General features: G+C 32.8%; 1 protein-coding gene across 1 annotated transcript; it reads left to right on the forward strand.

The window, feature by feature from the left end:
- Nucleotides 1–21507: 21507 nt before the first annotated feature.
- On the forward strand, nt 21508–43306 carry LOC132750457 (uncharacterized). Its single transcript, XM_060740446.1, has 6 exons — nt 21508–21528; nt 26043–26149; nt 31024–31075; nt 36824–37253; nt 39830–40011; nt 40388–43306. The coding sequence occupies exons 1-6, from the start codon at nt 21508–21510 to the stop codon at nt 41744–41746; spliced, it is 2151 nt and encodes a 716-aa protein (XP_060596429.1). The 3' UTR covers nt 41747–43306.
- Nucleotides 43307–54684: the final 11378 nt, after the last annotated feature.

Genomic DNA, 54684 nt, shown 5'->3' on the forward strand with positions numbered 1-54684 from the left:
TGTCAACTGTCAAAAAACCAATGTTTACCAATAAGAAAACGCCCACGAGAAATCAATGACGTAGAACGCATAAATCAATGACGTAATAGACATAAACGTAACAGGTACACATAAATGTTGTAAACATGCCGGTAACTCACTATCAGCCAAATTATCCAATATCTTTAGAAATTGACGTTAACAGTAGATGACAATTATAAACAGACATACAAAAATGTGGATAAAGTTTACCGCTAGAAGGTAATTCAATCTTGAACTTTATATTGAACGGTAAAAGCTTTATCACTGAGATTAAAAATAATGTAAACAATACCCCACCCACTTTTAAAACCATTAAATTATACGGAGTTTGCACATAAAAATACTCAATTAAAGAATAAAGTAAGCAGGTGAATTATTAGATCACCTGATCCCTGCAATATGGTGTTTAAACAATTATCTATTTTCGCATTGAAATACCTAAAACATTAGACGGAATTTGTTTGACCAGTGTCAATCAGTAAGGCTTAGATCTAGATTCCATGTTAACGGTAAACAAAGAAAACGGCTAACAGTGTGACCAATAATTGCAAAGACATAGACGAAAAGGTAAAAAAGGTGAAGAAATGTAATCCTCTCCTACTGAAAGTAAATGATAAAACTCCTGCCTGAAAATGTAACAGTTCAAATGTTATTGGGCATTTAAGTAGATAATACATTAAACTGGCATTATCAAATAGACTCTGTTTGCAAAAAAACTAAATAAAAAATTGCCCTCTTCAAACATATAATTTTTTACCTTACTGACGAATTAAAAAAGATATATTGCAACGCGTACATCCTTCCTGTGCTTGATTATTGTTGGAAAGGACACACACTCATACATCAAAAAAGTTAACTCAATTAAAAAAGAGCTGCAAAATTATACTTAATAGACCGATATTTTTAATAAACTTAAATGGCTGAAATTCAATTTCAGAGTGGAATACCACACAGCAATTATGGAGTATAAATCTTTAAACAATCTGGCACCGTTAAATTTGAGTGAAATGTTTAGTTTCTTTCACAATGAATTACATAATTTACGCTCAATCGCTCATCAAGATCTTGTTCTGAAAAGTGTATCTCATAAAACTCATTTAAAGGATTCTTTTTTGTATTTCAATATGACGTTAGGAATAAATTAGCTATTAATATCAAACAATGTTCGACATTACAATCTGTAAAATGTATATTCTAAGTTTACAGTTAAATACATGATGAAAATTGACTACTTTATATTTTAATTGTTTCATCTTTTTTTCTTCCTTTTTTTAAAATCATTACGAGTTTATCTATAAGTACTATTATTAATATGAGTGTGAGTCGGATGAGTGAATAAAACTATCTAACCTTTACATTCAAGAATATATGTATATTTTTTAGCTCACCTGAGCTAGCTCAGGGTGAGCTTTTAGGATCGTTGAATGTCCGTCGTCCGTCCACACTTATTCGTTAACACTCTAGCGGTCACATTTTTGCTTTAATCATCATCAAACTTGGTCAGGATGCTTTTCTAGGTGATAGCTCGGATGAGTTCGAACATGGGTCATCTCGGATGAAAAACTAGGTCACCGAAGCTAAAAATAGAAAAACCTTGGTCACATTTTTGCCTCAATCATCATCCAACTTAATCAGGATGCTTATCTATTTGATAGCTCGTATGAGTTTGAACATGGGTCATCTCGGATGAAAAACTATGCCACCGGAGCTAAAAATAAAATATCTTGTTAACACTCTGGCGGTCACATTTTTGCCTCAATCACCATCAAACTTTGTCAAAATGCTTATCTAGTTGATAACTCGCATGAGTTCGAACATGGGTCATCTCGGATGAAAAACTAGGTCACCGGAGCTAAAAATAGAAAAACCTTGTTAACAATCTAGCGGTTACATATTTGCCTCAATCATTATCAAACTTGGTCAGGATGCTTATCTAAGTAATAGCTCGGATGAGTTTGAACATGGGTCATCTCGGATGAAAAACTAGGTTACCGGAGCTAAAAATAAAAAAAACCTTGTTAACACACTAGCGGTCACATTTTTGCCTCAATTGTCATCAAACTTGGTCAGGAAACCTGTCTTAGTAATTGCTCGGATAAATTCGAACATGGGTCATCTCGGATGAAAAACTAGGTCACCGGAGCTAAAAATAGATAAACATTGTTAAACTAGCGTGTTTGCCTCAATCATCATCAAACTTGGTCATGACGCTTGTCTAGGTGATAGCTCGCATGAGTTCGAACATGATTTATCTCGAATGAAAAACTAGGTCACAGGACTTAAAAACGGAAAAACCTTGTTTACAGTCTAGTGATCACATTTTTGACTCAATTGTAATCAAACTTGGTCAGGAAACCTGTCTTAGTAATTGCTTGGATTTCTTTGAACATGGGTCATCTCGGATGAAAAACTAGGTCACATGAGCTAAAAATGGAAAAATATTGTTTACACTCTAGTGGCTACTGTTTTGATCCAAATATCCTGTTAATTGGTCCGAAAGTTTGTTTTGATGTTTCCTAGGTCAAGTTCGAACATGGGTCATCTCGGATGAAAAACTAGGTCCACCGCCCAAATATGGAAAAACCTTGTTAACACACTAGTGGTCACAATTTTTGACTCAATTATCATCAAACTTGGTCAGGATGCTTGTATATGTAATTGCTCGGATGAGTTCGAACATGGGTCATCTCGAATGAAAAACTAGGTCACCGGAGCTAAAAATAGAAAAAAATCTTCTTAACATTCTAGTGGCTACTTTTTTATTCATGTATCCTGGAAATTGGTCTGAAAGTTTGTTTTGATGATTTCTAGGTCAAGTTCGGATATGGGTCACCTGGATAAAAAACTAGGTCACACTGCTCAAATATGGATAATCCTTGTTAACATTTTTGACTCACCTGCCATGAAATTTGGTCAGAATGCTTGTCTAGGTAATTGTTCGGATGAGTTCGATGGGTCAGTTGAGCGATCTAGGGCCATCAATGCCCTCTTGTTTTGTTTATACAAAAATATTTTAATTTTCTTATAGATCTACATTTTTTCTTTGTTATTGTTAAATCAGAAGGCCATACTGAAAATAAATACACTTCTAACTGTTGTAACTTTGTATGTTATCTTCTATAAATAAAGGTTTTATTATTATTATTTTTATTATTATTATAAATGTAATCACGCAGATAAGTTTACCAATTTGTTTCATACTCGATTCGGGCTTAAAAAAATAAAAAAGATTTAAGATTTACGTAATAATTTCTGTTATGTGCGATTTATGACTAAATTTGCAGTATTTATCACCATATTCCTACTGTGTTAGTAACGCATTAAGGGCTATATTTGCATATTTTGGCTTCTTTTCGTTAATTTATATGGGTTGTAAGTGCTGCAATGTGGAAATTATTAGAAATTATTATCTTATGTTCACTTCACAATATTCTTTTTTATGCATTTTATCAACTTTCATGAAAAAAAGCATGAATCTGTCTGGAGGTGTACTGCTTTAAGCCAGATAACATATGATACAAATTGAATAGTGCTCTAAACAAGAGAATTTTGGCCTGCTGCGAAGATTTTTATTCTTTTTCTCCAAAACATTTTTATGAATTTGATGGTGTTCTTGATAGATAAACAAATTTGGAATTTAGTTTTTTCACAATGTCTCTTAGCACAAAACACCCTGTGAATACTAAAGTCACATTTTTTAATTGAAGTGAAGTTTATGTTCAATATTTTTTCTCAGTCAGGAGAGTTTGAGTATACCAGCAGTACAATGCGATTAGCATTAACTGTAAAGAAAAATTCAAGGGCTTTTTTTCAACGGCCTGATAGTGATAAAAGTTATGTAGTGTATTCAGACAAATTCGTGTACAGTATGTTTCCCTGTGGCGCCGCATTTTGCAGGATTAGAGACAAAATCTTTCTCTTGCAGCTCAAAATTCCCTTTTTCTCCTACAATTGCAAGATTTATTCGTTAGACTGCTTATATACTATGTTGAGTATTGATCACATACATTTCTGGACAAATTTTCGTGAAATGGCTAATTCGTTTAAGCAATGAGTATATTTTCCACAATGTGTATTTCAAAAAGAAAAAAGTTGAGGAGATATGATGTTGTTAATTCACGGTTTTAGTACAGTTTTCAATTGATAATGAGATCAACATTCGGAGAGTTTTCATATTGAGACGACCAATGTTTGAAATCTCAATAAATGGCAAATTCTGTAGAAAGACAACGTTTTTAAATGACAAATTAAATATTGAAAAGAAACTTGTATTTGGGGTTTATTGAAATATTGTGCAGCAAGTCTAATAATGAAGCAAGTACAAGAAGCGTAGAAAGTCCAAGCAACGCAGCAAAGGTAAATGAGATGTTTTCCCCAGAGGCGGATGAGGGATGAAAATTTTAAGTAATTTTGGAATCCCACTAGGTTTATATGTAGAGCTGGTTTTCACGTGTATATGTAGATGTGCGAATCTTTAAAACGTTTGGGAATCCAGCTAAAATCGGTAAATTGGTTTAAACATACATGTATTTATTTAAGCTCGATTGCAAAATTGAAATTAATCATTTTCGAGACCGCTTCCTGGACATTTTGTGTGTGTGTTTGGGTTTGTTTACCCTCGCCACCGGAAAGAGACCATATGGGTGAGCATATACTTCATTTATAACCTAAATAAAAGGGATCTGATGTTTGTTTACTAATTGTGATATCGGTACATGTGTTATGTGCATACCATATCTCCATAAACAGGGTCGGCTCTATGTACAACCTCTGCCATGGAAGGAAGATGGGATAATCCCATTCTAAGTTTGAGGTTCTAAAATTCATTGTTAGAAGGTACTTAATTAAAATGGCCAATACGTTTATAGAAGGAATTGTCTTTAATAACATGCCACAAATTAAAGAAATAGTTTCAGTATTTACATATAAAAGTTACAGAATTCGCAAACTTACATGCAATATAAAGGCATGTCAGGAACATATCTTAATCAATTCAATGTGGGCTCTCTATATTTATTATTTTCGTCTATGTTATATGTTATATATAATTTACGCATACATTGAGTTGCATATGATCAATTTCAAGCTTGTAATTAGCCGAATTCGTTATGGTTTTTTTTACAATTTCTACCGAACACCCGCTTTAAAAGAATATGTAATATCTGAATACATAATAATTAATATCCGGTATACCATGATACAGTGAACAACAGATAAGGCCTTTTCCATCACGTTTTAACTATAAATAATCTTTTATCATCAAAAAATTTTCCATGAAAATGTTTATTTTTCAAGATCATTCGTGAAAATGACGACTTGATTAGCGTATTGATGGCAATTTTTAGTTTAGTTGATATCTTTAAATACAATCACATACGTATTACTTTATGATTTTTGTATTTTCGGATCGCTGATCAGGAACTACAATGCTGACATTCAATCTCTGGCACACAATTTTACATTCAATCTCTGGCACACAATTTCATGACAAACCTAATAACAAGTAGTTCTCAAAACAGCTAAGAACTGGCGATGTAAAAGAAAGAAATATTTTTATTTTGTTACAAGTATCCAACAAATTACAACGCATTCAAAGTTTAAAAGTAGCGTTGGCTTATAGAATTGTCAATAAATGCACAACGGATAAATATCATTTTAATCGATGAATATGTTTTTTTTAGCGATGTCGATTACCGAATATACACAAATAAATCTGACTGCCGAGTAGTGGCTTGTATATACAATCGTGGCTACTTCCATATTGCTATATTGTCTGCAGGCTATATTTTCTTTTGTAAAGTATAACACAATGACCATTCATTAACGGTGTATTCATAATCGATGTACATGTAATTTTATCACCTTTCTAGCGTTTGTGTTTGAGTTCAATTTTTGATACTATACAGTACACACGGGTAGAGATTTTGTGCTAATTTGTGTGCACATTATACATGTAATACACCCCTGATGAAGGCATAATACGCCGAAAGTACTTGGGTATTTATACTTTAGCACTGTTTGATCGTTTACTTTCTCCAAATTTATATATATATATATATATATATATATATATATATATATATATATATGTGTGTGTGTAGCGGAAACAAAAGAATGAAGCGATGCCTTTTCCAGTTTACATTGCAATTGTTTATTAACAAAACTGTAATAATAATTGAAGAGAAATAATAAATTGCCGTTTCTGGATGTTTGGTGACCAAATAGAAACAGATCTTTTATTCAACTCTTGTCATCCAAAACACACAAAACAAAACATCCCATTCTCACTAGCTAGACGACTTTGTACAATTATAACAAATAGAGACATATTGCATCTAAGATTGAATTAATTTAAACAAATTCCTGGCATCTTTAAAATATCATCAGAAACTTATAGAAACGGCATCCAGAGAGCTTTAGCAATAGAACAATCAGAACTACGGAAGACAAAACTAAAGAAGGACGAAAAAGTCATATCATACGTGTCAACACATAATCCAAGGAATACCGAATTTTTCGCAGTAATACAAGAAAATCTACCAATTTTACAAAATGATGAAATAATGAAAGGAATTATTGAAAGAAGCCACATAATTAAAAGTAAAAGACAACCGGCTAATCTGAAAAAACTTTTGACCAGGGCACGGTTTTCTTCAACACTGAGAAAGAATAAAATAATAAGATGCAGCAGTTTAAAATGCGGCCTGCGCAAACACTTGATAGAAGGAAATACATGCCATTTCAAGAATTGCCGCGAATTTAAAGTAAAATGCTCAGGATCATGCGACATAAAATAATGTAATTTATGCATTGATATGTAATGGTTGTTCCAAAGATTATATTGGAGAAACTTCAAATTTAAGAAATCGAGTAACATTACACAGCCAACATATACGAAATCCAGACAATGCATTATTACCAGTCAGTCGACACATTGCCATTTGCGCAAGAGACATCACTCCAAAGTTTAATATAAAGCCAATCTGTAAAATGCGAGAAGCAGACACATTCAAAAGAAGAATGAAAGAAACTGTAATAATTAACGTTTTTAAACCAGAATTGAATTCAAAATAACTTTGATTGGCGACGCCGGTGAGCGGCGTCGTCTCTTATGGAATGCTTTTTATTTTGGCCTATGGAAGGAACTGTTATTATTAGCAGTTAATGTCATGTTGTGTTAATCAGTTTTATTTTGATTCGTAAACGTCAAGTAAACAAATATGTTGTTATATTTGTATTTAATAACTTTTTGTAAAAAACATATGCATTGAGATATTATTTTCACGAAATTGCAGGCTCAGTTTAACAGCTTGTCCCTTAGCTTTATTGGCAATACTAAAACCCGGATTTCGAATATCGTTGTGGTCTACATCGATGCCGTATTCATATTCATTCATTTATATATTTTCAAAACTTTCCTACAAGAAGAACGTTCACCTGCAAATGAGTATAAAGATTGGTAATGGAACTGTTGTAAACGAGTATCCTATTGATTTTATCCATATTACGTTTATCTATTGCACAGAATGATTGTTTTTACAAAGTGTACAAGTATCCGGATGTTGAAAGCTATCCGATTTTTTTTTGCAATTACTGCTGTCACATGGTCATTTAACTTTTTATGAATACTTTACCATTTCTTTGCATGGCTTTATAAAACTGAGCCTGCAACATTACATAATTTTGCTGTTTAGGGTATTCTTTTGGGTTTTAGGTTTTCTCTATTTTAAGGCGAAGTAACTCATGTTTACTAAATTATTTGTTCTTTTCTGTCTATCTTAGGTATTACTTACTATTTTTCTTGTATACAATTTATTAGTTGTAAGGTCATCAAAGGCATAAAAGGTCCTGAGGAGTGAAATATTGATTATTATTTGTTTGGGTTGGTTGACCAAACAAATAATGGTAGCGAAATTTCAGACACTAATTAATGCTGTTAATTGCAAAAGCCGAAAGTAGTCCGCTTTTTTGAAACGGTTACTTCCCTTTATATGTACACTAACGCCGAAAAATTCAGGGGAGATCACTGCGTAAAGATGATCAAATGACAGGCGCATTAATTTTCAAGCAAAATAGTTCCCGAATGGTCAAAGATCTCTAATATTGTTCCATTCTTTATAGATATAAATGCTTATAGTAAGCTCCATGATTATTTACATCTGTGTTCATCGAAATAATAAGGGTTGCAAACCCTAATTTAGAATAATATGGTTTTCTTTATGCCGTTAACATACAATTTCACCGTGGCCTAATGGATAGCGCGCTCGCTTAGGAAGCGAGAGGTCTGGAGTTCAAATCCCAGTTTAGGCAACTCATTTTCAGTCAAATAAACATTGAATTAAATATCAGTGTTGCAATAGTCTTATAGCCAATTTACTACAATTAAAACGCTGGAAAACATTGGTGGCACTATACAAAAACAAATTGGTTTATAATCTCACAACCTCCACCTTTCTGATATTCTGAGACCCAAACAAATTCAGCGCCTTCTGTGCTTTGATTTTTACTGGCTTTATATACCTTAGACTGAATTTTTCTAGTTTGTTCAGTTAGTACATACTTACATGTATTCTGCTAAAGGAAACTTCTAATCACTATAAAACTTATTATTTTTTCTATGTGTTTGTATATAAATTGTTAATAAGATAACCTTTGATAAAAATGAAAGTTAGAAAATTAAGGCTTTGCATTTAGGTGCTCATGTCAATATATTGAAACAGAGAAAGGATAACATCCTGATGTTATCAATTTTAAACACTTGATATACAATGTATATGCAGTTAGTTTTATAGTAAAGTCTAATGGAACAGTATTTGTTACTGTAAGAGATATGCATTTAATGTTTAGACACTCACACACAACTCAATCTTTATTATATGGTATAGACTATTTTGAGATTTTTTTTACTTTTATACTATACACTAAAGTTTTCTTTCTACTTTCTACAAGATTATGAATTCCATCCAAGTACCAATGCTTATAGGATGTTATATTTATTTTTAATGGAAACTGGGAATTATTTATGTTCTGTGCATATATGTATATCTCAGTATATGGATATAATGTGACTTTAAATATTTCTGTATTTAAAGACTAACAGTTATGATTGACGAGACTTGCATTTAAATTTATATAAAATGATAATACAGGTATTGATTGGTCTACAGGTACCCAGTGTTAGCTGGCTAATAGTATCTATAATAGAGTTTATACATTATAGTTACTTGATTAAAAGTTACTAAATCTTATTTTACCTGTTAGACGACACTTGTAGTTTGACAAATGTCTCAGTTATACAGACAATGAAAAAAAATGTTTTATGGGGCCTGTAAAAGGTTTTTTTTTCAATCATTCCTCCCGTTTACAGATAAGTGGACAATACGATTAAAACCTGTTTAAATATCAAAATTATGTCCTCACAAATATTTCTTAAATGAGTAACATATCATGCATAAAATCACATCATTGCATGTAAATGCATTAAGATAACGGTGCCGGGTTTAATCCACGCTTTATTTCCTGAATGGCATGTCTATTTACCTCTGGAAAATGGGCTCTTAACGAATATATACTGATATAACAACATTGCATAATTATAATACATGTAGATTTAACATTATGCACGAGGACTTCTTCTTTTCTAACAAAATAATGGGTATTTTCGGTACCCCATCTCAGGCCCCATAAATAAAAGGTATTCTATTTCGAGTTTCGTGACTCGTATGACGAGTCGAATATTAATTGGTGCGTGGCTGTTTTAACAAATACGTTATATACGTTATTCCATTTTGTAAATTTGTTTTTAAAGAAATACAATTGGAAATAAACTGCCGACGTGAATATATCAATATGGGGAATGCACATTCTTCATTTTCCTTTTTAAATGGAAATAATGAAATGAAGGTAAGAGCTATAATAAACGTACATATACCACATATATGGTGTTTAAATATTTATAGTGTTACTTCATATATACATATATCTATTTTCGCATTGAAATCACTTATTATCTACTTAAAACATTAGACGAAATTTGTTTTAACTGACTTAGATGCCTCGTTCAATGTAAACAAAGAAAACGGCTAATAGTCGCGGATTTATAACGTGATATACATTGCAAATGCTCCTTAAGACAAAATATTATCACAAAGATGAGTTTACCAATTTGTTTCATACTCGATTCGGGCTTAAGTCAGATAAAATATGATACAAATTGATCAGTGCTCTAAACGAAAGATTTTTTTTCTGCTGCGAAGTTTTTTTCCCTCTAAAATATTTTAATGAGTTTGATGGCGCTCATGATAGATAAACAAACAAAAATGCTTGTTTGGCATTTACTTTTTTCACAATGTCTTTTAGCGCAAAACAGGCTGTGGATATTTAAGTCACATTTGTCAATTGAAAAAAAAATCTCAAATGAAGTTTATGTTCAAAATCTTTTCTCAGTCAGGAGAGTTTGAGTACGATAGCAGCACAATGCGATTAGCAAAAACTGTAAAGAAGAATTAAGGGTTTCTTTTGAGTTTTTTTTATCGCTATCAACGGGCTGATTGTAATAAAAGTTATGTATTGTAATCAGACAAATTCGTGTACAGTATGTTTCACTGCGACGCCGCATTTTGCAGGATTAGAGATAAAATATTTCTCTTGCAGCTCAAATTCCCCTTTCCCCTACAATTGCAAGATTTATTCGTTAGACTGCTTATATACTATGTTGAGTATTGTTCACAGACATTTCAGAACAAATTGTCATGAAATGGCTTTTTCGTTTAAGAAATGAGTATATTTTCTACAATGAGTATTTAAAAATTAATTCAAGGTTTTTAGTACAGTTTTCAATTAATATTCGAAGAGTTTACATATTGAAACGACCAATGTCCAAAATGTCATTCTCGAAATCTCAATATATGGCGATGAGAAGCAAATTCTGTAGAGAGTCAACGTTGTTCAATTTAAAAAAAACATATGAAATATTGAAAAAGAAACTTGTATATGGGGTTTATTGATATATTGTGCAGCAAGTCTAATACTGAAGCAAGTACAAGAAGCGTAGAATGTCGAAACAGCAAAGGTAAATGAGATGTTTTCCTCAGAGGCGGATATGAGGGATGCGGTCAATTTTAAGAAATTTTGGAATTCCACTAGGTTTTATATTTAGAGCTGGTTTTCACGTTCTATATGTAGATGTGCGAATCTTTAAAACGTTTGGGAATCCAGCTAAAATCGGTTAATTGGTTTAAACATATTTATTTAAAGATCCTGTATGTTGTTATTGAGGTTGCATACCTTACTCAAGTGAAATTATATATATATGTAAATAATTATGCTTATATATATGTATATAATTATGCTTATAAAACACTTTTCAAACATAGAAGAATATGTAAAATATGAACTGCAAATATTTGTACATATTATAATTATGTAATCATTAAAACATATGCAATTCATTTTATAGAAAATATTTTTTTATTACCTCCATTTATTTACATGAAATGTCAAATTCGGTAATATCTTTATAAATGATGATTTTTGGAACTTAAAAAAATTGATAAATCTTAATTTGAGCATCATATTTATGATATAAAACCATAAAAAATGTGGCACGGGATCTTTAAACTCATTTGCAAAAGAAGTTCTTGCAACTTTAATTAATCAATTTTGAGTCCCCTTCCTGGACATTAAAGTAAATTAAATAAAAGTAAATTAAAGATACATTTCATTTAAAATGAGATTTCCTTTTAAGTAGATACAATGGTGCATATAGTGTATGTATCCAATCATACATCACAGTTTTCTACAACTTTGAACATGTTTCACTGCTAATTTTTACATTAATCGCTACCCTTTATAAGTACTAGCAAGCAGACGAGTGGAGTGTTGAATCAAGTTGAAAATTTTTTTGATTTATTATTAAACCGCCGACTTTAACGCTCCATTTATCACAAGTTGGTTAACGTTAAGGTTTTTTACAAAATAATACCTTGCTGATTTAATGCTATGTAAAGTAACAATTTAAATGTTTTAGAATCCGTGCATGATAAACAGAACATTCGATAGTTTTATAAAATACAAGGACAGCCCATTAAAATGTTAACAGAAGTAAACATAGGTAAACTGCAAGTGATACCATGAAACTTATACGAGTATATTTTATGACATATTATCTTCGCCAGCTTATCAAAACCTGATGGAAACTGTTTCTTTGTTTACTCAAGATTTTTTTATAAAACGAAACTACCTGACATCAAAAATATGTTCAGCAATGTTGTAATTTTGTCACTCTAAAAAATTGTTAAAAATATTCATACATTTATGAAAAGAAATAAATATACAAGAGCTGTCACGTCAAAGTAACTTATGCCCCCGAAAAGGGTTCGTAAGTATTGCAGAAAGTTTATGAAAAGAATAAAGAATTATGGTGGCTGATTTGTGTCATTCGTGTTTTCGCCCCGCGACCCCGGCAAGCGAAAAATCGAAAATGAACAAGTAAATATGGCGAGAATAAAAAGTAACTAATTGCTTAATACTGATCTTGTGAAATGGAGTGATATTCATAGCAAACTAACCACCTTGACCATAGAGGTAGGGATATGAGTTTTGGACGCGACACATCGTCTTCATGTGGGAGACATTAAGTAATTCTAAAGTCCTCTTGTAAGACACTATAAGTGACCTGGAACTCGGAGGTAGGGACAAGGGTCTTGGACGCGACACGTCGTCTTTATGTGGACGTTGTATATGCTATGTTATTTCAAAATCATTCCATACATACAGCGTTACTGTACGGACACGATTGTGTGGACCTTTAAACACTTATTGTGAGAAGATGAACCTTAGAAATGTAAGTGCGATATTGACCTTTGAGTAAGTGATGTGTCTTTGACGCTACCGTCACCATGATGTGCCAAATCATTTTAAAATCAATGCTTGACAAGGTACAGCCCGGACACGAATGACAGTGGATACGCAAAGACCGACAGAGGGATGTTGCGATTTTAATATGCAGCACTTCCGGAAAGTGCATGAAATCAAAGACAATGGCATAAATGAGATAAAGAAACTTCGGTTTAACAGTAAAATATATATAAAAAAATCAAATAGAGAACGCATTTTAAATATGTAATTGTTGTAGTCTGTTAGCTTTGTGCCATGAAGTGCGATCCTTCTGAGGTAATAACTTAACCGATTGAGTATTGCGACATTTATTTTAGCTCACCTGTCACAAAGTGATATGGTGAGCTTTTTTGATCGCTTTTCGTCTGGCGTCCGTCGTCCGTCCGTCCGTCGTCCGTCCGTAAACTTTTACTTTAAACGGCATCTCCTCATAAACTGCTTAGCCAATTTCATCCAAACTTCACTGGAATGTACCTTTAGTAGTCACCTTTAAGAATTGTTCAAAGAATTGAATTCCATGCAGAACTCTGCTTGCCATGGCAACTGAAAGAAAAACTTAAAATATCTTCTTTAAAAAAAAATCAAAAGAACTAGAGCTTAAATATTTAGCAAAAAAACATCATCTAGTCAATGTCTACAAAGTTTGTTCAAACAAAATCGCTGGGGTCAAAATTGGCACCGCCCCGGGGGTCATTGATATTTCTTATATGTATATAGTAAAAACAAAACAAAAATATCTTTAAAAACCCAAAGAGCTAGAGCTTAGATATTAAGCATGAAATGTGTCCACCAATTTTGTTCAAATAAAAGCTCTGGGGTTAAAATTGGCCCCGCGCCAGGGGGTCATTGATTTTCCTTATATGTATATAGTAAAAACAAAACAAAAATATCTTTAAAAACCCAAAGAGCTAGAGCTTAGATATTTATTATGAAACATGTTCTTGTGAGTGTCTTCCAAGTATGTTCCAATAAAAGCCCTTTGGTCAAAATTGGCCCCGCCCCTGGGTGTCATTAATTTTCATTATATGTATATAGTAAAATAAAAAAAATCATCCTAAAAAAACTTCAAAGAGCTAGAGCTTAGATATTTAGCATGAACCACGTTCTTGTAAGTCCCTACCAAGTTTATTCAAGTAAAAGCCCTAGGATAAAAATTGGCCCCGCCCCCGGGGGTCATTTTCCTTACATTTACACATCTTTTGGAACTTTGGTTTTCCCATAGCAATAGCAACCAGTAAGTTTTTACACATGCACTTCTTCAGATACAAATATGAACTATGTGATATCAGTTTAAGATTTGGATTTTATATCTGCTTTTGTTTATAGCTTACAATATTACTTGTTCCTTGTCATGGAGAGCTTTTATATACTGGTGAGTGATTTCAGGGCCAAGGCCATCATGGCCCTCTTGTCCATTTTATAATTATCAGTCAAACGTACAATCAATCTGGAATTTTAATTTATCTATATAGCTTTAAATGGACTGTTCTATACTATAATTTAATATGAAGAAAATTATGTTAATCAAAACTCAATTATATATCAATGTATTCTTCAGTTGCAGTGCTTATTTATGCAATCTTTAAACCATTTATAAAATCTCTATAGTCTACTTATATACGAATTGTAAACGTTATTAGGTTTCAGTTAAGCAATAGAACAATGTGACACGTGACCAAAAGTTATAACCCGAAATTTTAATTGCTTTATAACTCTATATCCCTACTCTGACCTTTTATTTATATAACAGAAAATTTAAGCACACACATTGACATGTGCTCTGTTATTTATAAATATACATCTATATATGTTGTGGCGACATTCTCATAAGCTTATGTATTCAAGGTTAAGTTTATTTATTTTACAAGGAAAAAAATGTTCGCAAATTATTCACATTCTTTGAACATTAAAATTCAATTTTCATAAATTTTAAATATAACGTATGGAACATTTAAAAAAGAAATAATCATACTTTTTAAATGAACAGAAAACAGATTGTTGAAATTTTGTCTTTTGTCCTAGTAAAAAAACGTACATATATCATTTTAATTATGAAAGAACAGTGACAGGGCTGAATTCTTTCCCCCAGTTTGACTCTTTACCTCATATAGACGTGTTTTGACGGCTTTTCAATTCCCTCTTTTGATGCCTCAAACAGTGAAAAAATACCCTATTAAGGCCCCAAACACTGTTTTTCGTTTGAGAAATGTTGTTCAAAAAGTGATCACTTTTTCGGCGCCGCCCCATATCAAAAAGGTACATTAGGGGGTTGTCAGAAGGGAAATGTGCCCGGCAGTATTAACAAATACAGTGGACTTTCCATGCGCAATCATTAACTGAGTCATAAATAGCAACACATATTGGATTTTCCAAGTTAAATATAGCAACACATATTGGATTTTCAAACAAATACTGGATTTTCCAAGTTAAATATAACAACAAATATTGGATTTCCAAGTTAAATATAACAGATATTGGAGTTTCAAACAAATATTGGATTTTCCAAGTTAAATATACCAACAAAATTGGATTTCCAAGTTAAATATAGCAACAAATATTTGATTTTCCAACTTAAATATAGCAACAAAATTGGATTTCCAATTAAATATAATAACAAATATTAGGTTTTCCAATTTCAGATCTATACATAACTATACATTAACGCATACAGACGTTTTAATGAATTAGCGATTCGTCCAGTTTTATATAGGAGAACGGTAAAGTTTACAAATTTATTTCGATTTAATGATCCTACATTTAGACTATTTAATAACACCAGTGAGCCATTTTCTCACAAAGATTTTATATTATCGCTACTACAACACTGTAATAGCACGCTATATGAATGAAATTCAAGTATACGATGTTTAAACCTTTTATAAAGCAACTACACTTCAAGCATGCAGTTATTATACACTATTTAATATACCTCATCTTTTTAAAACAAGACCATTTTTTTCAGTAAAATCAAGTACACTACAAAGAGTTAATTTAGCAAGCGCTTTCAAACTTCAATACCATTATCATTTCAGTGTCTCACAAACCGTAACATTATAAAGGTAATGACCAGAAAATTTATTCATGCATATGATACTTAAGAAGTATCTTTATTTAGTGTAATCTGTCAGTATTTTTTTCACTGAAGTATTGTTGTTACTTTCAAAAGAGTCAGTGAACTGTATTATACGGAAGCGTATCAGGGCCTACAGTTGGTGAGATGTTTTGCGCTAAGTCGACTTATTTTTATTCGCATTGATAAGATGTTTTTGCATTTCTCAATAAAATTTACTGACAAAGATGAGAAGCTTTTAGGCATTGCAACTGAATTTTTCTCGATATTCTTGAAGCTTTTGTCTCCTAGACAAAAATCCTGTCGAAACTTCTTGATTTCACGACTTTGCTGAAATATTTAGTAAGACGCAAAGACGTTACTCGCATTAACAAATAGCTCATGTAATTCAACAAAGTTTTTTTGCGATGATTAAAACTTCTACATATTACGTTTTAATCATAATGTTTTAATGGAATGTTTTATGTTTTACGTATTAATCATAACGTCGTCATGGAATGTTTTTGGTCAAAACGAGATGAGACAAGTTGACATGACGTGAAACGTTTAGATAAGTGGAGGCCCTGATAAGCTTCCGTAGTATTAAACATTTCAGAATATAAGATAAGATATAAGATATTTTTAAAAGACAGCGAAATATCCATATCAAATATGCTTATGACACGCTTCGAAAAAATGAAAGGTATGAAATGGTTGTAGAATTTGTTAAATATGACCAAAAAATGACCCAATTTACCCGTCTTTCGTTCATTCACTTTTGGCATGACTAATATGTCGCAAATAGAACAACAAATCGCTGGGGCAATTCAAGACCTACACAACGCTTTTCAAAATTTTGAAAGGGATGGGAGTGGATGGACAATTGATAGTATAATAAAACTCGAACTAAGCAATGCTGAGTACGTACCATTACAAGGGAGTAGTTACATTCCTTTACCAAAGAAAATACAAGACAAAATAGTGGTACTCAATATAAAAAATGATTTAAAAAAATGTTTTACATGGTCAATTCTGGCAGCGTTACACCCAGTCACAAACGCAGAAAGCCACAATCCAGACCGCGTTAGCCACTATAAGCAGTTTGAACATGACCTAATTGTAGACGGCATCGACTTTCCTGTACCCATTTCAAAGTTTGAAAAACAAAATAATATTTCCATCAATGTGTTTTGTTTAGCACATACTGAAATATCCCCCTTCAAATAACGGATCAAAGAAACATGTCCCATCACGTAAATCTCCTACTCTTATTTGCAGGGGATATTAAACATTTTTGTTATGCCCCCACTTCGAAGAAGAGGGGGTATATTGCTTTTCATTTGTCTGTCTGTCGGTCCGTCGTTCCGTAGACCAAATGGTTTCCAAGTGATAATTAAAGAACCCTTAGGCCTAGGAGCTTCAAACTTGGTATTGTGATTGGTCATGACCAGTAGATGACCCCTATTGATTTTGGGGTCAAAGGTCAAGGTCACATCGACCTTGTAGGTAAAAAGGGTTTCCGATCAATTACTAAAGAACCCTTAGGCCTTGGAACTTCAAACTTGGTATGGTGATTGGTCATGACCAGTAGATGACCCCTATTGATTTTGTGGGTCAAGGGGTCAAAGGTCAATGTCACATTGACCTTGTAGGTAAAAAAGGTTTCCGATCAATCACTAAAGAACGACGCTTAGGCCTAGGAAATTCAAACTTGGTTCCGTGATTGGTCATGACCAGCAGATGACCCATATTGATTCTAAGGTGGAGGGGTCAAAGGTCAAGGTCACATTGACCTTGTAGATAAAAAAAATTTCCGATCAATAACTAAAGAACGTTTAGGCCTAGGAACTTCAAACTTTGTATGGTTATTGGTCATGACCACTAGATGACCCCTATTGATTCTGGGTCAAAGGTCAAGGTCACATTGACCGTGTAGGTAAAAACGGTTTCTGATCAATAACTAAAGAAAGCTTAGGCCTAGGAACTTCAAACTTAGTATGGTGATTGGTCATGATCAGTAGATGACCCCTATTGATTCTAAGGTCAAGGGGTCAAAGCTCCAGGTCACATTGACCTTGTAGGTAAAAACGGTTTCCGATCAATAACTAACGAACGTTTAGGCCTAGGAACTTCAAACTTTGTATGGTGATTGGTCATGACCAGTAGATGATCCATATTGATTTTGGGCTCAAGGGGTCAAAGGTCAAGGTCACATTTACTTGAAGTTGAAAATGGTTTCCACTCTATACATAAAGGACGCTTAGACCTAGGAACTTCAAACTTGGTATGATGATTTGTCATGACCAGTAGATGACCCCTATTGATTTTGGGGTCAAAGGTCAAGGTCACATTGACCTTGTAAGTAAAAACGGTTTCCGTTCAATAACTAAAGAACGCTTAGGTCTAGGAACTTCAAAATTTATATGATAATTGGTCATGACCATTAGATGACCCCGATTGATTTTAGAGTCAAAGGTCAAGGTCACATTCCGATCAATAACTAAAGAACACTTAGGCTTAGGAACTTTAAACTTTATATGATGATTCGTCATGACCAGTAGATGACCCCTATTGATTTTGGGGTCAAGGGGTCAGTGTCAAATTGACCTTGTACTTTAAGATGGTTTCTGACCAATAACTCAACAAGTCAAGTTGTCATGGTTGATATTTTCATATTAAACTAATAATGCTTATGGTATACACATTGGAAGATCTTATGTAACATCTTGGCTGTCATAAATGTGGCCTCCATGATTCATAAAATTTATGCATATTTTATTTGGTAAGATTTGTAATAACTTAGATTGCTGCACACAACCTATGAACATTTAGAAACGTGGTTAGATCCTAACTAGTTCAGTACGTCTCCTTAAGCGACTGCTGTTTCAAAACAATTTGATGCAACTCAAAAAGACACGCATTCATGTTTTCTACATTTTATTTACATTTTGTTTTTATACACAATATACACATATATCTGCGTCAAATGAGCACACTGTCACTGATTAAAATTGTCAACAATTAACATCTTTTGAAATAGCGCTATATTAGTTTATTTCATCATCAGTGTCCATGTCACTCATTTCCCCGTCACTGTTGTCATCATCATCGTCATCATCACTATTGTCGTCTTCAACACCCACAGAGTAAGGCTCCTCTAGGAATTTTTCGAAGTAACTTTTGTATTTTCGTACTGCCAGACGAATGGCTGGCACGTTCTAGTTCAACATTTTGTAAATATTTCTCGACAGACTTCATTATTTTGGTATACAGAGGTCCTCCACACAATTTCAGTATATAAGACAAGAGAGTAGTATATTTCTTCATGAAAATTTTAATGTCTTCTTCGCGCAGTTTTTGATTTTCTTTTTCCTCTACCTCATCTTCTGAATATCCTTGCTATTCATATTTCTGTACTTTATCTTGCCATTCTTTAATGCTTGTTTTCCTGGCTAACTCTGCAAGTTCAATATAAACTTCATTTACTTCATCCAAGACACTGCTTTCTCCATCATCGACGTATTTTGCCTTTTTGCTGGAACGACATCTTCGTCTTAAAGTTCACGCTTCAGTGATTATTGCACAGGACACCAACGTTTTACATAATTTTGAAGATCGTGTACGTTTTCAAACATAACACCGCAGTCAACAAAAGCCGGTATTATTTCGTTGATTGAATGAGCCTGATTTGGTTCTGTAGGAAAGGTCTGATTTTCTTCTGAACTTTTTTCTCTGATGTGCTCCGGAAAATACGTCCGCACAGTTTGAATGTCTCCTTTTGAATGATGGTTTTGATCCGTTGAACCTTCTTTTATACAAAATATATTAGTGCGCATACGCATTGCTTCCGGTGTAGTTGGTTTAAAGTCTAGAAGTAAATATCCGTAAGGCTGACTTACAGCGCTGTCAAAATATCTTATCACTTCTTTAAAATTAGAGGGGTGCATCTGTCTAGCCAGGGTTGCAATAGGCAGTCTATCTACCGGGTTATTGAATATTACCAAATAATGACAATTTCTGCGTTGTGTTGGTTCCTTGTTGAAATACAAGTTTTGGTTCAGAGCGATCACTGATAGATTCCTATGATGACTGCCTTCTGTAAAGAGATCTGTAACAAGTTGATCTTTCGCAGCTTCCGATGCCATATCGTCCAAGATAATAAGGTTTCTGATACTTGTGTCAAAGTCTTCCTTTTCCAAATGTAAAGGTACACCTTGGACGCACTCTACTTTTGGAATTACGGTTTTCTTGATCACATCGTAGAGTGGTTGCCACCTTTTATACAACCAAATGATTCTTTGCGGTGTCGGCTGTATTTTATTTGAGGCTCGCTGTAGCAATTGGACTACGAAGTAGGTTTTCCCTAGGAATGAAAAAAAAAAAGATAAATCCATTATTTCAGATGAGTCATTATATGAGTATAATAAATTCTGCACATAAAAAACGAATAACAAAATAAATAGGTATACATACTACTAGACGTGGGTCCAAATATTATACATGTTAAAGGATGTTGAAACTTGAACTCCTGCTGCTGCTGCTGCTACTGCTGCTACTGCTGCTGTAGGGTATCTCTCAAATAATTCTGCTGCGGAAGACTTTCGTTGTTATTTTGCTGCTTCTGCTGCTGCTGCTGCTGCTGCTGTTGCTGCTGCTGCTGCTGTTGTATGGTATATCTCATATAATGCTGATGCGGAAGACTTTCGTTGTTAGATTACTGCTGCTGCTTCTGCTGCTGCTTGAACATATACTTTTTCTTTGGATGTTTAGTTTTGAAATGTCTTTTCAAGTCCTGTTCCCAGATGTAGTTTTTATGGCATAGATAATACTGGTTAGTCATTTTGACGATATTGACAGGTCCACAGCTCAAAGTGAAATGAATAAGATGACAATGCACCTCTATTATATGTAGTTGTTTCAGATATCTGGTAGGTTACTTTCTTTGATACACTGGTTAAACTTCTTGAGATGTTCCAACCATTTCACAAACAGCTCAGTAACTCTAGTTATCCTCCGGCGTTTCAACACTCTTTTAACCTTGAAAAGATCATTGCGACTCTTCTGCACCTTTTGTTATTCACTGGAATAGAAGGTCCCCTCCACAGAATCCCCTTCATAATGCACTACTTTGTATACGGCTATACCTTGACGTAGATATCTCCTTCTTATAATGAAGATTTCTTCAGTCCACTTTTGCTCGTAATCTCGCTGAAATGTGCGTCTGTTACTAGAAATTCTGACAAAGTCACCGACTTTGAATTTGAATGACTTAGATTGCTGATGTTTCCTTTTGATACTCTGCAGTTTCAAAGAATCCACATAAAGCATCTTCCATATGTTTACTTCATTCTTTGCAGAAATTCCATTGGGAGATTTCCCGTCCAAAGAAGAATGCGATCTTGAATTGTAATTCTTTACTTTGTTCGGTCAAGATAATGATAAGTACGTTTATGAGTGAAATATCTATACATCAACACCTTTAAAGTGCGTATCATTCTTTCGGCATAATTAGCGTGATTTATATTCTGAGTCACGTAGTGATGGATTTCTTGTTTATCGAGGTATGCTTTCACCCATTTGTTTTTCCATTCACTTCCTGGGTCCGTTCTCACTTCTTTTGGTTTACGTCCTGACTTCAGTACTTCTCTAAAGCCGTCTATTATAGAACCGTGTTGTTTATTCTTTAACGACACAGCCTATAAATAGCGAGAGAATACGTCTATGGCGACAAACAGGTATTTGGTTTGGTCATTTTCTTTTGACAGACTAGAAGCATCTGCCTAGTCAATGTCCCAGAGAAAATCTATGCCTTGAGATATTACTTTTCTAGTCTTAAATTTATAATGCAGTGGTCTCTGTAAGCATCCACATTCTGTAAATACTATCGAATAGCGTGAATACCGACTTTGTATTTAGCCTCCTTCTTCAAAAATTTGTAGATTTTTTCAGATCTTATTAGACTATGCAAGTCAAAGTAAATATTTTGCAAGTGATCTTTCCAACTCATTTTCATAAAATACACGCTGTTTTGTATAAATCAGATAGTGAAATGTTTATTTTAACACCTTTCTCATAGTGACTGCGGGTGCCGCTTCACGCTAAATTAAACATCAGCTATTTTATATCCCTTGTCGTCTTCTATAATATTAACCTATTGAACCTTTAAGGTAGATACGTTCAAACTTGTTGGTCTCAAAATATAGTGGTGCTGCATAACTTATAGGACTATGCAAGTCAAAGTCAATATTTTGCAAGTGATCTTTCCAACTCATTTTCATAAAATGACAGATAAAAAAGATACACGCTGTTTTATATAAATCAGGTAGAAAAATATTTATTTTAATAGCTTTATCATGGTGACGGCGTGTGCAGCTTCACGCTAAATTAAACATAAGCTATTTTGTATCTCTTTATCGTCCCTGTTGACTTTTTAAGCGAAGACATGTTCAAACTTGTTAGACAAAAAATAACATTATGCAGGTAAAAAAACCGTCCGAATATAGCAATACGTGGAATTCCACTTTTCTAAAAATAGTTTATCCCTTATCCCTGGGACAGAACTGTCATTTTCCTATCATCAACCGTGAACAAAATATCTCGATATTAATAAGGGTTACAAACCTAATTTAGAATAATATGGTTTTTCTTTTTTCTTATAAAATCACCTTGGTCGAGGGGTAACGCGCTCGTTTAGAAAGCGAGAGGTCTGGAGTTCAAATCCCAGGTATCTCATGTTTCTCCCCGGTCCCGTAGTCTGGAAGTCCTTGATTTTTATATGTGACAATTTTTTGCTTGCCATTTGTTTACCTTAACTCAGCAGGGTAGATACATATTTTATTTTCCTTGTCACAAGAGCATGGCACATTTAAGGAGCTTCATCATGTTTCCACTGTCTATGGAAATACCAGCCTGAAGTAGCTGGTGATACGAATCAGAAAGAAAATTATTTCTTGATAGGAATTATCAACTAACAAATTTCATCTTCAATTACCATTCATTTTTCTTTGGAAAGATATAAAGCTAAGCTATAACATAAATCAACGTTTCTACTATTTAGTTCAACTGCATTGTTGTGAGTTTTCACTTGAACGTCACGTATCAATCCTCCTCGAAAGATCATCACATCATTTTTTAGCAGATTACTAATTTCAACATTTTAAAAGCTGCCGTTGAGTTGATTTCCCTATGCTATTTAAAACACCGTTTTAATATTCTCAGAAATGCCTTCACTTTCTAGAATTACTCTTAATCAATTTTAAAGCCACTAAGATGGTAAAATGATAAAAAATGAAATAAAATTTCAGGTAAATTGTAATTACTGATCTAGTCAGGTTTATTGTATAAATCCATCATTAATGACACCTTAACTTAAGAAAGAATGTTGACAAAAACGTTAATATATCGGATTTTCTTTTCCATTATCTACTACGTTACTAACGCGGTAGCCAATATAAATAGAAGATAATTTTTTAACGCGGTCACGTGTCACAACAGTGATCCGTAAAAATCCCGGTTTCCGGTATGCCCGGGATCGTTTATCAATTTTCGTAAGTAAGAAGGCCCCTATCTCATTTCAAGCTTAAGGTTAAATCGGCTAATTGGTCATCCTATATATGAAATAATTAATCAATTATAATTTTTAGTGCCATGAATTACTACAAAAATAAAAACAAAAGCAGTTATTCGTATCCCTATATGTTTGACAAAATCCCGGATTCCGTGCGTTCCGGAGCACAGGTCGCGATATTGTCCTGTACGATCACGTGATACTAGAAAAAAACCCGGATGAAAGAATTCCGTAGAATAATAAAAGGAAGTATTTCCCGTTGGTGGAAAAGCGAACTGTTTTTTTTAAAGCAATTATGTTAAAATATGAACATTTTTTCTTTAGGAGGTCTGATGCTTAAAGGCGTTTCATGCATATTGGTGTTAAATGTCTAAAAGGTAGTTTTCACTCTGACAAGTTTATTTCCACTTATTTAAGTTAAGTTAAGTTTAATGTTAGTTTAAAGTCTAAGGTAACTTGACTGTTTTCTATTCACACAAAGTTTATCATTGCCTATAGTTACCTTAAGTCAAAAGATGCATATAAATCCAGTTCCTTGTCCAGTGAAACCCATTCTACTACATCAGCAAAATATTAAAAGGCTATATTTGATAAAAAAAATCTTCCTATGGGCGAGTAATTTGGTACATTTTATATACATTTCAATTTGATTTTCTGACTTCAAGCAGTCTAAAACCTTTGGCATTTGCTGAATGATGTTTTCTATTGAATCTAAATCATTTTCTTCAAATGAGACTAAAAAAACATGGATCTGTTTCGGTTGAAGATATTTTTCAATCAAAAACATCTTTTTCATATGCATCGTTAATAAATTTTTGGCATTTGAACTATAAAAAAGTGTGAACATCTTTAACAGGGATTTTGATTTTTGGAAATTTCTTGATTGGAGATTGTTCCTATTGTCTTGAAACTTTTACAATTTTTGTAATATCGTTTGGTTTTAAAGTGCTTTTTAATTTTTTAGTTCTTTTGGAATCATTCTAAAGTCCTTGGAGTATGATTTGATGTTTCTTTTATTGTTGTCAAATTGAGAAATTTGTATTTTAAGCTTTTGTTCTTCTTGTATGTCCAAATTATTAATAAAAGTGTTGTCGATTTATTTTTTTAAGAGAAAGGGCAATGTAGACAACTGAATTCTTTCATTTTGCCTTAAAATAAACAAATAAATACGTTAAATAGTACGTTAAATCTTAAACGTTTTCTCTATTAGATCTTTAAAAATACTTACAAGTAAGAACTGTTCCGTTGATTGATTACCTTGTATCCTTTCTGTACCATCGCTTTGATCGTCCTTTGAATTATTGTTTCTGATGTGTTCTATGAAATACGTCCTCACAGTTTGAAAATCTCCTTTGAATAGTACTTTGGATCAGTTTTTGCTTCTTTAATACCAAATAGGTTTTTGCATAAACACAATGCTCCTTGTGATGTAGGCTGTAAGTCTAAAAGTAAGTATCTATATGGCTGGTTTATAAGCTAGTTATAAATAACCGGCTACATCTGTTTTGTCAAGGTTTCAATAGGCTGTCTGTCCATTGGGTAACTGAATGACAGATAACAATAATTTTTTAGAACATATTTTTTTTTATTTTGACGATTATTAACTATCGGGCTTTACTGTGTTTAGTAACGTATGTTCATAGTCAGTTTTGATAGAAAAAAAAATATTGCATTGATTCCATGCGCGCCTTGCAAAAACTCCGACGATATCACCACCCAGTTAAAATGTGTCAACTAGAAAAGGCGTATCCATAATTTTCGTACTTGGGTTTTGAATTCTTTGTCTTTAACAATATAACGAACAATCAGATTTGCTGCCTCTATTTTTTAAATATATGTTTATCATGTTGCATGTTTAACAAAGATTAAACACAATTAAAGCCAGAACTTGCTTATTTTATGACTATTTCATATAACGGACATATATTCCCTTAAATCAATATGTTAAACATTTACAAAATCATTAACATGTAATTGTACAAACTCTAAATAAAACTATTTGCTAAGTTCTTGGTTTAAATACATTTATCGAATCTAAGAATATAAAACGGAATTTATTGTCTACTTGACTTTATTTTGTTGTAATTAATGCTTTCGAGGAATTACTTTGTTTCCAGATTTTTTCACACCAGCAGGTGTCAAGTGCCCTTTGGCAGCTGTAAAACATTGCCCTGTACTTCACTTCAGTGTAATTATAATTTTCTGGTCCTTCTGGTATCATAAATACCAGCACTATTAATGTAAAGTGTTGAGAATTGAGTACCACTCAAGTCGGTGCTGTGGGGTGAGGGATTGCACTTATTCATTATCCCTTATGTACAGAATTAATCAAAACGAGTCTGCAATTTTATGTAATTCAGTTCAGTTCTGATTAATGCTTCCTAGGGATCACGTTATTTCCTGTTTTCTTTTTACTTTCATTATTGAAGACTTCAATTAACATGTTTTAATAAACAGGATTCAAATGTAGTCATTTTAAAATTTACAGTCAGTAATGTTTTATTTTAGAATGACACTGATCAGAACACAACTGGACAAAATGAGGATGAATCACAATGTAGAAAATTACCTGTTTCAAGTACATCTGAAGACGTTGTCGGTGCCGCAACCAAGAGGTAATACTACGCCAAGAAAAAATAATACCTTTGTACTTTGCAAATGTAAGAAAAACCAATATTCTAAAGATGTTTACTATACCTTTCCATATTTCAGATTTACTGATATTCTTTCATTTTTTACTTTCTATTTGAACTAAATTTATTGCCCCCTAGATATTCACTTTTTAACTGTTTAGATTAAATGCAAAATAAATGTCCTCGAAATTTGAAATTTAAAACATCGTAAATTGAATTGTTATTAAACATAAAATGTGCGTCAAATAGTGGGAAATAAAAATTAAAACATTTTATTTTATGCTTTTGGGTGGATGACTGATTCATCCGTGAAATCATATTTGTTAATTTCACAGTGAAGAATATCAAAATATAATTTTACACTTTTCAATGACGCTGCTCGTCCTACTTTTTAAAGAGATTCCCATGTGGTATTTAAGTTTTATTTCTGTTGACAATTCGGACATTGTCAGGGGATTTTAGAGGAAAGCAAAGCTGAAATTGGTACATAACTTAATTTCCAAAAGTAATAAAAAGAAAAAGACTTACTTCAGTTCATTCAATTCATTACCAATCACTAAATATCGTCTCTAAATCTTTTGTTTCATTTTTTCAGTCTAGAAAATACACTTCCTTCCACATGCAAAACTGCTCTTGATGACATGTGTGCATATTTCAGTATCCTATGAGCAATAACCGCCTAATGAAATATGAAAACTTGAAAAGCAATGACAGTCATCAGCCCGAAAAATAAGTAAAACAACATAGCTTGCTTAAGACAGCCTTTCAACAATTCCATGTTTTTCTTATTTCTAGCCGCTTTCTGAATGTTAACACATCTGTCAACAATTATTTATTGTCTGAAACAATCCTCAAATAAGTTTTCTTTCTTATAAAAAGATGCATGACTAACAAATCCAAATGTTAGCCTTCTGAATCAAACACAATTATTTACCTCCTGTGAAACACACAACTTTAAGAAATGGAAATAATAGTATCGCCATTTAACGTTGATTGTCGAACTAATTTTTTAGCTCATGACTTTTTGTTTTTATGAGAAATTCGACTTAAATGAGGCTACCAGTGGGGAAAACAAATTTTGATATTATTGTTAATATTGAGGAAATTTTATTTAAACTTGTTTTTAAGCAGAAAATTTGTTTGTTTATTTGTTGTGTAAGATATAATTTTATTTCATCTCGTGAACTTTAAAAACAGTATTCTCTTTTGATGAAATAAAATTTCATCTTACACACAAATAAAAATATCCTGTATATATTGGCAGATATAGCGTATCAGTATTAAAAAAAATGGTATCTATCGTCCTGTGTCAAGTTTTAGCATTATTCATATATGAAAGAAAAGGAAAGAATTTTACATGATCAAAATAATCTAGTTAATTGTTGAGCGTAATTTCAACAAATACATGTCTCATTACCCTATTCGGTCATTTAAAATGGCTTTTGGTAATCTTGTTAGGATGATAATGATTAACATGCGGAAAGCTTTCGACATAGTTGACAAAGTTAATTTATTTATGAAAAAGAGGCTCTTGGGCCTAGACAAGACGAAGTTAGATGACATGGATTCTGTGATAGGTACCAACTTATTGATGTATCACATGTTCTCTAGCTAGTATGAGTATTAAGGACATCTTTTAGTTTTAATCTATGAAAATATCAACTCTTTTAAAAAAAGAAAGTTACTTTAACATTTTGCTGGATCTGGAATTTTGGTCACACATTAAAGTAAAAGTCATATTTAAACCTGTACCTCGTAGCGATTGGAAACTGTCAATAAGTTGCTTATTTGTAATAAGACTTAGTAATATCTGCATAGAGGCAAACTTTGGCCATTGAACGAAAATTAAGGTCTCGGTCAAGCACGAATATATCTTGCTATCATGGTAATTATATCATTCTAAAATCAATTAAGTATGTAAATGTGTAAAGCTAATGCAAGGTTGAAGTTTCTTTACAGGAAAAGTCAGTTTTTGACACTACATATGCTAAGAAGATATCTTGTTACAGCTAAAATGCAAACCCCATTTAATTTAACTTGTATTTCCTGCTTTTTAAGGATCAAAAAGCTGCGCAAAGGTGGAATTTAAAACAATCCAAAATAAATTGGTTAAATTTGTCCTGCATATGGACTCTGCTTGACTCATGTTGGCCTATGACAGTCTGGGTACTTAAAGTGGCTACATGTAGAAAAATGTGTTGACCAAATTGTATTGTGTCATGTAATATAAAGGTAAAGTCTGAATAAGACGCTGGATTATTTGGGAGAACTTTAAAACGTTATCTTAAGGTATTAGCACCCTAATGCATTACATCCGCTTTGAAGAGTATTCAAATAGGCTAGAATTACTCTTAACTACATTGAAAATGAGGGCCATGGGTTCAATCCCCAGAAGGGTCAACTTTTTTTTCTTTCTTTTTATCTTTTAACATTATTTATGTATCTCTCATGTCCCATACGGAAAGAAAAAAGTGTTTAATTTTGAATTTTTAATTTATATAAGTATTCATTGGCTAAATTATGCTAAATCTAGTAATAAATATGGTATTTATATTTATATTGATATTTTCAAAGTGTAATATAATCAAAACTAGACGGTAAAAGTATTTCATATTTTTCAAGATCAACCAATATACTTTTTTAAAAATTTAGGGAAACTTTGAAAACAGGCACTCATTTGGGTAAATTTTAAGATTTTTTTGAATTAGGCTCCCTAAGCAAAAAATTGGTCAGACATGTGGTAAAAATGGGTGGGGTAGGGTAACATTTATATACAGATTTCATAAATTTTAAGTAGAAACCATAATTTTGCTTATGTGGATTGTTAGCTGAATGGTACTATTTGTTTCTTACCAAAAATTCATGGGAAAACATTTTTCATTAGAATGTTATTGCAAATTATTTAAAGGTTCCTCATTTCTAAAAAAAGGGCCCTCATAACATCCTAGCTTGAGTTCAGAAAAGTGGCCATAACTTGATTTCCGTACGGTAAACTTTGTTTAAATTTTGCATACAGGTGTACTTTAAGGTATACATCTGACCTATGATGTTATAATTCTTTAGTTCCTGATAGTGCCCATTAGGGTCCTAATACCTTAATTATATATATATACAAATGAGGTTTTACGCACGCATAAAATGGCTGCGAACGAATGGTCAGATGTGCATTGCAAAAGTTTAGAATAGCGAAACATTGCTACGTAGACGAATGTCTGTTAAGATCTGAGCAGTTGTTGAATTTAAAGGGGAAGCATAACGACACGAAAATTTCATTGTACTCTTTTTTTCTGTTACACGACGGGTACCCCTTAGTCATAGTCGTATTTTGCCAGAAATCCGACACCATGTATTTTATCCATATATAGACAGAGCTGAGACGCTCGTTATGGCTTATCCTAATTCCTAATGCCTTGGACATTATTACCTTTGTGACCACATAAACGATATCTAAACGTTTGATAAGCAAATGGCCAACAATAAAAAAAATCAAATTTTAACATGAAATAGTACCGGTTTATGTATAAGTCATTAAAGGCAATAGACCCGTTTATCTAATAAAATACAAATAAAAAAATAAATAAAAACTACAATAAAACACACACACACGCACGCACACACAAACGCACCTACACACACACACACACACACACACACACACACACACACACACACACACACACAGCACATTCTTCATGTTTACCTTTGCTATTTATAGATGAAACATGTTTAGGCATGATTTAATTTTAGCCTGGTTCCACGATATCACATCTTTACACTATGTACAGACAGTTTCACAGTCTGTTATTTGGATACGGAGATAAGAAAACATTGTCTTTCCGTTTGAGGAAAATGTAAATAACAATGTTTTGCAACAAAGCAAGAAATCTTAAAATGGTTTTGAAGTGTAATGCTAATTAGTGTGAATGTTTTTATATACATTTGTTTTTATCGACGAATCGCAAAGTTAAACGTGTCATTTCGCAGTTAATCATGCTTCTTATTCAAAGTTCTAAAAGACTCGACTGCTTTGTAGCCGAATGATATAGTCTTGCATAGAAACAGCATACGAAATTCTACATTAACGGAGAAGAATGCCCGAAAAATAAAATTGATATTGTTATATAATGACTTCATAGAAGATTATCCCACTTTCACTAGATATTTCTGCTGATCTCTTGATTGACATAAACTTTTTTACTTTTGTAAATATCCAAGTGACAAATAGGTTCGAGATACTTTCTTAATATATAAAAGGTGCAGTGCAATAATAAATTTAGCCGAAAGCATTCTAATTTCAGCATCACTTCCTTTGACATAGTTCAGTTTATCATTGTGAAAGTTGCTACGCTTTTCGAAATGAAATACGAGCAGTGTTTTCCGTGTAATTTGATTAAAGGACATTTTAATAATTTCTGTCAGCAGCATAGAATCGTCCCTCACCAGCGACATTTCGAAAAATGATAATTTTGTTACAATTATAAGTTTTTAATGGCATATCTACAGAAAATGACTTATTGAAAAAATAAATAGATATAAATGACCACGCGAACAATATTTGTAAAACAATATTACACTTGAAAACTTTAATCAAGGTCAAAATCCGAAATAAATTTTTTGTGTTTATAGCAAATTGATTTTTTGTTAAAGGTCTAATACTTTATTTGTACTTTATAATAGATTATAATATAATCCGACGACTTAGAAATAACGCAAAAATATGATAAACATGATCAACAAGGAAAGGCGGCGTTCAATGAATACAACTTAGAACTGGCTTAGAAATAACGCAAACTATTTAAACTAGATTTACCACAGTTAAACATCTTCCTTCAGGATACTTCTTGTTTGTATTTCAGCGATGAAGCATCAACCTCAGCCTATATGAAAACAGGTTCCATCAAAGGAATGGTAAAAGAAATTTAATCTTAACTTTTGTTGCAAAAAAATAAATCTGGAAACAAAGTGATCCCTTAAGCATAATCACAACAAAATTACATAAGAATTGAATTGCAGGCTCGGTTTGATTGAGTCTGTACATAAGAAAATTATCATTTTGCAAATCATAAAAATTATTTGACTACACATTGGTTTCTAAACACTTCTCATTTGCTTCAGGCGTAACACTCAGCAAAACCTATGTACCGCTTATAACTTGTAATGTGTGCCTGCAATGTGTTGAAAATTATTAGAGAATTCAAAATTTGTTTTGCCCTCTATCACACCAGCCTTAAGGTACTGTCACACTGAATTGCGACACCTTGCGAGTTGTTTTAGACATAAACTTTAGCCACATTTACAAAACTCGATCCTTATATCAACGACATGAATGCGTATGTCGCCCAAATGTTGCGCGAATGTGTCACGCATATCTCATAAAGTTATATCTCACGACTATCGCACGAGAACTTTTTATCATCTCTTTTGCAAGTTTGCAAAATTTTTGTACTTGCGAAACACTCGCGAATTGTATGCGAAAATCGCACGACAGTTATGAAATGCAATAAAAAATTACAAAAGTCAGACAAAAATGAAAGCAAACTCGAATTTCAGCAGTCAGACATCATTTGAGATGGATCTACCATTGGATTTCAGACGACAATGTTATGCTGAAGACTGCAGGTTGTTTTATTACTACTGCTGTGGTACAAAAACCCACGAATAAAGCTAGAAAGAAAAGAAAAAGAAGATCAAGAAATGAAGGAGTGAATGGATGAGAGAATGACTTGTGATGGGACCTAGATATGGGATGTAAGAGAAGCTAATGAAGCATCTTAGAGAAAGTGATGAAAATACTTTCAAAAACTTTGTTAGTGTTACCCAGGAGTCATTCAGCATAATGATAGAAGATATAGGCCCTGAACATGAAAAGAGAAAAACAAACTCCAAATGTCCACCTTATTGAAGCTTCCTATCATGCTCAGGTACCTTACCACTGGGGATTTTCACTTGTCATGTGGGATCAGAGTGGCCCACAAAACCAAAGTTTCGCAAGAGGTATGTCAGGACATATATAAGCACTTTCATGAGGAGCATTCAAATTTCCAACTACGGAAGGGGAGTGGAAGTAGAGAAGGAGGGTTTCTCAAGTCAATGGATCTTCCATCACTGCATACATGTAGGGGCACAAGCTCCGCTGAGGTCAAAGAGCGTCAGCTACGATTACAAATAGACTTGGTAGACTTCAACTACAAGTTTACATATGTTAATGTTGGCATGTATGTTGCTCACTATGATGCTTGAGTGTTTTGTGAGTGCGGCATACACTGAGTCTAGCTCCGCTATTTCTATTTTGGGCCTTAGTGCAGGTAAGGTTTTTCCTTTATATCGGCGTGGCAAATTGAACAAACAATTCTCGGATCAGTTAAAGATTAGTAATAGCAGTTTGTATTAAACGGGATCCAACCGCCCGTTAAGTCACAAAAAATAGCTTTCGTTGACAGGAATACAACCTAGTCGTCAGTCATTCCCTTAAAGGCTTATTTACAAAGTGGTGATTATTGAACTCCTAGAAATTTCCGCCACAGAATAGAATTTTAAGCCAAAAGTAGTAGGTCAATAAACATCTTAACAAACAGTAAACCGAGCCATTATGCAAAGTTGAGGAAGCCATGATAAATATGTATGTATGTATGTATGTATGTATGTTTTAGTATGTATGTATGTATGTATGTATGTATGTATGTATGTATGTATGTATGTATGTATGTATGTTATGTATGTATGTATGTATGTATGTATGTATGTATGTATGTATGTATGTATGTATGTATTGTATGTATGTATGTATGTATGTATGTATGTATGTATGTATGTATGTATGTATGTATGTATGTATGTATGTATGTATGTATGTATGTATGTATGTATGTATGTATGTATGTATGTATGTATGTATGTATGTATGTATGTATGTATGTATGTATGTATGTATGTATGTATGTATGTATGTATGTATGTATGTATGTATGTATGTATGTATGTATGTATGTATGTATGTATGTATGTATGTATGTATGTATGTATGTATGTATGTATGTATGTATGTATGTATGTATGTATGTATGTATGTATGTATGTATGTATGTATGTATATATGTATGTATGTATGTATGTATGTATGTATGTATGTATGTATGTATGTATGTATGTATGTATGTACATATGTATGTATGTATGTATGTATGTATGTATGTATGTATATTTGTATGTATGTATGTTTGCATGTATGTATCCACCGTTACAGGCACTTAGAGTACAGACCCCGGACAAGTCGCCATTTATGTTCTTAAAGATTATAATCTGCCAATAGGTAGCCTTTCGTTTTGATTTTATTCATTCTTTGAATAATACGATAGCCGTTTCTTATGATGTTTAATGTTTTGGTGTAGAGGCCAATGAGACCATAATATGAATCATGAAGAAAAATAATGTGGTGTTGCCAAAATAAATGATCATATCTTTCGTACGGGCTTGATTGACTGATAAAGTTATGAAACGAATTTTGAATAAAATTTTAGCAAAATAATTGGCGATTGTTTCCCTTTTATCATTTTTTATTTTAATGACAATAGCCTACACGGTGAATTATGAATATTTTCATAATACATAGTTAAAGTCAGCAAATGATATATAACAGACGATTTTATTTTGTTTTGGCTTTCCATTGAATCGGGGCTTGTCTCCATTCTATATCATTCTTCACAGATCAATTGAGGTTGCCTCATGTCACTCTGCTTGTAAGTTTTTGGCCAAGTGCCGTTCATATTCTAAAGAATATATCTCCTATTGGGTTGTAAAGATAAAAAGACTGTATTTCTTTTAATGGGTTTAGTTTGACAAACTTTTTAGGAACTTGGTTGATATGGGACAGGGCTTTCACTGAACTACGTCTTTGGGCATTCTTAAAGGCATTAAAGTGTTCAACTTCATATAACCTGCAGGCTTAACTCGTGGAAACTACGAATAAATCGGTTTGAGAAATTCACTGCACGATTTGTTTTCAATCTGTTGAAAATTTAATTTCGCATGATTGCCTTACGACTGTCTTAACAATCGCACGTCTGTTGCGCGGTCATTTTTGCGATGACCGTACAAAATGCTGTTCGTTTTTGTCCTACTTTCAACCTTAAATATCGTGCAAGCAATCCGGCCGCCGTATGAACAGCGTACTTCTGTCTAACGATATACAAATCTGTCGAGATAGATTGCGAAATTGTCTGCGACCTTTCTTCGGCATTAATTTTTCTACAAATCTTACTAACCAAATTTTGTTCGACTGATGTGATAGAGGCAATTTTCATGTCATTTTGGTGTGTCTAAATGCTTCCAAAGGATCAACTTGTTTCCAGATTTTTATACTTCACAAGGCATGTGTCAAGTAATGTGTGACAGACGTAAAAAGTTGGCCCGTACTTCAATTAAGTGTTCATTGAGTCCAGCACTTTTAAGTGTTGGGAGTTGAGTATCGCCCAAGCCGGTATACTACCTTCATGGTTTCCAATTAGAATCGGTTACCTCAGCTACATAACTAGGCGTGGATATATCAGAAAACCTTACTAGAGATGCCCACATAAAACAGGACATACAGAAAAGCAAACCAAACATTAGGATTCCTAAGCAGATACATAATGGTAAAATCCCAATCCATTAAGTCTTTTGCTTACCCGACGTTAGTCAGACCCCAGCTTGAATATGGTTCCAAGGTATGGTCTCCCACACCAACTACAAACAGATCGAATTGAAAATGTCCAAAGAAGAGCAGCAGTATGGATCTTTAGACTTTTAGCGTCATTGACATGCTTTACCCCCTTAAACTTCGAAAACTGGAACTCAGACGTACAGATACTATGTTATCTATTTCTTTAAGATTCACCAAGGTCGAGTTGCTATCCACATAGAAGAATATGTCACACCCCTCTCCCGATCATCACGCCATGGTCATCCTCGTGCTATAGGTTACTTACAGAAACTTCAGACTATTATCAATTCTCCTTCTTTCCTAGGACGGTATACCACTGGAACAAGCTTACCCTGCAGTTGCCCTACTCCCCATTCCAGGGCAGTTTAGTGCAGCCATAGCTTGCAACAAGATCAACAAGAAAGTGTGGTGTTGAACATATCTCACCCTTGTTTCTCACCCCCTGCTTTTAACATGTTTAATTTCCTTCTTTTATCCCGCGAGGTGTTTGACACTAACGGTAGATAGGTTGGGATTTGACATCAACGGTAGTGGGTAGGGTAGAGTAGGATAGCAAGGTCACAAGATCACAGCCCAAATGTTGAAAAAGAACCTTGTAAACACTTCACAGGTCACATTTCTCAGTCAGAAACATAACCTTGAAATGTGTTAGAAAGAAATGATGCTTAAATGATTTCTTGTTCAATTTAGAAGATGGGTAATCTTAGGTCAAAAATTAAGTCTTAGAGCAAAATATTTAAAAACCTTGTTAAAGCTCTCTAAATGTTATATTTACAGCCAAAATTTCCGAAAAGATGTCATACACGTCTTTTTTATGATTTCTAGGCCAAATGTGAATTCGGGTAAACCGTGACCAAAAACTAAGCAAAATGGCTAAATAACTTTTAAATACAGTTATCAAATTTACAATACAACACTAGAAAGAGTCATGTACGGAATAAACAAGATACAAATATATGTACTATGTTGTTACATAGTACATTTACATATACAATTTAAAGATAAAAATTATGTGAAAATTGTCCTCTTTGTTGATACTTTGAAGGTTGAGATACACTTTATATAAAGATCAACATTACTTTTTATGCCCCGACAAAGTGGGGGACATGTAGCGTTGCACTTGTTCGTCCGTACGTCTGTCCGTCCATACGTCCCGAAATTTTGTGAACGCAACTCCTCTTAAACCGGATGGCAGATTTTGCTTACACTTCCAGGGATGAACAACCTTAATGCGTAGTCGGTAGTAAAGGAAGGAATTTTAGCTGCGACCAAATTTAACCGAATTATGGCCCTTTGTTGATTTTTTCACTATATACTATGTAGAAATTTTGTGAATGCAACTCCTCTTAAACCTGATTGCAGATTTTGCTTAAACTTCTAGGGATGAACAACCTTAATGTGCAGATGGCAGAAAAGGTAGGAATTTTGCAGCAACCAGATTTAACAGAATTATGGCCCTTTGTTGCTTTTTTCACTATATACCATATAGAAATTTTGTGAACGAAACTCCACTTAAACCGGATGGCAGATTTTGCTTAAACTTCCGGGGATGAACAACCTTAATGTATAGATGGCAGAAAAGGTAGGAATTTTTTTCTGCGACCAAATTTAACAGAATTATGGCCCTTTGTTGGTTTTTTCACTATATACAATATATATGTTGTTAGTGGGGGCGTCAAAAGATTTGATCATTTACGTGTTTTAAATTTTCAGAAAGGAGTTTGGCACTTGTATTATAGAAAGGATTTACGTTAAGGATAGAACATATTTTTAACCTATTTCTGCGAACATCATTTAATAGCTGTATTTTTTTAACTTAGTTATAATCCTTATAAAAGTGTGGAATATATAAAAGCATTCCATTCCTTTCTTATAAGGTATTCGCCATAGTTTCAACATTGAAAAACTATATATTTGTTTTTTTCAAATTTTCATATTCTTTGTCAATCTTTTTATAGGAACTATGTAATAAACCAGGAAAACCTTGTGCAGCTGGAAATGTTCATGTTGACTCAGTCTGTTTGGCTTGGGAACCACCAAAAGAACTGTATGAAAATTATATGTACCAACTCAGGTACAAAGAAGTTCAAGTAAAGTCAAAATGGAAATTACATCAAGAATTAATGACCAGTAGTAAAGTCAATTTGGGCAATTTAAAATCTGACACAAAATATATATTTGAAGTCCGAATGGTAAATGGTGAGATTGAAGGACCGTTCAGTGAAACAAGCGATCCCGTTCAGACTATTCAATCAGCCGCTCAACAAATACTAAAGTTCACGAACGACGTTTCGAGGCCAAATGTTGGCATGCCATTAAAAAGAATTCCATTGCAAGAAAACAAAGGAACAAGAAACAAATTAGCAAAAACGAGGAAGTTAGTTATAGGTCTGTATTAATTCAAAAACTAGAGTGATTAAATTATTATGTCCCCACTTTTAAAGAAGACGGGGTATATTGCTTTGCTTAGGGAATTCAAACTTGGTATGGTGATTGGTCATGACCCGTAGATGATCTCTATTGATTTTGGGGTCAAAGGTCAAGGTCACATTGACCTTGTAGGTAAAAAAGGTTTCCGATCAATAACCAATGCACGCTTCGGCCTAGGAACTTCAAACTTGGTATGGTGATTGGTCATGACAAATAGATGACCCCTATTCATTTTGGGGTCAAGGGGTCAAAGGTCAAGGTCACATTGATCTTGTAGGTAAAAACGGTTTCCGATCAATAACTCAAGAACGCTTAGGCCTAGGAACTTTAAACGTGATATGGTGATTGTTCATGACCAGTAGATGATCCCTATTGATTTTGGGGTCAAGGGGTCAAAGGTCAAGGTCACATTGACCTTGTAGGTAAAAACGGTTTCCGGTCAATAACTCAAGAACGCTTAGGCCTAGGAACTTCAAACTTGGTATGGTGATTGGTCATGACCAGTAGATGACCCCTATTGATTTTGGGGTCAAAGGTCAAGTACACATTGACTTTGTAGATAAAAACGGTTTCCGATCAATAACTAAAGAATTCTAAGGCATATGAAATTCAAACTTGGTATAGTGATTGGTCATGTCCAGTAGATGACCCCTATTGATTTTGGGGTCAAGGAGTCAAAGGTCAGGATCACATTGACCTTGTAGGTAAAAACGGTTTCCGATCAATAACTAAAGAACGCTTAGGCCTAGGAACTTCAAACTTGGTATGGTGATTGGTCATGATCAGTAGATGTCCACTATTGATTATGGGGTCACGGGGTCAAAGGTCAAGGTCACATTGATCTTGTAGGCTAACACGGTTTCCGATCAATAACTAAAGAATGCTTAGGCCTAGGAACTTTAAACTTGGTATGGTGATTGGTCATGACCAGAAAATGACCCCTATTGATTTTGGGGTCAAGGGGTTAAACGTCAAGGTAAAATTGATCTTGTAGGTAAAAACGGTTTCCGATCAATAACTAAAGAAAGCTTAGGCATAGAAACTTCAAACTTGGTATGGTGATTGGTCATGACCAGCAAATGACCCCTTTTGTTTTTTTGGTCAAGGCTCAAAGGACAATGTCACATTGAACTTGTAGGTGAAAATGGTTTCCGATTAATAACTAAAGAACGCTTAGGCCTAGGAACTTCAAACTTATTATTGTGATTGGTCATGATAACTAAATGACTCTATTGATTTTTGGGTCAAAGGTCAAGGTCACATTGACCTCGTAGGTAAAAACGGTTTCAGATCAATAAATTAAGAACGCTTAGGCCTAAAAACTTCTACCTTGGTATCATGATTGGTCATGACCAGCAGATGAACCTTATTGATTTTGGGGTCAAGGAGTCAAAGGTCAAGGTCACATTTACTTGAAGTTTTGTTTGTTTGTTTGTTTGTTTCATTTTACGCCTTTTTCCAACAGTATTTCTGTCATATAGGCGGGTAGTTTCCTAACCATCGTTCCTGGAGAGTTATACCAGTACAAGACTACCTTCCTCCGCACTAAACTACCAAAGCATCTCCCGGGGATCCAACCCACGCCAGAGAGGTAACTGGATTAGAAGTCATCGACTCTAACCCCTCGACCACTGAGAAAACGGTTTCCACTCTATACCTAAAGGACTTTTAGGCCTAGGAACATCAAACTTGGTATGATGATTGGCCATGACCAGTAGATGACCCCTATTGATTTTGGGTTCAAAGGTCAAGGTCACATTGACCTTGTTAGTAAAATCGGTTTCCGATCAATAACAAAAGAACACTTAGGTCTAGGAACTTCAAACTTTAAATGATGATTGGTCATGACCAGTAGATGACCCCTATTGATTTTGGGTTCAAAGGTCAAGGTCACATTGACCTTGTTAGTAAAATCGGTTTCCGATCAATAACAAAAGAACACTTAGGTCTAGGAACTTCAAACTTTAAATGATGATTGGTCATGACCAGAATATGACCCCTTTTGATTTTATGGTCAAAGGTCAAGGTCACATTGACCTTGTATGTAAAAACGGTTTCCGATCAATAACTAAAGAACACTTAGGCCTAGGATCTTCAAACTTTATATGATGATTGGTCATGACCAGTAGATGACCCCTATTGATTTTGGGGTCAAGGGGTCAGTGTCAAGTTGATCTTGTACTTTGAGATGATTTCTGACCAATAACTCAACAACTCAAGTTGCCTTGGTTGATATTTTTATATTAAACTAAAAATGCTTTTGGTATACACATTTGAAGGTCTTCGAATATAACAACATGGCTGTCATTAATGAGGCCTACATGATTCATAAAATTTATGCATATTTTATTTGGTAAGATTTATAATAACTTAAATTGCTGCACACAACCTTTGGGGTCACAATAATTATTACCTTGTGACTAGTCATGACCAGTAGATAACCCTTATTAATTTTAGTTCACTGGGTCAGAAGTCATGCATAATAACCTGATCACATGACAAAGTGATTTTAAAGAATATTCAATACATTACAGGTGAAGCAAGCAAAACTCATTTCGCTGAAAAAACTATCATGCTTGTAGGCGCGACAGGAACGGGGAAGAGTACATTAGTTGATGGAATGGTGAATTACATATTTGGTGTAAACTGGAATGACCAGTACCGACTAACGTTAGTGGATCTTGAAGATGAAGAGAGGAAAAGAGATGCTGATCAGGTAATAAATATGTTTATAGTTAAATAAGAATGCAATGATAAACTTAAAAACATTAACAGAATAGTATTTACAAGTTGCACATATGATGACTGTTCCATGTTCCATGATTACTGCCGCTTGAAAATATCACAAGATGTTTCTAAATTCAAAATGTTACCTTCACCATAATTTTATGTTGGGTTCTGCTTGGGACAGTGCAAGGGGGCGTGGGCACAGACTTGCACTTTTTATTACCGTTCATGAACGGGCTCAATCAAACCGAGCCTGCAACATTCATTATTTTGTCTTTTTTGACATTCTTAAGGGATTCTTTATTTCTCTCTATTTCATTTCATGCGAATTGATCTTTTTTATCAATTTTAAAATTGATTTCCAGGCACATTCGCAGACTCAATGGATAACATGCTATACAATACATCCGATGCATGGTAGCCGGTTGAACTACACTTTAAACATCATAGACACGCCCGGATTCGGAGATACTCGTGGAATTCAGCGAGACAATGAAATTATTGATCAAATTCGTACCTTGTTTTCTCGTGAAGATGACACTGGTGTTCTTTACATCAACGCTGTTTGTTTCATTACAAAAGCTCCCGATGCTCGTCTAACACCCACACAGATGTACATCTTTAATGCTATAATGGCGCTGTTCGGTCAAGATATTGAAAACAGTATTTGCATGCTTGTTACTTTTGCGGATGGGAAACGACCTCCTGTATTATCTGCTTTGAGAGCAGCAAAACTACCATACGAGCAGTTCTTTCCATTTAATAATTCAGGTCTCTTCGAAAAGAACATAGAAGAAAATGTTTCGTGTTTTTCATCTATGTTTTGGGACATGGGGTGCAAGAGTTTTCAAATGTTTTTCAGCAAGCTAACTAATATGGAAACAAAGAGTCTTCGGCAGACAAGAGATGTTCTTTTGCAGCGTGAACAAATAGAATTAACAATGAATAATTTGCTTCCAAAGTTAGATGCTGGACTGAATAAAATTGAAGAACTGCGTGTAGAAATTAGGATATTAGAAAATTACAAAACTCAAATAGAGGAAAACAGCGACTTTACGTATACTGTTTCAGAAACAGAACAAAAGCAGATCGATCTTCCGAAAGGCAAACATGTAACCAATTGCCTGACTTGTCATATGACATGCCACAGAGATTGCATTTATGCAAATGACGAGGATAAGAAAAAATGTAATGCAATGGACGAAGATGGGAATTGTACACAGTGCCAGGAGCATTGTTTCTGGAATATTCACAGAAATACTCCTTATATATTTGAGTATGTGACAGTACAGAAACAGAGGACGTATACAGAGAAGCTTGAAAAGTACCGCCGGGCCGAAGGAGAAACAATTACGCGAAAAAAGGTTTTAGAAAGAATGTATGATGAGTTGTACGACCTTGAAGATGATATCATGGCGCTGATAGATAAAATCAATACTTGTAACAACATCCTGAAAAAGATAGCTTTTCGACCAGACCCCCTTAGTGTTGTTGAACATATCGACCTACTGATTGAAAGCGAGAAACTTGAAAAACGGCCGGGATTTCAAGCTAGGATTGAATCCCTTAAAAAGTGTCGCAAAAAGGCAACCATTGGCGACGACATCAACCGATTTACGACAGGTTTTACTGACACGGCGAAAATAATTACAGCGCAAGTTAGTTTACCACCGAAACCTCCAAGAAAGAAGCAGAGGACTAGGAAAGAGTTAAGCTTGTTCTAGCCATTTGCGGAAATTAATGACAAGCTTCAGATATGACAGGTTCAATGACAAATATTGAATTAAATTTCGTGCGTGCTTAAGGTTCTTGAATGTTTTTACATTGGTAATGCTTAATCATTACATAAACGACAGCGCAGGAGTGTAATAAAGCCATGTATAAGTGTAATAACACTTTGAAGTGAGTCATTTGCGTAATGTTTAGAAAGAACTTCCGATTAAATGTAAACAAAGCAATTTGTATTTTGGCTAAAAGCTTTCACGATTTTTACAGCGATCAAATGTTTGGTTTGTACAATTAAGCTACTGTTACATTCATAAAGGGTATGGATCTTTATTAAAATATGTTAGTTTGAATTTGAATGTTGGATTGAAAGCTTATTTTGAACTTTTAGAATTGTGTTTAATAAATTGAATTGGTAGAGACACTTTTTGTGAACGATTTGTGAGCGAAAAATAGCAAAGTCAGTAGTAGTCTGGGACCTACCGTACCTGATAAAATTTGTGGTCACACATGACTGAGCCGCCATTGACTTTTATATGCTTTTGTTAAAGTTAGATTTGTAAGACGCCAAACTAAAGTCGAACTCTTCAAACGGTCAAAGCAACTGAAAGGACATAAGATTTTTGTCAACGAAGATTTGACAAAAATACCCGCGAATGTTTTGGTATCGTGTCATGAAAAAGACAGGACAAAGGTAAAAAAAGCGTGGTCGTTTGAAGTAGAGGTTTACGTGAAATTTTGTACGCAATTACAATTTCAAAGCTACCGCTTTTGGTAAAATTTCACGTGGCCGAAAGAGGATGAAACCCATGCTCAGACTATAAGAAAAATCCAAGGATACCCGACTACATCAAGGACGCCACATAGCTCTAGCCCAGGCTCCTACGCAGTCTTCCAAATCAGATTGCTATATGCAGCCGCAGCAATATGATCCATCACTCATCATTTTTTTTAATAGAAGAACATATTCTTGCATATCAGACAGGATTATCTACCGTTTACACCGGTGCTAGAACATCCTGTCTTACACCCCCATGTAAGTCAAGTTGCGTTCTTTAAATAACATCATTGCGTCGAGCCTTTTATGGATGAAATGCGTTCTTAGGATGACGTAACTGAACCGTAATGAATGAAGTTGTAAGTTCATACGCTACTATGAGAAAAAAGTGCGTAATGAGAATATCCATTTTCTTAATATCTGTTCTGAAAATAATTGATATATAATATGCAAGGAAAAGAATCAAACAACGGCTGTCGATGCAGACGGGAATATTTAGCTCTCGAGTAACTGTTTAGCTGAAACTCAGCAGAGCCTCGTTACAGCCATAAACAGTTACCCTCGAGCTAGATATTCCGGTCTGCCCGGCAGTCAGTGAAAATTCATATATTGTTTTGCACAACAATTGAATCTTTACGTGATTAAAGTTATTTCCTTTTAACCGTTTTTTACTTATGAGGGATGTGCTATATACACAATAAACTAAATGAATGACAACGACGAAGATCTTTGTTTCTTAATACGTAAAAAAAACAATAAAAAAATGTAGAAAAGATCTACAATCTCCCAGTGTATAATTTTATTGTAAGTTTTGAAAAATAGATATATAAATTGATTATATACTTATATATTATGAAAAAATTATTGATGAAATAAAATGCGTAATTTTTATTTTCCATAGTGTCATTGTAAAAATCATGTTTCACTGCAGTGAAACATATTCCGTATTTTCACGGGTCTCTGAACAGAGTGCCCTTCATTCTTTTCTATCTTTTTTTCATCTGTGAAGTAGCTTATTAAAAGCATGTCAATATTGTTTTTACATACTATCATTTTGTCAGTTGTCGAGTAACTTGTAAATAGATGGAAACTTCACATCAATACCTTTTTAACCTGTCGAGTATCTTTGACATAATGTTTTTTAAACATATAATTATTGTGTCACCTGTCGCGTAGCTTTTTAACTTACTATTAAATGTTGTTTATACATATAATCATTTTGTCACCTGCCGAGTAGCCTTTTAAATGACTACTTAATGTTTTTATACATATAATCATTGTGCCACCTGTTGATTAGCTTTTTAAATCACTATCAAATGTTGTTCATATATATAATCATTGTGCCATCTGTCGAGGAGCTTTTTAAATTACTATCATATCTTGTTTTTAGCTCGACTATTCGAAGAATATGAGAGCTGTTGTAGTCGCCCCGGCGTCGGCGTCGGCGTCAGCGTCCGCGTCGGCGTCTGCGTTGGTTAAAGTTTTTTGTAAAGTCAAATATCTGAATTATTACTTGAGATATTCAATTGAAACTTACAATACTTATTTATAGTAACAAGGTACATCAGATTGACAAGTTGGATAACTCTGCCTACAATATTGACAGAATTATGCCCCTTTTTAACTTAGAAATTTTGGTTAAAGTTTTTTGTAAAGTCAAATATCTCAATTATTGCTTGAGATATTCAATTGAAACTTACAATACTTATTTATAGCAACAAGGTACATCAGATTGACAAGTTGGATAACTCTGCCTACAATATTGACAGAATTATGCCCCTTTTTAACTTAGAAATTTTGGTTAAAGTTTTTTGTAAAGTCAAATATCTCTATTATTGCTTGAGATGTTCAATTGAAACTTACAATACTTATTAATAGTAACAAGGTACATCAGATTGACAAGTTGGATAACTCTGTCTACAATATTGACAAAATTATGCCCCTTTTTAACTTAGAAATTTTGGTTAAAGTTTTTTTTTTAAGTCAAATATCTCAATTATTGCTTGAGATATTCAATTGAAACTTACAATACTTATTTATAGCAACAAGGTACATCAGATTGACAAGTTGGATAACTCTGCCTACAATATTGACAGAATTATGCCCCTTTTTAACTTAGAAATTTTGGTTAAAGTTTTTTGTAAAGTCAAATATCTCTATTATTGCTTGAGATGTTCAATTGAAACTTACAATACTTATTTATAGTAACAAGGTACATCAGATTGACAAGTTGGATAACTCTGTCTACAATATTGACAAAATTATGCCCCTTTGGAACTTAGAATTTTGGTTAAAGTTTTTTTTGTAAAGTCAAATATCTCAATTATTGCTTGAGATATTCAATTGAAATTTAAAATACTTTTTTATAGTAACAATGTACATCCGTTTGCAAAATTGCATAACTCTGCCTGCAATATTTGCAGAATTATTTGCCCCTTTGAAACTTAAAAATTTGGTTAAAGGTTAAAGGTTTTCAAAGATATTTACTTGAAACTTTACACATGCACTTAGGGTCATAATTGGAAGGTCATAATTGTATGTCACTGACCAAGTTCCATAACTCTATCTTGCATTAAGGCTGATTCATATCCCCTTTTCTACTTAGTCTCTTGGTTAATGTTTACATGCAAGTTTTACATATCTCAATAACTTTTAAAGATATTTATTTAAAACTTCACATATGATTTAGGGTCATAATTGTAGGTCACTGACAAAGATCCATAATTCTATCTTGCATTTAGGCGGATTTTTTTTTCCTTTTTTCAACTTAGAAATTCATGGTAAAATTTTGCTTGTAAGCTGTTATATCAACAACTACTAAAGGGTTTGTGCCTTTTTTAGGACAATTTTATGCATTCATGATAATAAAGCAGTGATTTACTTGATAAAACATCTTAATAACAAGCCTTTGTACCTTTTCTGTCAAATTTATGTATTCATAGGTAATTAATGTTATTATACTCAATAAAACACCCTTGTGACATTTCCTTCCGAATAGTCAAGCCAATACTGTATAATTAGACCCTCTCTAAGGCCTATAACATGAATTTATAAAAAAAATTTAGCCCTTTTGTGAACTTGAAAAATTTAACATTATCAAAGCTCTTTTACTATCAAGCACTTAGAATAGTCGAGCGTGCTGTCCTACCGACAGCTCTTGTTATATATAATAATTGTGTCGCTTGTCGGGAAGCTTTTTAGATAAACGACTATCAATGTTGTTTATACATATAATCATTGTGTTACCTGTCAATGAGCTCTTTAAATGACCATCAATGTTGTATATGCATATATAACCATTGTGTCACCTGCCGAATAACTTTTTAAATGATTATTAAATGTTGAATATACATATAATCATTGTGTCACATTACGAGTAGTTTTTTTAAATGACCATCAATGTTGTTTTTATATGTTTATATAAATATATATATAAACAACATTGATGGTAATTTAATGATTGTATCATATGTCGGGTAGCTTTTTAAATATCGATTGTTTTTAAGAGATGGAAGTTACATATTATCATGAATTAGCCTGTCGAGTATATTTTCAAGAGATGGAAAGTACAGATTATTAAATTGTCAATACTTTCTATTTGTCAGATGTCAAGTAGCTTTTTTAAAAGACTTCAAAGGCTACATATTATCATTATTTGTCAGGTAACTTTTCGAGAGACGGAAACTAAACATCACTACCTTTTTGTTTATTAATGTTCTTACTACATATTATTATTTGCCACCTGTCGAATAGATTTTAAAAAGATAGCTATTGAGACTGTTTAATTATTATAAATAAATGCTATTATATTTTACATTTTTTATCAAAAAGATGGTAACTAGATAGCGTTGATTTTGTTAATATTTTTTATTATCTAAGCAACATTATTGTATATTTGCAAGAATAATCATATCACAGAGTAACACCTTTAGTATTTTATAATATATAAACTAAAAAGGAAATTTACATACATTGATAACCAAGTATTTTTCGTCTCACCATGAAAAAGGAAATAGCCTGACATTACATAAATAAACATATTATTGAATCGATACTAATGATTCTTTTGGTAAAATGGACTCTCTATGTAATGCTATTTATCTTAGTTAAAGTGTCATATCAAATATTGTTTCCCGTAAGATATAGCTAACCAATGATGAAAAGATCCTATAATTTACTTCTTTCACTTTTCTTTTTATATTAAATCAAGAAGTAATTTTTTGCGGAGAACTCACTTAATTTTGAATTTTCATTGTATTTTCAAATATCGCTTTTCCCATGAACGTTGAAAAGAAAGAAGTCTTACAATTTTTTTCTCAGTCTTTTCGTTCCTTTTCGATTTTTCATTGAGGATGAAAATATTGATCTTTAACTTTCTGAAATTATTAAAGCCAACATTTTTATTCTATCTACTGTAGTGCTTTGTAAGCTAGGATAAGCCGCCTAAACATTGTATGCATGTATATAATATGTGAATGTAATTTTTTTTATAGTTCTGTTGTCAAACAACTAGTCTTACTGAAAAAAAATATGAGTGAATAAAATACCCTATCTCTTAATTGCAGAGGCCCACAGGGTATTAAGAAAAGGCTGCTATTATTTCAGTACATAAAGCTACCAAAATTTGATATTGACACACATTTTCTACACAATTAATTTAACACCATTTATACTCAGTGGAATAAAGAATGTTTTTTAAGTCGTTCATCTTCAAATTCTAGGGGAGTTGCAAAATGTTTTTCAAAATCAATAGATTACAAAATACATAAACGTATAGCTGATGATTTTGGATTATGTCATACTGGACTTATCTGTTGGAGAAATAAAATTTACTTTAGTATCATTATATTGGCCAAACATTTTCAAGATCGTTGAGAACATAAGAAATGACACGTATTGCCTTTGTTGTGATTTCAATTTGGTGCAAAATCCTGATTTAGATTATTATAACTAAAAAAAGTATTAATAAAAATGCAAGATTACCTCTATTGAAACAAATGGAAGAAAAATGTCGAACTTCAGCCTAATAAAAAGCGATATGCTTGGCGTAAGGAAAACCCACTGCAACAACCAAGACTCAATTTCCTTCTTTTACCTTCTTATACGTTACAAAACTTTGAAAATGTTTTCATCTAACATAGTTTTCAGTCTGACCATTCAATACTAATAATGCAATTAAAATAAGTCATTTTAAGCATGGTAAAGGGCTCTGGAAACACAACAATTAGAGATATTTCATATATTAGTGAGAAAATCAGAATTAATTTTTAAAAAATGAAAAATTCAGCTGCATAACGAATTGAATATTATACAAGAAAATAAGTTTAAAGGTTACATTTTGAGATCAACAGTTGACTGGGAAATTGATGGAAAAAATATAGTAATCTTGACAAAAAGCAGTTATGTGAATAAATGTATCACAAAAAAAATCATGAGAAATGATGGTACTGTAATAACGTAAAAAGAAGAAATCTCAAATGTATCTGCATATTTTATTACTTTTTAAATCATTAAATATGTGTACTTCACATGAGTAAGAAGATATTACGTTTTTAACCTTTGTTAAAGATATAAACATTCACAGATATCAATACAGAGTCTAAATTGTTTTATGAGTGTAAAATTAGACTAGAAGAAGCGTCTACCGTTTTAAAGAATATGAAGATAATAAAAGTTCAGGCTCATCTGAAGTTTCAGCAGAATTTTATAAATGTTTCTGGAACAGAATTGGCGTACTTGTATGCAGGGCTCTAAACTATGCTTTGATAACTGGAAACTAATTTGTAACACAAACACAGGGTATCATAATATGTATCTCTAAAGGTGAGAAGCCAAAAAAATGAAAAATTGGCAACCGATAACATTGCTAAATACAATTTATAAAATTGGTTCTGTATGCATGGCAAATGAAATTGAAATATATTAAGATAAGCTTATTTACACTGACCAAACATGATTTATAAAGAAGAGAATTATAGGAGAAAATGTAAGACTAAAAACATGTTTGCCCTGTTAATTATATGTGTGTATCTTGCTACACAGTAGGTACAACATGCAATTGGCTATCATGATGCGACACATGTCATCACTGATGGCCCTTGTTAATTTTGGAGAATACATCAAAAGATGGCTAAACATTTTTTTATACAGATAGGATTTCATCATTATGTCAAAATGGATTTTTATCAAAGTTCTTTGTCATTCAGCGTGGGTGCCGGCAGGGTGATCCTTTAAGTTGTAATATTTTCATTTTATGTGCTGAAATACATTCGCAGAAAATTAGGTCAAATAACAGTTTAAATGGAATTAAAATAAATATGCTAGAACATAAGCTATCTCACTTTGCAGATGATACTACAATTATTCTACATGGTTTCGGCCTCTTCTTTAAATGAAACTCTAGACACTTTGTCCACATTTACTATTATTTCAGGTTTGAAAATTAATTTTGACAAAACAAAATGATCTGGATTGGAAAAGAAAAATTAAGTACATATAGTATAAAAACAAAATGGAAATTATCTTGGAACTTTTGACATGCTTGGCTTCAAGTTTCATGTAGATTTGTCAAAAATGCTAGAAGTTAACACAAAAATGAAATTGCAAAAGCAGAACTTACTTTCAAAATGTGGAAGAAAAGAATAATTACACCGATTGGAAGGTTCAATAGGTTTAAATGCGAGAAATGGAAATGGCTAGATATTATTTCTTATCTAATAGATATAAATAAATTGTTAAATTGTGGCTCTCATTCTCCAGAAACTATAACGAAATCCTGTACAAACTTATTTTGGAAAAATATTTGAAATGCTTTTGTTCACTTATGTGAAAAAGGTTCTTTATTCTGATAAATTGCTGAAATATCCATCGTTTTATAACCTAAACATATTTATTGGTAAAAAAGGTATATTTTTAAAGTCATTGTTTTATGCTTGTGTTCAGTGTATAGGCGACTTTTTAACATGAATGGGCATTTATATGAGATCCATGAATTCAATAAAATTCATAATTTGAGTGCTTATTTTTTTGCATTTTCAAGGCATATGTAACATCTTAAAATTGGTGGCATTTTGTTAGTGGTTTAAAAATGTCTTAAGACCTTTATTCCATCAATACTAACTTAAATTTTGAAAAAGGTCCACAACCGATGCATAATATATTGTAATCAAATAACTGTACAAATGTTTGTAAACTTATAAACTTAAATGGGAGCAAAAACTTAATGCTAAATTTGAAAATAAAGAATGCAACAATATTTTTTTCACTCATATTTGACACCACTAAACACGAATTTACATTGGTTTCAATACTGATTTTTACACAGAATACTTTTCACAAAAAACTTTTGGTATACGATAAAATATAACGATAATCCAAACTTCAGTTTTTGAAACAATAATGTTGACAGCTTAGAAAACCTCCTTTGGGACTATGAAATTGTTTTCGATATGATTCATGGTCTTTTTGAAAATACTAATTTGCATTTGACAAGAATACAATTTCTTACTGATAATGAATGAAACAAATATTTTTGCTTTTATCTTGTAAAGAAGTACGTAAGTTATTGTAAAATGAATTTAAAAAGACCGTCTATAGAGTTTACTAAGCATTAGATTAATTAACAATACAAAATCGAGAGAAAAACACAAAACATAGTTAACAAGGTAGTGATTTTTGACAGACATTGGTAAAGTGTGAAACATATTGTTTTACAATATAATTATATTATTGGCGACGCCGGTGAGCGGCGTCGTCTCTAATGGAATGCTTTTTATTTTGGCCTATGGAAGGAGCTGTTATTATTAGCAGTTAGTGTCATGTTGTGTTAATTAGTTTTATTTTGATTCGTAAAAATCAAGTCAACAAATATGTTGTTATATTTGTATTTGATAACTTTATGTAAAAAGCATGTGCATTGTAATATCATTTTCACGTAATTGCAGGTTAAGTTTTAGATAGGTAATGGAACTGTTGTAAACGATTATCCTATTGATTTTATCCAAATTACGTTTATCTGTTGAGCAGAATTGTTGTTTTTACAAAGTGTACCAGTATCCGGATGTTGAAAGCTATCCGATTTTCCGCAATTACTGCTGTCACATGGCCATCTATTTTTTTATGAATACTTTACTATTAATTTGTATGGCTTAATAACACTGAGCCTCCAGTATTTCATAATTTTGCTGTTTAGGGTGTTCTTTTGGGTTTCAGGTTCTCTCTATTTTAAGGGAAGTAACTCATGTTTACTAAATTATTTGTTGTTTTCTGTCTATCTTAGGTATTACTTATAATACTTTTTTTTTTGTTGTATAAAATTTACAAGTTGTAAGGTCATCAAAAGCATGTTAATGTTAATGTTAGGATTTTATATTTATTTAATAGAAACTGGGAATTGTTAATTTTATGTGCATACATGCATAGCTTAGTATATTGATATGATGAGACTTATAATATTTCTGAATTTAAAGAGTTACAGTTATGTCATTATTATTAAAGGGATGAGACTTTCATTTAAAATTATAAATGATAATACATGTATTGATTGAAAATGTCCTTAAACTTGGATCAAGAAATATAATTAATAAAGTCTCAAAAAAACATATTTTGAATAAATTTTTTCTTTTTTTTTTCTTAAACAGTGCATAGTTTAAAACACTTCTGTCCCTTAAACTATTTTAATTTGGGGGACACCCCCTTTAAACCCCCAGGGGCTCCTATTTTAACCCGGCAACAAAACTTTTCAAATTTAGTAAATTTGTTACTTTTTCCCTTTTAATAAATTTTGGCACTAAAAATTTTTAAATTGGGTGATTTGTTTTCCACATTAAAACCAAAATAGGGTTCCCAAAAGTAACCCCCGGGGGCCCAAAAGAAAACAAAAAATACAAATTTTTACCCCCAAAGGGCGTTTGTTCAATTTTTTTTTTTTTCCCGGGGCCCTTGATGCAAAATACAAATACTTTTAAACTTTTTTTAAAATTTTTTTTTAAACTGTACAAAAATTAAAAATTTTAACATGTATTTGCACACAGTTATGTTCACTTTCAAATTGACCTGTTATAAATAATGGCATACCCAATAACTGTCTAAGCCCTTTTTAGTAAAAATAATCATACAATAATATATATAAATTGTTAATATTTTAAATAAGACTATGAGTATGTAAGGTTTTTTCTTATTTATTAATTAAGAATTAATTATCTGTTAATTTAAAAATCTAAAAGTATCTGTCACGGTTTAGGACTGTCCACTATTTAGGAGAGAAAAATGTGTAAGCGGCCAGATAGCTTAATCGCTACAGCTGCGGTAAATTATTCTGTGGGTCACAGGTTCGAGTTCGGGTCAAGCTCAAAGTTTTTCTCATCCTGTGACTGCATATAAGCATAAGTTCAATTCACTATGCCCTGTAAACATAAGAAATTCAAGGACACAAAACAATATAGTGGGGAAAAAATGTTGTGGTTTAGAATTTTTCCCTTATTAAAGAAAAAAACGTGGGAGCCGACCGGAAAAAGCTCAAATTGGGCTTCTGAAATTTATTGGGTTTTTAGTCAAAGGGCAGGCAGTTTCACAAGGGGTTTTTTAAATGGGTTTTTTAACTGACAAAATTTTGATTTTAAATTTCATTAAATTTAAATGGACAAAGGGGAGTTTAATTTCATGAACTTTTTTTAAACTACAAAAGGACAATTTTTATACAGAGATCAACATACCTGCCCATGAAAGGACTTCTTTTTTTCTTCCTTTTCATGAAAAAATTTTAAGCATCGCAAAATTGGGGAAATTGAAAAAATTCTTTACCCTGGTTTTAAAATTCCCCTTTTCTCTGATAGACAACAAACTTGCAGAGTGGGTGGGAATTTATTCTTTTCCTACGCCCTGAGTGCCCCATGGGGTCCCCCTGATGTTCATTTTAGGTTTCCCCTTTTAAAAGTCTAATAATGTTTAAAAACAATTCTCCAAACCCCCAAACAAATAAAACTTTTTTTTAAAATCACACCCCGAGTATCAACCTGGGAAGAAAAAAATGACCAAAATTGGGGTAAAAAACCCCTGATAAAAGTTCAAAAAACCCAAAAAAAATTTTAAAAAATGACCCCTTTATAAATATACTTTAAGTTAATAGTACATTTTTAAAGGGGGTCATTATCTAGATTTTTTTTTTTGGTTTTTATGAACACAGTGTTTTTAATCAATCTGGTCATATTTTTCTTCCCAGGTCCGATACTCGTGCCTGTGATTATATGCTGATGATTCAGGAATCCTTGTGTCTGATTAAATACTCGTAAATCTGAAGAAATTCTTTCTTATAGTATGAGTCTTATAAGATTGGTTAATTGACTATAAATTGTCTTTGCATCTTGGCAAGACAGAGTCTTTTCTTTTTGGTGTAAGTTTCAACTTAAACTGGGCCTTGCCTCCAGGTCACATGTAATGGTACTGTTATAAAGTACACATCTTTTGTTAAGTATTTAGGTGCAAACCTGGATCAAATTCTTTTGGTGTCGCCCTTTGATGATTTGCATCAATGCTTTTCTTGTTGTATTATGGATTAATTATTTTTAAAAACAATATGTATAGAACCAGTTTCTATCCATTAGTCTACAGGCTACAAAACCATATATAGGAAAGTTTAGAGATATTTTTCATTAATCACAAGCCTCTTTCTTTCTTTTTAGCTCACCCGAACTTGCTCAAGGGGAGCGTTTAGGATCGTTGAATGTCCGTCGTTTGTCCTCATTTGTTCGTTAACACTCTAACCGTCACATTTTTGCCTCAGTTATCATCAAACTTTGTCAGGATACTTGTCTAGGTAATTGCTTGGATAAGATCGAACATGGGTCATCTCTGATGAAAAACTAGGTCACATGAGCTAAAAATAGAAAAAAACATTGTTAACACTCTAGTGACTCCTGTTTTGATCCAAAAAACCTGGAAATTGGGGGCCCCCGAAGTTTGTTTTGAAAGGGAAATTTTAACGCCAAATTTCGAAATAAAAGGGGGACCTGGGGGGAAAAAATAAAGGGCCACCCCCGGGAAAAATTTTGGAAAAAAACCCTTGTTAACATGAGGTTGGGGCACCAAAAATTTTTTACAAAAATTTGGGCAGGATTTCTTGTCTAAAGGTTTAATTTTCTTTCCAAAATAAAGTTTTGATTTTGGGGCAGGGGAAGGGGATTAGGGGGCCCAAATTGGCCCTTTTGATTTTTTTTTGTTTTCGTTTGAATATGGAAAGTGATTTTTTGGTTTTTTTTTTTTCATTTAGATTTATGGCCCTTTTAATACAAAGTATTTTGAAATTAAAAATCTATGTTTAACCCTTTAAAAAACGGTGCTTTTAAATTCCCAAAATTTCACTAAAGGCGCGTCAAAAAATTGACTCTTTTTAACAGTCAGTTGTTGTTGTTGTTTTTTTTTTGAATAATTTTTTATGTGATAAATAGAATATTATATTTGTGTACTTTCAATTCTAAATTTATTGATTCGTTGAATAAGATAATAAAACAAAATTATGCTAGTCAGAGGCTCGCATAATATATTTTTATTCAACTCGTTCAATAAATTTAGTTTTAAACCTAAACTCATTCAATATCCCCTTTGTATTGTATTGTTAGAGGTTATGTTGGTATCTTTTTAATTTTATTAATCTTTTACTTGTCTTTTGTATTATATGCTATGTTGTGAAGATATAAGAGGATATTTTTTTGTTTGGTGTGTAAGATGATATTTTGAAAAGTGTGAATTTATATTATGATAATTTTTACTGTGAAATTATCAAATTTAGTTTTCATGGATAAATCAATCCATAAAAAGGCCCTAAAAATTTTGTGTGTGCTTAAAAGATTCAACGAGTTCTGACAATTAAAAACTGGGAACCCGGGGGTTTAAATTTGAAATTATTTTTACTTTTAACATTTTTTTTAAAATTAATAAATACTTTTAAAATTTTTTTTTTTTTGTTTTAAATACCCTTTTCATTTTCCAAATTTTTTCCCTAAAAAAAAATTTTATTGTTTTTTTAAAAAAACGCAAACGTTTGAAAATTGTTTTTTGGGGTTTTTACCGTCAATTTTTTTTGACGTTTATATGGGGAGTCATAAAAGAAAATTTTTTGAACAAGCTTTCCCTTTTTTTAATTTGGGGAATATAAACGTGTTA

The sequence above is a fragment of the Ruditapes philippinarum genome, unplaced genomic scaffold, assembly GCF_026571515.1.
Source record: "Ruditapes philippinarum isolate M1 unplaced genomic scaffold, ASM2657151v2 ctg6452_1_1_1_1, whole genome shotgun sequence".
NCBI classification, from domain to species: domain Eukaryota; kingdom Metazoa; phylum Mollusca; class Bivalvia; order Venerida; family Veneridae; genus Ruditapes; species Ruditapes philippinarum.

What these genes read in the sequence shown, in the direction of transcription:
- LOC132750457 (XM_060740446.1), top strand. Translation starts at nt 21,508, where the DNA reads ATGGATTTCTTGTTTATCGAG. An exon ending in AACGAGGAAGTTAGTTATAG is followed by an intron (nt 37,254 to 39,829) that starts GTCTGTATTAAT and finishes AATACATTACAG; the next exon opens with GTGAAGCAAGCAAAACTCAT. An exon ending in GGAAAAGAGATGCTGATCAG is followed by an intron (nt 40,012 to 40,387) that starts GTAATAAATATG and finishes ATTGATTTCCAG; the next exon opens with GCACATTCGCAGACTCAATG.